We start from the raw sequence: 72,089 nt of genomic DNA, 5'->3' as shown, positions 1-72,089 counted from the left end.
TTCAGAAATGCTAAGTGTTAAAAGCTGTTCCATGGTGGGCTGTCATGGTGACCTGCGGGGTGGGAGTTGCACCACAGTTTGGGAAACAGGACTTGGAGGTTACACTAACATATGGACAGTGGCTCATCATTGAAACTTCTGGAGGGTTCCCTCCCTTCCTGAGGTGGGCCTATGAAGCCAGGGGGTTAAGGAGGGCACAAAACTTCCGAAATTGCCTAAGAATGAATTTGCCTTCGGCTCCTACCCTGGGCTCCTAGGATGCTTGACCCAGAGAAAAGTCCTGACACAGTGAGACCCTGGTGCCACATTTTCAGTCTGTCCAGTGGGTGGCTCTAGTGGAAGAACCGTCCACGCAACAGTCTGTGTTGATGCTGGGTTGGAACCCACATGGAAGAGAGTGGAGGGCCCCCAACCCAGGGAGGTTCCCACACATCCCTACCCTGAATACTTGCACCAGGTGCCTCACGAGCTGGCCTCAACCTTCTTGGATGCCATATGTGAGTTACACCCCAGGCACTACTGCCATCCCCACGGCTACTTTTAGAGTCCTGAGAAAATTAAGAAAATCCATCAAAATCTTTGTCAATACTCTTCCCCAGTCAGGCATGTGGACTGAGAGACACAATTGGCATGATTCATGGTCCAGATCAAACATGGACCTGAATGCTTTCTATGTAGAAAGGGCTTTTTTGATCAATTTCAATGCACCTGCAGCATCATAAAAATACTGTATCTCTCAGCCCGTGGGACGTTTCATCAAAATTCATGATTTATTTCATTTTCCTCACCTGTGGAAGCTATATCTCTGCCTTCCTGATTTTGTGCCACATTCGACATCATTTTTTCCCACTTCATTGTCGAGATGGCTGCTCCTTTGGCTCAGGCTCAGGCTCAGGGAGGTGCTTGCTAAATCAAACCTTTGTCTTTGATATCCCTGTGGAATTAACCCTCCCCAGACATTTTCCTTTTGTCAGGGCATCATACCTACTTCGCTCAAGCTAAAAGTATGAAGGGTGGTGTACACGTCTGTGTCCTTCACCTGCCCCTTGGCCCTGTCTGCTCACTCCAGCTCCCCCATTAGCCCAGGACCTGGCAGTCTCAAAGCTCTCAATAAATTACTCATGAATGGATGAAAAAGTAGAGATCCAATGTGTGAATAAATAATGTGTCCTTGACCAGACAGAGGAGTCCCCTACATAAGGATCACTTGAATAGAACCAAGAGTTTCCCGAAGGGTGAGAGAGAGAGAAGGTGGGTCCTTAGGGGTGCAGAGCAGAGCAAGGGACCTGGCAGGAAGCCCTTGCTGGGAGGGGGTTGCAAAACCATCATGAGGAACAAGAGAGACCCCTTCTCATGCTGCTGAATTGAGGGGAAGTTTCTGAACCCAGGTGATCATAATGGAAAGAAACTAAAAACAAAGTCACGTTCCAGCAGAAGAAAGAAAGTTTAAAACTTGGCACAAAATGGTACAGAACATTCTTCCACCTGCCTACTGTCCCCAAACGCACATACAAAAAGTCACCAGCATCCTTAAAGAGATCTTCAATCATCTCTCTGAACAGCATGAAGGAAACAGTGAGCCAACCTGGAGTTTTACCAGGTCCCTGCCTGTCCCTCAGACCAGCACACAGCTTGGGTACCGTAGGGACCAGGTGCTGGGACTGATGCATCTTTGTCCTCAAAAGTCATGCCAACAGTTGGCACATGGTAAATACTGAAGAAAATTCGTTGCTTACCCTGAATTTTCTCAGGGATAACTTCACATACCAAACTACATCCAAGCTTCGTGTTCTTTTTAAGGCAAAGAAAATAAAACTATTTAAGATGCAGAGAACATTTACTGTATGCCCACATCTGTGCTAAGTTCTTTACTTGTGTTAATTCTCGCCCCAATTCTGTGAGGTTGCCTTTTACAGAGAGGTAGCTGAGGCTTAAAGAAGCTCCATGTTTCACAGCTAACGTGAAGCTGAGCCCACGTGGAGTGTTTGGGGACCCACCGTTGAGGTCTGCACTGCACAGACAGACTCCCTCCCTCACTCTCAGCTCTGGGACTCTCTCGCCAGAGGGAGATGTCCTTGCACAGAGACGCTGCCGGAGTTCCGGGAGAAGGAAGGAGGGAGTCACAGAGTGGGTGTGGATTGAGAGCTCACCTAGCTGATTGGAGGTGTGCTTGGGAATGATCTCCGAAGGTGGACCCTGCCACGCGGGAGTGTGCTGCTCAGTTCTTGACATGCTCTCGGTTATCCAGGCTTGTGTACTGGGCATGGGGGATGGTTAACCCTGCCTCTGAATCTGCTGGGGAAAGAACAGCTTCACAGTGATAAACATCCCTGAACATTTCCCCCCACGCCAGGGGCGACCCTCAGATACGCTCAACACAAGGAATTCACCAATTTTCCAGTGGTTTAACAAAGGCTTCTCTTCTAGCAACATGAACTTCATGTACAATATGTATTTCAGAAAGCAATTCCAAAACTCACATCAAAATCTGGAGTTGAGCAGTTTCAGAACAAATTTAAGCGGAAGCAGAGTGGGAAGATTTGCTTCTAGAGAATGTCTGTGTCACAGCCGTCTACTCGTTTACTTTCCATCCTGAGATGAATAAGAACACAGACACGTGATCTCCTGGTGCAGGTGATAAATAACTGAAGCGGGCTCCCTCCTCATTTCTGGTTAACTTTTAAAACAAATGGATTTTATTTTATAAACAGTTTCGAATTTACAGAAAAATGAGAAGATATCCCATAGAGTCCCTCATACCACTTTCCCTTATTATTGATGTCTTGCATTAGTCTAATACATTTGTTACAATTAAGCGATGCCCAAAAGGGTTAATAGCTAAAATCCCGACTTTGCTCAGATTTCCTGAGCCTTTGCCTAATGTCTTTTATCTGTACCAGGATGCCATCCAGGATTCCTTATCCCATTTGGTTGTCAGTTATGAGCTTGACAATTTTGGAGCATACTGGTCTGGTCTTTTTAGATGCCCCTCTGTTAGAATTTGTCTGGTACTTTTTGCATGATTAGCCTGAGGTTACGAATTTGGGGGGAAGATCACAGAGATAAAGTGCCATTTTCATCACAACACATTAAGAGAACATACTATCCACGTGATTCATGACTGTCTACGTCAACCTTGTTCACGTGGCTGAGGTAGGGTTCGTCAGGTTTCTCCACTATAAATTCACCTTTCCTTCCTTTCCAGGCTGTTTTCTTTGGAAGGAAGTCGCAATGAGCAGCCCTCTCTTAAGGAATAGAGGGGTATACAGAGGAGAAAATGATATGATGACAGAGCAAAGAGAGATTTGCAGATGCTGGCCTCGAAGATTATAGAAAAGTGACCACAAGCCAAGGGTTACTGGCAGCCACCAAAAGCTGGATCAGGCTGTCTTCTAGAGACTCTGGACAGAGGGTGGCCCTACGACACCTTGATTCCAGCCCAGTGATATTGATTGCGGACTTCTGGCTTCCAGAACTGTAAGAGAACACATTTTTGTTTCTCCAAGCCACCCAGTTTGTATAATTTGTTGCAACAGCCACTGGAAACTATTAATCATTTATTTACATTGATATGAACACATGAATATTTTATTTGTATTATGGGTTATAATCCAATGTTACTTGTTTTATTGCTTAAATCATTCAAGTTTTGGATATTGGGATCTCTTCCATTTGGCTTCTGGGCCTCTTTGGCGTACCCCGTTGTCTTAGTCCATTCGAGACGCTATAACAAAACTACTGTGGACTGGGCGACTTACACAGCAAGCATTTCTTTCTGACAGTTCTGGAGGCTGGAAGTCCAAGACCAAGGTGTGGGCGGCTTTGGTGTCTGATGAGGGTCTGCTTCCAATGCATCGAAGGTCGTTGTCTCACTGTATCTTCACATGATGGAAAGAGCGTGAGACAACTCCCTGGGGTCTCTTTTATAGGGCACCGATCCCATTTGTGACAGCTCCATCCTTACGCCCTAATCACTTCCCAAAACCTCTACCTCCTAAGACCATCAAACTGAGGGTAGTATTTCAATATGTGAATTTTGGGGGGACACAAACATTCAGTGTATAACATCCATCAATGTGGATTTTGTTGAGCACTTCCTTCCTTTGGGGGACTGCAAGATGCTTCAGGTTGATCTCGTGCATATCCTCTTCCATAGAATCATCCATTTCTCCAAGGAGCCCTGGTTCCTTTTAATGGTTTATGATATTGGAAATAAAGACTCAGGGGCTAGGTGTCCTTATTGCTCCTAGAGTGTCATTTCTTTTAGCCCCTCCAGCTGACAGAGCAAGGAAAATATGTATGTGTAGTAACCTATGTGTATACACATTTCCACTAATACTTCTGTATGTAAACGTATGTATCTATATTAGACTAAACATGTGTTCTTACTGATGTGAAACGCTGATCCATTACTTCACAAATCATTCTCCCTCCTCCCCTTCTTACCTGAAAATTCCCTCTCTCACAGGGAGAAGCCAAGTTCCCACCTTTATCATTTGTTTGCTTAATCATTCAGTTCCGCTATACAGGTGTAGCATTATCTGAACTGTTCATGAGCATCCTTGTGGGACACAACTCTATCAAGTAGAGCACAGTGCTTATGTGCAAGGTCTTTGCCTACAGTCTTACAGAATCCATTCGTTCCCAAAGTTGCTTATGACAGCACATCCACACCCGCCTTCAGTGAGGTTGTTTCCTATATTTGTAATGCAAATAGATTCTCTTGTCACAGTCTGGATTCCTTCCTAGGCTCTCTAAGACTTGTTTTTAATTTGCACACATTAAGGACCACTCTTTGTGCTCTAAAATTCTATGCTGCAAATGCGTCTATTATAGTATCATGTGGAATACTTTGACACCCTAAAAACCCCCTGTGTTTCATTTATTCAATCTTCTCCCCTTCCCAATACCCTAGCAACCACTGACTTTTTTTCTATCTCTACAGTTTTGTCTTTTCCAGAACATCATATAATTGGGATCATACAGTATGGAGTCTTTTCTTACTGACTTCTTTCACTTCGCAATATGTGTTTAGTGTTTCTCTATGTCTTTCTGTAGCATGCTAGCTCATTTATTTATTTTGCAGGGAAAGATTCTCCCTGAGCTAATATTTGTAGCCAATCTTCTCTTTTTTTCCCCTCTCCAAAGCCCCAGTACATGGTTGTATATCCTGGTTTTAAGTCATTCTAGTTCTTCTATGTGAGCCACCACCACAGCACGGCAACCGACAGACGGGTGATGTGGTTCTGCAACTGGGAAGCGAACCCCAGCGACCAAAGCAGTGAGTGCTGAACTTTAACAACTAGGCCACCAGGGCTGGCTCTGATAGCTCATTTATTTTTATCTCTGAATAAAATTTCATTGTCTGGATGTACCACAATCTATTTATCCATTCACCTATAAAGACATCTTGATTGCTTCCAGTTTTTGACAATTATGAATTAAACTGTCATAAACATGCACTTTCAGGGTTTGTTAGTTTTTTAACAAATAAGCTTTCAAGTCAATTGGGTAAATACCTAGGAGGATGATTGCTGAATGTATAGTAAGCCTGTGTTTAGCATTGTAAGAAACTGCTAAACTGGCTCCCAAAGTGACTGCACCTCCTGCAGTCCCACCAGCAGTGAATGACTTCCTCTTGCTCTGTGTCCTTGTCAGCATTTGATGCTGTCAGTTTTGGATTTTAGTCATTCTAATGTGTTTGGTGGTACTTTATTTTTGTTTTAATTTGTAATTCACTGATTGCAAATGATGTTGAGCATCTTTTCATATGCTTATTTGCCATCTGTATATCTGCTGTGGTGAGGTGTCTGTTTAGATCTTTTGCCCATAATTGAGTTGTTTGTTTTCTTATTGCCAAGATTTTAGAAATCTTTGTATATTGTGGATACCAGTCCTTTGTCAGATATGTGTTGCAAACATTTTCTCCCAGTCTGTGGCTTGTCTCTTTGTTATCTTAACAGTGTCTTTCAAAGACCAGAATTTTTCAATTTTAATAAAGTCTAACATCAATCTTTTGCTTTCAAGGATCATGCTTTTCATGTTGTTTAAAAGCTAAACTCAAGGTCACATAGGTTTTCTTATGTTTTATTCTATATTTTATAGTATTTCCCTTTATGTTTAGGTCTATCATACATTTTGAGTTAGTTTTTGTGAAAATCAGAAGGCCTATGTTTAGATTTGTTTTTGATGTCCAGTTATTCCAGCACTATTTGTTGAAAAGCCTGTCCTCTCTCTATTGAATTGCCTCTGCTCCTTTGTCAAAGATTAGTTGAGTATATTTGTGTGGGTTTATTTCAGGGCTTCCTATTCTGTTTCGTTGATCTATGTCTCTATGCTTTCACCAATATCTTGCTGTCTTGATTACTCTCTTGTTGCATAGTGTCCAATTTTGTTCTTCTTCACTATTGTGTTGACTAGTCTTGTGTTTTACCTTATCATATAAACTTTAGAACAAGTTTGCCAATATCCACAAAATAACTGGCTGGTGTTTTGAATGAGATTGTGCTTTATCTATAGCTAAATTTGGGAAGAACTCACATCTTGACAATATTGAATTTTCTAGTCAAAAACAAGGAATAAATATCCATGTATTTAGACCTTTGATTTCATCAGAGTTCTGTAGTTGTCTGCATGTAGATCCTATATATATTTTGCTAGTCTGATTGATTTTAGTGGCAGATTTCCATCAGCATGCCTCTCTAAGAGTACTCTCACAGAGTGATAGCTCATTCTTCCCCCGACTCCGTCCTGGCTTAGACATCTCCACCCTTTAGAGGCCTGCCCTCACCTGTCGGGTGTTCCCTTGTTCCCTCAGCATCTGATACAAACCTCTTGTGTGTACACATCACATGACCATGCACTAACTTTTGTTACTTGTCCATCTAAATGATAGCCTTGAGCATTTTGGGAAGAGTGACTTTCTCAAGTTCATTTCCACATCCCCAGGGATACATAGGACCTAACACAGAGTTTGGATTCTTCCTGCCCTCAACAAGTCTCAAGAACCTCTAGAAACTCCTGCTCTCTGTCTTAGGCTTCAGGATCCACAGTGGGTATGCAAGAAACTCAACTCCTAGAGCTGCTAAAAGCCTCACATGGGCCCACATCTGCAACTGCCTTTGGAGAAAAACCCCTCTCCTTTTGTCCCATCTAGCAAATCTCTTTGCAAATGTTTCTCTTTGGATGATTCTACTCCAGGACCATGCCGAAAAGTGACTCTTGGAAAATTCATGTCGTTTTTGGCTTCCTTTTGCAAGGCAGTGGCAATCCTTTAGAATGGATGGCAGTGATGTCACATTGACAAGAGAATCCTGCACAACATTCCACATTAGTGCCATTCCTGTAAAGCTATGGCTTCGTCTCCAGATGGTCTCTGCTTAAATGCACATATATCACTTGCAAAGAGAGGCGCCAGAGAATGGAGGCTCTGCGAAAGCTGTGCAGGCCTAGAAAGTGAATTTTACGGGTGGAAACAAGCCCCTCTTCAGCTGCTTTCCTCTATGCATTCTCTTCCCACTACCTACCCCATGAAGGAAAATGCTGGATTTTGACATTTCACATTACATGATAAGTGCTGTATTTAATGGCAAGCTTTTCTCTCTGAGAATTATTACTAAAAGCTATGTATGTAACAGGCAGATTCCATGTAAAATTTTCTAAACTATTAGACCGTTGAATTTTCAGCAAAGCAATGACTTTTTTCCCCCTACTCCCTTCAGAGAGCATTATCATTGTCATAAAGAAGGCAAAAATGCTACTTTGCTTATGGATCTCTCCCCTTTTATTGCCTTTTGGTTTTAGACTGACATGTTTCTTACCCATGTATATGCTGCATACAAGAGACACACTTCAGACCTAAAGACGCTCACAAACTGAAAGTGAAAGGATGGAAAAAGATATTCCATGCAAATGGCAAAGAAAAGAAAGCAGGGGTAGCAATACTTATATCAGAAAAGATAGACTTTAAAACAAAAACTGTAACAAGAGACAAAGAAGGGCACCACATAATGATAAAGGGAACAATCCGACGAGAAAATATAACACTTGTAAATAGCTATGCACCCAATACAGGAGCACCTAAATATATAAATCAATTATTAACAGACATAAGAGGAGAAATAGACAGTAACACAATAATAGTAGGGGACTTTAACACTGCACTTACACCAATGGATATATCATCCAAACAGAAGATCAATAAGGAAACACTGGCCTTAAAGGACACATTAGACCAGATGGACTTAGCAGATATATACAGAACATTCCATCCAAAAACCACAGACTACACATTTTTTCAAATGCACATGGAACATTCTCCAGGATTGATCACATATCAGGCCACAAAACAAGTCTCAATAAATTTAAGAAGATCGAAATAATACCATCCATCTTTTCTGACCACAAAGGTATGAAACTAGAAACCAACTTCAGGAAGAAAATCAGAAAAGCCACAAAAATGTGGAGATTAAACAAAACTTGGGTGAATATTAGCAGCTTAATGCCTGAAATTCAGGACAAAGTTGACCAAGCTTTTGGAAAAAATTATTCCTCTGCAACACTGTTGTTATTAAGTGAACTCGGACTTCGGAGAAATTTAATCTTACAAAAACCTCTGTACTGCTTTCCAGGTAGATGCTCTCTGAGGAAGTCAACATTCAAGATGGAACATGGACTCTGGTGAAGCCCTGGAAAAAATCTGCCTATTTGACATAGTCCACATGTAGGGGACCATCAGGGGCACATCCCACTAGTCCCAATTCAGGTGCACATGGGGTAGAGGTTCAGGTCAGTGCAAACTTCCAGGGACAACTCTGCTTGGACAGAGTTTTTTTTTCCATTTAGAGTTAGGGAGGTTGATAGCATCATCTCATCTCAGTGGTAAAGGGAAGGTGTTTTTATCAATGGGTTTAGCAGCATACTTCCACTCAGGTGAGCCTCTGGCCTTCCCCCGCTGCACACATCTGTGAAATTACACCCGGGAGCCAAACAAATAGAACATCAGAAGCACAGAACAGTCGGTAAAGCCTAATTTTCTAAATGTTAGTTGAGGAGTTGGAAGGCTGAGATACTGTGAACTTCGTCCAATTGTGGTAAGAACTCTGAAACAAGAACAAGGTGAGCCTAATGTGGGTTGGCCTGAGGTCTGTGTGGGATGTGGACACACTGTGTATGCATGGTTCACAGAGAAACAGCAGGATGCTGTAGATATTGCACAGGGAACAGGAAAAGGTGCAAGCTAAGAACAGGGCAGACATTTCCCAGCATCTTCCCTCAACAGGCCCATTGGCAGAGGAGTTGCTTCTTAATTTCTCAACACTATGAAAAACCAAGCACTGTGATAACTGCTGTCATCTTGTAGGTGATGCTTGCTAAGACCACAGCATTGGCACAACCATCCAGGCGTAAAAGTCCAGGCTGTGAGGAGCCCAGGTACAAGCACCCCAAAACCTGATGATCTGATGAACCGGATATGTTCTCTTCAGGGTTTCTGGGTTCAGTATTGCTCTGAATTCCCCAGTGCAGACAAGATGCAACCATCTGTAGAACGTAAGTTGACAAGAAAATATTTTTGCATAAATCCTAGGATAAACTGAACTCGGTCCACTCATTGACACACACTCAGCCTCCCCTTGTATTGCTGTGTCATGTTCTACCTGGAATCTTCTCTCACCATCTGCCCTTACTGAGACAAACCTCCTCTCTCAGTCATCGCTGGAGGATGTCTTGGTTTGGTGTTTGCATCTCCAACAGCTCCCAGCTTGTTTACCGTGTGGTAGAGCCAGAAACTGGGTGAGTGGAGTTAGCCATTTGTGAAAGCAAATTGCTGCCCTGATTTTCCATAGACCTGTTACCTCTCCACATCCCACAAGTCCATTCTTAGGTAGGTGGCACCCGTGAGTGAGGGGCAGTTGCCAGAGTCTCTCTAGACTTGATGTAGCGATGGTGGGAGACTCCAGCACTGGAATCTACAAGAGCGAGTGTGCTTGTGAAACCCAGAGAGATGGCTGCACCAGGACTGGGTCAAACGCAATTTCTGCCTCTGGTGTGTGTTGGCAGACCCCACTGGGCTGTGAGAAGGCTGGTGGGCCCGTCCAGTTGCTGTCTTTCTGGGAAGATGTTGTGAAGTTTCAGCACGCTTCAAGTTTCTTCTCCTTGCCTCCTCTCCTTCCTTCAGACAGAAGCGACATTGGGATTTGTCTTCTGTGGTTTCCAGCCTCTCCCTCAGCTTTTTGCTCATCAGCCTGGGCACATAAATAAGTAACTCATCTGAGCCTCTTACTGAAATGAAGGGGAGATCAGCCACAGAGGCAGACGTGTGTTACTAGTTCTCTGAAGTGCAAGACAGGGGTGCGAGGGCAGCAGCGAGGTTCCTTTTGGCAGTGAGATCTGGGAAACCTTCTGGAGCAGGTGAGACTCGAGCTGGGCTTATTATAACAGGAGGAAAGCATGTCAGGTTCGTTCACAAATCTCTATTTGAAGACATAGCTTTTCAGAGGCATGTGAGGCCTTCCTCCCGCTCCCTGTCGTAAACGTGCAGTCCACACAGAACCCTGGAAAATTGGAGTCACGAGCTTAGCATAGAGCTCTGAATATTACTCCACAAAAAGGTTTCCCCATTTCAGGTATGTTTTGTGCTTTAGAGTGGATGCGTGGTTGATGATGCTCAGGATGTTTCTGGTACTTTTCTTTGGCCATTGTCCCTAAACCCCATTGGAATAACCAAAAACATTCAATGATATCTCAAGGTCCCATCCTGACCCACTCTTCCCCATTCCAACCAGTTCCGAATGTAGTATCCTTTTGTTTCATCATCCCCTTAGCCTATGATTTATTAGTCAGTTCAGGCTAGGTCTTGGTGCAATAATAAATTCCCCCCAGAATTTCAATGGCTTAACTCAACAAAGATGTATTTATTGCTCGTGCTTCAGGCCTCATATGTTAGAGGGAGGGTCTTTCTCATAATAGTCACTCAGAGACAGAGGCCCCATCATCTAAAAGGTGTTGGTCTCGCCAACAGCCCAAGAAGACCACGCAGGACACTCATCGCCTTTTCTAGCCTTCATTCTGGAAGTGATCATTGGCCAGAACACATCCTGTGCCGCGCATAGCCGCAGGGGGCTGGGAACTGCAGAGGCACCAAGGCATTCCGGGTGAATGAGAATGACTCTACTACGCATGGTTTGGGTGGTTCCTGCAAAGAAAGGTAGTTATTCACCTACTTTTGGTGACAAAAGTTCCTCTTTTATCTGAGAATGACTCTTTTTATCCAGTGCGCAGGTTTGGTGGGTGGTTCACGGAGAGGAGAGAGATGGTTGGGGTGCATTTCCAGTCACCTAGATTGGTTTATTTATCCCTTAAAATTCTTGGGATTTGTAGTCAGTGACGTGGCCAATTCTTCAAGTTTATCATAATGACATACAGTTGTTTCCAAAAATGGAACTCACCTTAAAAAGGCAGGGTCCCAAGGAAATACAAGACACACTGACCTGGAATTTTGAAGAGAATTTAATAAACTACTTGGAGAGGTGGGGACAGGGTTAAGAGAAGCAGTAAGAGATTTTGAGGCCCCCAAGGCCTGGAAATGTAGGACCTGTTACTCCTTCCAGACAGGAAGGGCAATGGAAGAGAATGTTGTTACTTACTAGAGACTTGTGACAATTGAAGCTATAGAAGAGAGAGCATGGTCATAGGAACACAAGCACAGTCATAACCATGGTGCTGAAGCAACAAAGTGGGGCAGGGGCAGGGGTTGTCCTCCTCCTGTCATCCTGTGTCAAGTTAGCGTTGGCAAAACCTCCTGATAACCAGAAAGAAAGGGGCCCCGGGATGCTGCCCAGGTGATGCTGTTCCCTGGCCTCCCCCAGAGCGCAGTGCAAAGCGAGAACCACAGGTGGATCGGGGTTGAGGCGGGGCACAAACAGAATGAACAGCAGCATTTTCCACCTGAAGACCTTCCAAAATGCATCAGGATTCTGAAGGCAACATCCACAGGAAAAGCTGATCCTAGACCGAGCAGCCATGTAGGGAGGTAATCAAGCTGTCCTATGAAATGCTTGTGCAGGCTTTGGAGCAGTGCTTTTTCAGTACCTGGATTTCTAGAAGCCTTTTTCCTTACAGGTTCACCACAGCACCCTTCATCTCCCCCTTAGGGACTGTTAAAAAAGACTAGAGCTGGTGGACTGCTCCTGGATGGCTCCAAGATGTATGAGGCTGCAGAGCCCAGGCTGGGAGCGCCAGGGAGGCTGCGGACAAGATGTGCCCACCAAGTTCAGAGAGGGCGCTGGGCATTCAGAGGGGCAGACAGGCAAATGCAAATGTGGGAAATGTCCCTCTGGTGAAGTGCCAGGGCCCTGAAGTGGAAATGCATGTGGGATGAGAGGGAGGGGAGGGGAGAGAGAGAGGGAGGGAGGAAGGGTTGAGCGAGATCCTCTGAATGGCTGCATGGGGAGCATCTGTAGATTTTGCTCCCCCGCAGCTCCATCAATTATGTGAGTGTTCTATTCTCTTTCATAAAAAGGACTTCAAATTATCACTTTTCTCATGAATCCCTGACCCAGGTGTGTTTTCTCTCACACTTCAGATCATCACCTCTGTTTCCTGCATTCTCACTGTAGCTGTGGGCTCTATGGACACTGCCTGGCAGGGCCTCCCAGGGCATCTGAGGCCGCCCTCCTTGCCATGCAAATCCGGTGCCTGGCAGCTCACCTGTCAGAGACACGACAGTCCTTCAAAGTATCCTCCTGCCTACCCAGGTGGACCACACACATCTGACCACACAGTTCACTATTGATTCAGAAATGAGGTCTGGGAACAGGGAAAACCTCTTAAATTATTCCTCAATGTTTATTATTTAGTAGAGAAACAGCCCTAAGCCATGGGACGCAGCTGTGGACTGGCAGACTTTGCAGCTTGCTCAGGCAGAGCTGTTTGCCTGGCACTTGTAGCAAAACAGCTCTGTTCCCCTCACCCAGTCCTGCCAAAGCCAATCTGGGTCTCCCTGGAGAATGTTCTAGAAAGCAGATCAAAGCCAGGAGGCTGAACCTTCCTATGAAACAAGCTGGGATGCTTGTGCATCTCACTCCTGCAGAGCATAACTCAGCCGTTTACCAGAAAGAATTACATGCCTCTTTAATAAAAACACTGATGTGCCTTGTGCTGCTTCTAGAATGAAAAGGGATATTTGTCATCAAGCATGCTAGATGTGGGAGCCTCGTCAAGGTGTGAGACTCGTCCCTCCCTGGATGTTGGTTTCCTCTGTAAAGGGACAGGCTGGACTTTTTGGCCCCCAGTGGTCTCTCCCAAGGCCATGGAGCCAGCAGCCTCTACAGCCACTCCCCAGTCCTGACAGGTCACTGCCCTGACCTCACACTAGGACCCTATGTGGCCATCACCTGAGATGGGCAGGCAGCTCGGTCCATTGCAGGAGAAACTGCCTGCATGCAGCCTTTGCCCTGGATTAAACCCCAGCCTGACTTCCCTTCCACAGATGGATAGATGTGCTGATAGAGCCAGGCTCACCTGGGGTGCTGGCGACATACTCTCCTGTCCTGGAAGCCGGACATCCACAGACTGATTCACCTGCTCATGCTGGCTGAGCAGCACGTGACACTCGGCGTCTCCTTCCCTTCATCAGGCCGTGGGAGGAGTCAGGGGTGATGCAGATGGTGGGGAGCCAGGTGCCCGCTCCTTGCGAGGGCTCGTGGGAGTAGCTGCTCCTCTCATGTCATCGTTACATTGTCAGGAGGAGCATGTTTCAGTCTCTAGGCATGTGCTGGGCGCTGTGCGTATTCAGGTGAGAAAGCTGTGCTCCTGCACATAATAAATACACAGTTGGTCTTTGTCTCCAGTTCCTGGCACACAATTCCTAAAACCCTTGGAGTCTCTGGAGTGTAAGCGTGTCTGTTGTGTGCCAGGGAGATGACTGATGTCTGAGGCCCCTAAACAGCTTCAGAGTCGGGGCTGGTGGCTACAAGAACCGACCATGTGATGAGAGAGTTGGAACTTCCAGCCGTGCCCCTAGACCTCCAGGGAGAGAGAGAGGCTGGAGATTTGGCCAAAGATTTCATCAATCATGACTGCGTGATGGAAGCTCCATAAAGACAGCAGGGCTCTGAGATCTTCCTGGCTGGCGAGCACGTTGAGATGCTGGGAGGGCGGCGCCCTGCGGAGGCCCACCCGGGCTTCATCCCTTGCCCTATGCGTCTCTTCCATTTGACTCTTCCTAAAGTGCATCCTTTCTAATAAACTGTAATAGTAAGTAAAGCGCTCTCCTGAGCTCTGTGAGCTGTTCTAGCAAACTATCAAGTGAGGAGGGGTGAGGGGAATCCTTGACTTGTAGCCCAGGTGCACGGAAGTGTGGCCACCCTGGGCGCCCAATACTTGCAACTGATGTCTACAGTTGGGGCAGTCTTGTGGGACTGAGCCCTTGAATCTGTGGGGTCTGACACTCATTTGGGGTACTTAGTGTCAGATCAGAATTGAATTGTAGGACAACCAGTTGGTGTCCAGAGAACAGGAGAAATAGTTGTTGGTGTGGGGAAAAACACACTCCACACATCTGGTGTCAGAAGTGCAAGTAAAAGGAGTTCTTAGCTCCCCACCTGTACATGCCTCCAGTACGGTGCTGGGAGGACGGAGACGGAGATACACAGGAAGGGGGGCCACGGGCTCTGCACTGGGCAGGCACCTTGCAGACTGCCAGAAACATGGCCTCAGCTCTGAAGGAAGGTCTGTGAGAGAAACACCAGGCGTCAGCTTAGAAACTGCAGGAAGACACATGATTCCGTACACAGAGGTAAGCCGGGCTCACAGCTATGCTAGGGTAGGAGTTACTCTAATTCAGTTATAACATTTTCCAAAGTATGAGGCACTGCAAATCTGAAATTTAATAAATGATGCAGGAGTTTTGAGTAACATTTTGGTAGCTCACGACAATAGCATTCACTGCTCTGGCACCCAGTGATGAATTGAATTTGGTGGCAATAAGTCCAAGGTGGCTCTGAGTGAATAGGATGGGTGATTCCTGCACAAAGGGGAGTCCTTGAGTGGGTTCCTGGACCTTGGGCTGGGTGCTAGTTGTGATCAACCCTAATGACTCATAGCTTTAAGAGCTGATGGCCACAGGGATGAGAGGTTGGAAGGTTAGAGAAGACGGGCGGTGCCACTACTGGGAGAATCGGAAAATCACTATGTATGAATCGCTCAGAGTCTGCAAATCATGTTCACAACTCGGATTTTCCTAACAGCCTATCAGAGAGGGAGAAAGGACTCTGGGACATATTGCACAAGTTCAATATAAACCCTGAGACTCTGAGAGGTCCCCTGACTTGTCTGTTGCCACATGTCTAGTAGATACTGGATCTCTCTCTTCCAAGCCCAGTGCATCTTCCACGGCTCTAAAGGGGAGAATATGGAAAAAAAAAGTCCCTGATCATCCCTTACATATGGAACAGAAAGGCCTGATCTCGCGTGGCTGTGGGCAATGGAAGGCAGGGTAGGAAGGCTGCCCGAGGGCCCTCAGCTCCCACCTGAAGCCGCAGGAATAGAATTGGTTAATTTCCTCCCAGAGGCATGACGAGGACACGTGCACAGCTGATGATTGTTTTAAAATACAGACTTTAAATATATAAGAATCATATTTTCTATAGTTAATCTGTAACTAAGGTTTTCTAGGCATAAAAATAATGCTTTTACTATCACTACAATTTAATTTTACTTATGGCACATTCATAATTCCCAGGCATCTTTATAGCGTTGCTTTTATAAGTTTGCATTCATTTTTACAGCTCCGTGTGTGAAACTGCTTTGAAGATGAAAAGCACTGTATAAGATCTACGTATCATTATTTTTTTCCTGAGAAAAGAAACATCTAAGATACTCACGATACTCGCTTGATGTCTGGAAGCCAGGAGAGTCCTGCAATGAGGGAGGGCTCTGCGCAGTGTCAGCCGCTCCATGTAACCTGAAAGAGGAGGAGGAGCAGGCAGTGTGTTAACTTGCTCAGATCTCTCTCCATCTGAGGTCTGGATGTCTGCCTGGGCCTCTGGGGGCTCCCCACCTTGTCCCTAGCCTTTCGGCTTCAAGAACCATAGACCATCAGCAGTCAATATTCTTGCTCTAAAATGCACAATTCTCTAAATATGAATGTATTGGCAAGGCGCTTCCACTGGGCTTGGAGATATAGTGAGGGAACACCTAGCCCTAACTCACATATGGAGTCATCTGGGATGAATTTCTGGGGAGAGTAGCTTGTTAACCAAAACCTTGACAATGTGCACACCTGACTAATTCTTTGCTTCTCGCTGAATTAACCCAGAGTAAATTAACAGAGGAGATAATGCAGCAGGCTCTCTGAGGTGTGCAGTCAGCTCTTATGTACACAGACGCTGCAATAGCTATTGTCTTGCTCCCTAAACACGGCCTTGCAATGTTGATTATTTAGAGTGATAGGTATATTCCCAGCACAAACACTGGCACATAGTAGGTCTGATAAAGCTCAGGATTTCCTGGGTGGGGATTATTCTAATTTAACCATAATATTTTCTAAAAGCAAAAGCACAGTGATTTGTGTCTGAAATGTAATGGAAGATATTGGGATTTTGAATAACTTTTTGGTCACTAATAAGAGTGTTGACTGTTTATAGGAACAGTGATGGGTTGGAGGAGGGGGCATTAGATGAGCCCAGGCAGTTCTGAGGTTAATAGGCTTGGAGCTGATGAGGCACACACAGGCAGGGCGAGGGGAGAAGAAACAGCTCAGGAGAAAGGTCATGAACCCAGTGTCCACCTCGTGTTGTTAGGATGCCGAGGGGAACATATTGGGGTTAAGGGGCTACAACTCCCACTGGGTCCAAGGGGTTTAAATGGGTTTTGGATGTCCTGAGGTGGGAAGCGAAGGATATTCCCAGCTGTCCTTGGGAATGTACGCAGGATGCCAGCGGGGAGGGAGAGGCCAGAGGATGGGCTGGTTGGAGAAGGCGTGGGTGCCACAGAGCCACTGGAGAGAGCATGGGATCTAGAAAGGTACCATATGAATCAAGGGACTTGTTGGGGGGGCTCCTTCAAACCATGGCATGCTCACCAGGGTGGGCCTGCATGACTCAGGATGGGAGGAGATGGTGTCACCAGGGACCAAGGGCCTCTCTGCACTGCCCTGGTGTGCCATCGAAGCAGTGATGGCCACACAAGCCCTTGCCCAGGGGGCAAGTCCCCTATCTCTCTATCTGAAGCACTTCCTGGGTACTATGGCTGCAAGGGCAGAGACTGCAGAGCTCTCACCAATGGTGCCTCCTTCTCTCTCCAAGAACAGAGCCGGGCCACCCCCAGCCCCCAGCCCCCAGCCCCCACATGACTGGTTCTCAACACTGGAGCATGAGTGGAAGGGCAGGTCAGCCCATCTGCACTGAGATGGTTCAGTGTACATACATACACCTTGTACACTCTTGCTCAATCCCCACCTGTGGCTGAGGCACAGAGTGGGCAGTGGAGGATGGAGGATCTAAGGGGTGGCAAGGCCACTGGAAGGCCCCTGAATGGTTACATGGCTCAGGGCCTTGCTGTCACACTTTCAACCATGATTTGAGCAGGAAATAAAGCCTTGTGGTATTAGGTCCCTAGGGCTGGAGATGCTTGTTACTGCACTCAGCCTAACTGACTAATGCGTGAATACGTGAATGCACACTGAATAGAGCTGCCAAATAAAACTGCAGTCCTGGAAGAAAAGTGCTCCCAACTTTGGGGAACCCTGCTCTTCTTCAGTTCTCCCAGAGTCTGGCATGCTGGGAGACAGATGCTGAGGTTCGCATCACGTGCAACATCCAGGGAGAGAGGCAGCGTCTTCGATGTGTCAGAGGAGGTAGGCACAGGCAGAGATGGATGTTGGAGAGAATAGAGCCAGACACTAGTTAAAGGCAGTCAAGACAGATTTTCTTCAGTCCTGTGGGGAGGGGAGAGAGCCTTCCTTAAAGCTGAGCTCCACTCTGAATACTGCGGACAGCTGGGGACCCACAGTCCAGGACCAGAGTGGGGTCTGCAGATGGAAAATTACCAAGAGGGGCCATCAAGGGTCGGGGGTTCTTGTCAAGCCAACTGAATAGGATCCTTGCTCAAAGTGGGCTGACGGCTTTGACAAGGATGGGGATGAGGAACCTGATCAGACGTCAAAGGTGGGGGTTCTGGCTCAACTGACTAGAGGAGTTCTTGCTAAGACGGGGCCCTGTGGGTAGAGAACAGGGTCCAAGGGTGAGGCCTAGTTGAACAGAGGACTTAGAGAAGCCTGTCTAAGGAGTGGGCAAGGAGAGAGTGTTTGTCATGACAAAGCCCAAATGGAGGCACCCTCCATGGCACAGAGTTCTCTCCGCCAGGGAACTGCTGCCGAGGGTTTGCCATCAATGACGACCGAAACTTCTAACAGGGAGATCTTCCAACATGCTGACAAATGCTTACAAGCAAAATGGATTATTGTTTGCTCTGCAGAGCACATTGCCTCCAGGGAACACAGCTTCTCCATGCAGTACCTCATTTGTGATGTGATTGAAATATGAAAATAATTTTCTCTGCCCACATAGCTTCAACATACTGATATTAACTATAAAAACAAATTGCTCCATAGGCCAAACAAGCAGATGGGTCATGAGCATTTAGGAATACAAAGAGGTCACTTAGCCTATGACAACTCAGAGAAGCACTGAGTCCAGTCAGGCTGTGGGAGGTGCCCTCGTGTGCTCGTCTACCTCCTCCTCTGTCTCCCGAGCCGCAGGACCTGGCACCCTGCTCTCCCTTCCCTCTGTCTTTCCCGGGGCCAAAGGCTCTCAGATGTGAGTGTGCAGCAGCATTAGTGGAGGGCTTGTGAGCCCGTACCACCCGCCTCCCCACGCCCTCACCCTCCCACCCCCAACCCCCTCCACCCCAGCCCCAAGTCTCTGATTCAGTTGGTCTGGGGTGGAGGCCCAGAATCATTCCTGGTGATGCTGCTGAGTGGGGGCTACACTTTGAGGACTGCCAACAGAGCATCTAGCTCCGGTGGCCTAACTCGGCCGAAGGATGCAGAACAAACTGAATAGCATGGGGCTATCTGGCCTGCGGTGGAGTGGTAAGACCAACACACGGGATCCCTTTGTGGTTATCGATCCATTTAAGCTTTCTTCTCTGCTCACACCCAAGGGAACTGGAAGCGGTTAAGACCAATAGTGCAAAATAATACGATTAGGACATTTTAATAGAATAGACCATCTAAAGCAGTGTTGCTTTCTTCCTGAAAACCTGGCGAAAGCTATGAAGCTCCCCCACCCAGAAATACTACACACACACACACACACACACCCCACACACAGACTAAACTTTACATTTACTTTCAAGAGTTCGTGAATTTCCTAAATCCCGGGGTAAGAACCCTTAATATTCCAAGAATAAGCAGAAAGGGGAGATGCAAACAGGTTTCTGAGATAAGAATGCAATAATAACCTGGAAAGGAATTTATCTTGAAGCTTTTTGGTGTGTAAGATAAATAAAAAGCTACAAGCCTCGGGTCAGACAAAGAGGAGAAGCGGTTTGCTGTGGACGACGTCTCCCTGGGGCATGGATTATGAGGGCTTTGGCTCGGGGCCCGAGGATGGAGCAGAGCAGGGCGTCAGTGCAGCTGGATGGGCCCAAGGTGGGTCTGAGCTGTTAGTCCACAGACAGGGTCCAACCGTGACCCCAAGACAAGACAGCTTTCTGCAGAGGCTGCAGCTTCCTTCCCACCAGCATCTGCTGATGTTGTGCGGGCTCCTTGCTGCCATCTCCTGCTCTGGGACCCCCTTGGGGTTGAAAGCAGAGGCAGTTAATGCTCATTCAGTGCTGTCCATGTGCACAGTGTACATCCAGTGACCTCCGTGCTCCTCAGAGAAACCCAGTGGGGAGGGTTCCACTTTGCAGGTGAAGAGGCTGGAGCCCTGGCGGCCACATGGCTGGTCTAAGGTCTGCAGTGAGGGGTAGAGCCAGCACTCAAATGTGGTGAGGCCCGTCCAAAGCCCCCGCCGTCCACCTGCCTAAGCTGGCCTGGGCTGTCCCATCCTTGTGAGTCTCGTCTTTCCCAAGCCCCTGCCTTGGACAAGACACGCCTTCTCTCTGGAGAAGAGAGCGAGGAGATGTCCTTCTCTTTTCCCTGCCTGGAGTCCTAGGGAGACGTGCTGGAGACCCCTTCTCAGTCGTCTCCTCCTCTAGCCGCTGTAACAGGCTGCCCTGGAGGAACAGAAACACAGTGATGCCATCACTGAATGTGCTGTAACTTTCTTTATCTCATCTGCCTGCCAAGAGCAGCCTATTTATTTCTGTGCAAAAGTGAAATAGATAATGGCTTTATCACTCAATACATCTGAGATAAAATTCCACTGCCGCAAATCATGAGCTGTGTGGATTTGGACGAGTTGTTCATCCTGTCTGAGCCTGTTTTCCCAAATGTAAATGGTGACAATGTCCTCTCTTAGAGCCCTTGTGAATGTTTACTAAAATGAAAATCAAATCACTCAACTCAGTAACTGGCATACAGTAGGTGCTTAATGCATGCTCTCTTCCTTCCCCCACTGCTTTGCTTTCCCTGGTTGGAGTGAAGGTAGACAGCTTCGTCATCACCCACAGCATATGGAAGCCATGCAACCCATCATAAAGCTGTCAGATGGGGTGCGTACTGTAGCTCAAATTAAAATATTTCTGTTTACTTGTGTTCTTTGTGCCAGAGGCACACTCAGCTGACATATGTCTGCGGTACAACATTTGCAAGTAGAATGACGCTTTAAAAAACTTTGCAATAAATATTTTGTTTTTCAGTTACTGCACAGAATATATTATCCCCGCTCTCCGGTGTCTGTGCTGCATCCGTTACCGTTAGGACAGGACACACTAAGTGTTTCGTTAGGATCCAAAAGCCCTCCAGGTCTGATGGACGGTTCTCCTTTCCTTTCAAAGCAGGTGAAGAAGATCTCATGGGCCTCAGTAGCTTTGGGGCAAGGAGGGGGAAGTTGAGGAAGAGAGGCTAATAGCCAACAGTGTTAATCTGGCAGCTGCTATATGTTAGGCACTGTGTGGAAACTGGGGATGGATGGAGACTAAGGAGACCCAGGACCTGCCTTCAAGATGCTGGCAGTGATATGGAACAGAAACATGCAAGGTCAGGAGTGAAGAGCAGTGAGAGTGCGATCATTCAACTGGAGCCCTGCACATCTTTGTTTCCCAGGGCCACAATTATCTGCTGACTCCTGCAGCTGCAGGATCGAGCTTCATGTGGATGGTTGACATTTGAGCCCCTTCTGAGACCTGCCTTTGATACGTGCAGGTGGGAAGTCAGGGTGTGATCACAGAAGCAGAAAGACTAGGAGCACTACAGAACAGATTCCTTATCAGGATTGGACCTTTCACACTTGTGGCTGCAGGTGGAGGAAGCTGTGCAAGGCTGTTGCTCGTGCATCTGGTTTGGACCTTAAGCCTCTTTAGATCCTTCAGGCCAGCAGATTGGAAGGAAAGCTGGACTGAAATGAGAGGAAACAAGGATGAACTAGAACCCATTAGGACAACTGGAACCTGCATTTTTTTCACACCACCTCCACCCTTCACGACGCAATGACCTGTGGGAGAAGCGTGGGCCCTGTGTCATGGAGCTGCAGGAGAAGGTCCGTTGGGACCTAAATGATGCTTCCTATACTGGAGTGGCTGTCGTGCCCAGCACCCCACATCAGCCTTCAGAGCATTGGATCAGCTGCTGCTTCACTTGCCGTCCAAACTCTCATGCAGATTTCTCGCGTGACCAACCTAACCCTCACCGGCAAAGGACATCCTGGAACGCAGTTCACAAAGCTGACACGGTGCAGGGCCGGCACAGGAGACGAGTCCTGGGCTGGACCATACAGGTTTTCGACATAGATGGTGAGAATTTAAATTGACATGAGAGTTTAAAAAATGATTTGAAAACTATGCAAAGAAACTTAAAACATTTTATACTGCTTTCCCAATTAAATGAACTATTAGAAATCTAAATTAAGGAAATCAGTCTAAATAAAGAAAAACACAGCAGTTTTATCAGTGTCTAGTAACAGAGGAACAGTTACACAAATAAATAATTCAATCCACTGAATAAAATAATGTCAATTCATTGAAAACATTTTACAGAGTACAGTGATATGAAAAAAAGGCCTGGCACAGTGTAAAGTCACACAGACAATTTCATATGCAGTATGAACACAGCTGTATAGAAAAGAAACTTTACATAAAAAGAGAAAGGGATGGCTGGTTCCAAAACAATAGTAGCAGATGCTTAAACCTGTTTCTCTATGAACACACTCCAAAATCCTCCGGAGCTCAGCCCATCCAGCCAAGGGGCTCCCCAGCCTCATGCCTGCAGCAGGACAGGGCAGAACACGAGGGACCCCACAAAATAGTGAGGATGGGAACAGACGCTCATGTCCTGGAGCCACCCCAGAGCCCGCTCGGAGCACGGCAGACTGTGCCCCGGAAAGAGGAGTGGGGAGCATGTGCCTGTGGTCATGGACCCCAGAAAGAGAAGCCCCACCCGAGTGGGAAGATTCTCAGGACGGGGTGAGGAATGGAGGACAGAGTACCAGCCACTGGAGAAGCCAAAGGAAGCAGCTTAGGAACGTGTGGGAGAAAAGTGCCAGAGAGAGGGCTGGCTCAGGAGGAGGCATGTAGGCAGGGAGAAATGAGGGGATGGGGTTTGTTGTGGAAGGAAAACAAACAAATGATAGAAATTTGTTAAAAACCAGGAGCTACAGCAAACCCTGCACCTGCACTCCCCCCAAAAATATCATGGAGTAAAGGGAATGTACCTCATTACACATTGAGAAGCAGGTGCTCTTGAACTAAGAACCCGAAGAGGCCCCAATCCCTTCATCCCTGCCTCGTGCAATCCCCACGCGTGCCAAATCAGTAAAGTAAGACACGGAGAGTTGAATAGAAAAGAGTGGACAACAGCCATGAAAGTGCGTTCTCTCCAGATCAAAACACACATGGCAGAATAAAACCATGATACAAGAGTCCTGCTGAGTGAATTATTCTTAAACAAGTATTTGATGAGGCAAGAAAACACACTGAGTCAGAATTTCCAAAACTCAGAACAGAAATGGATAAAAACCTGGAAGTATGTGAAATGAGAATGGACTTACCACAGGAATAAAATTGAAGCAAAGACAAACTCCTAAAGATAGAGACAAAAATCACAAAGTGCCCAAGAGAGAGAACACATTTGGTTGAAAATATAGTAAGGGGTAATGAGCAAAGTCTTGAAAACTGACAAGAAAATGAATGAAAATAAAGAGATAAAAAGGATCAGAGAAAATGTGATAGACATAAAAGATGAGCAAAAGAAATGCAAAAAATGTCTAATTGGAGTTCTGGAAGATGATCAATGAAACAAAGGCAACAGAATTAGCATTTAAGCTCTGTTCCAAAGAAAGCTTCCCGAAATACAAGGCCCAGGGAGAGGACCACTGTGCCCCCAGAAAACTGACCTGCACAGCTGACTCCAAGGTATGTCTTTGTCCATCTCTTAGACATTGAGGATGAAACAAACCAAAACAGAAAACGTCTCAGAACCTCCAGGCAAGAGGACCAAGGATCTTAAAAGTAAAAATAATTCAGGCGGCATCGGAGGCCTTGACAGCAAGGCAAGAGCAGATGCTCATCTTTGAGACACACCATGAGGGCCGTGTGAGCTGAGGGTGTTACATCCAGTCAGGTCCACAGGATCATAGTTATGATGAACAAGAACTTAGGAAAAGCAGTGCTCACCCGTCCTTCGGAGGAATCTGTCAACTGAGAAATAACCGGGGACGTCAGCCAGGGCACCGGTGGAGAGCATTGACCACATGCGACTGTAGACCTAAAACTAGAGGAAAAACGAGACGAGCGTAAAACGGTAGTACGTGAGTGTTATACGTTCTGAAAAGAAAGAGAAGTGTTACAAATGAAAGGAGACGAGAGACAGAAAACGCGACAGCGAGACAGACTCGTGGACTGTTATCTCAGTGGGAAGTGGGAGCCAAAGGACGTCACTTTTGACCAACCCACCAGAGAGTGGAGACCTGTGTGAGGCAAAGGGGACTGTGGGCATTAAAGAGGATATTGGCACAAATGAAAACACAGACTGTTCTAAATACTCAAATAAGCATATTTTAAATGAAAAAGAAAACTCACCATATACAGAAAGAAACCAGTAAAGACATCATCAAATACCCTTCGTATTTCAAAGATACCGTCAGGCATGTCAGTCATTCCAACAAATGGAACTGGGATTATGTCACCTCCTCAAAGAAGATTGTCCAATTGGCCACAAGAAAAAATCCAGCTCCGTGCAATGCACAAATGATGCACTTAAAGTGATTCGGAAAGGATAAAGTAATAATAGTAATAATAATTAATAATCAAATACCAACAATAGTGTAGCAGGCAAATGGAAATAAACAGGGAAGCAGGACTCGGGATCCTGATCTTTCACAAGGTAGAATTCAGGCCCCCAAATCAGACAACACAAAGGAGAACATTCTGGAATATGAAGGCCACGACTCAAAATGGAGAGGCAACACTTAAGAATACGTATACCAAATATATATACCAAAGAGCATAGCGACCATCTTCATAAAGAAAAGTCTATAGGAGATGTAAAGACAGATAGAAACAATTCACAGAGGAGGATTTGATATATTATTCTTAGTCTAAGACTGGTCAAGTGGATAAACAGCAAGTAAAAATGAACACCGATGTGATCCGTAAGGCAGAGTTCATGAAGATACATCAAAATTTACAATGTAATAATAGAGAACACATCACCTTCTTAGTCACATATGGAACATTCATAAAAATTCACCACGTTAGGTCACAAAGGAAGTGCCAAGCAGTTCCTTAAAGTGAAAGTAATGTACATTACAGTCACTGATCACAGCGCAATAAAACTAGCGACGACTGATGCACTTGTTAAACAGATGCTTCTTTCTGGATATTTTTAAGTTCTCTATGAAACAGTACTTTGGGGAAAGGAAATGCAATCCAAACTTGAGGAACTTCTGAGAACTAAAGATAATGAAACCACAACATATCAGAACCCGTAGAATACAATGAAAACAGTGATCAGAAGAACATTCATAGTCTCAGATGTGAATAAAAAGAAAAGAACAAAAATAAAAGAAATCCCCAGCTTAAAATGCTGGAAATAGAATAATGAAGTTCACCAAAAGAAGAAAATGATAAAGATCAAAGCGCAAATCAATGAAGTGGAAAAACAAAATTTTAGAATTTATAAATAAAATGCTAGTTCTTTGAAAAAAAGTAATAGGTAAACCAAACAGATAATCTAATCTTAAAAAGTGAGAAAGTAAAAATGTGCAAAGGCAGAGAGAGAGGCTGGCGTAGCTGCCACAGCAGATTGTGCTCAAAGAGCTTGACGCAGGCGCAGAGGTGCGGACTCCTGGTCCTTCTCCATTTCCGCAAAGCTACGGAGCCTGGTCCTCCCCATCCTGTTTTGTAGGCCCTTTAGCAGAAACAGAATGAGATGCTCTGGTCACTTGAGTTAAGCTGCTGTTTTGCTCTTCTGGTGCCAGACTGTTGAGACTAAACCGGCCGGAAGTGGAGCTACCGACAGCCTCGCATCCACCCTTCCTCTCCCTCAGCCCCGGGCGGTGGACACAGGTGCATGGCTCCCCGTTGTCAGCATTGCCGGGCTCTTGCCTCAGATGCAGCATGTGCTTGGCATCCTGCACAGCCTTCCAGACTGATTTACACACTTACACGAGCCTCATGGCGCACAGAAGATAATGCATCTCAGCAAGCGCATGTAGCCTCGTCTTCCTGCACTCCAGAATAGACAAGAAAATATAATTTCTAGACTTTGATGAGAGGCTGGATGAGGATGCTCATGGCACATTTTGCTTTTCACGACTCCTTTTTTAAAGCTTACAATATTTTTGAGGCTTTGACCTCCATCGAATATATGGAAATAACATATGCACCAAGTGTGGTCACATATGTTGCAAGATTGCTTGGTGAAGTCCCTTTAACGTTTCACTGAATTTTGTGGAATCATAGAAACAGGCACTGCAATTATAACTAGTTGCTTGGTAACTCATTGAAATCATGTTCCTACGAGAAAGCAATTAACCCGCTTCGATAAAAACACCATCCACACAGTTTGAGGTGTGCTGTGTTCTGTCTGTACTTCTGGTCACAAGAGTGCATGGAGCACCCAGAGGGAAGTGAGGGGGTATGTGGAGGAGCAACAGACCAGAAGACCAGAAATCAGGGGCGAGCGTCTGACCCCGGATCCACCTGTGCTTGGCCAGGGGATTCTAGTAACTCGCCTCAGCTCTCTGGACCTCAATTCTCCAGTTACGAAGAAGGGGTGTCTAACCAGATTTTCTCTGTGAATGTTTCCAGTGCTAATAGTCTATGTGGCTTCAAATCTCACAGCCAGGAAGGATCAGAGTAAAAGCTGTTCATTGACTTGAATAAAATGTCCTGTTTTGTGGTGCCAAGCCCTGAGCAGACAGGCTGGTCTAGAGCCAAGCTTCGGGCTGGGTGGCTGGTCACATGCAGAGTGTGCCCGAGGACTTCAGATCTTTCTGAACTTTCAGAGACTCAGCGCTCACCGGGGTGACAATTCATCACTGTTTGCCCAGGACCCACCTGGTTTCAGCACTGATGGCCCTGTGTCTCAGCAAACCCCATAGTCCCAGGCAAACCAGGACCTTGGTGACCGAGAGCTGCCCTAGGGCAGACGTGGGTGCCCAGAGTGAGTTCCAAGCTCTGTGGACATCAGTGAGCCCTATTGTGCACCGAGCCCCTGGAGGTGGAAATGTGCATGGTCACAGCCCTGGGGGCTCGTAGTCTGGGGCCATCCTTACACTCCTGGACCCCTTCAGAAGCTCCTCTGGTGAAGGGAGGGACAGGCCAAGTGGGGCCATGGACTGTCACCGTGATTGCGATTGGGATTGCATTGTCATTTAATTCAAAACAGCTAGAAAACCATGAGAATGGGTAATCCCTGCTTGTTCTGCCTTTCACATATATCCCGACATTGTATTTTCACTGCAATCACTCAGGTACAAGCCAGCTTCCTCCCTCCTGGACTGTCCCACACAACCTTCTACTGCTAAGCCCCCCACTGCTTTCTGTCCTCACTACAATGCATTCTCACAGGCAGGTGGAGTCGCTGTCACAGGTGGTAGTCCCTGAGCCGCTTGCGCAGGAGTGCTTGTGGGATGACCTCTGCGGAGGGGACACAGAAAGGAGCAGGCCTGAACAGAAGGACAAGATGGGCTGCAAGGAAGCCCAACAGAAGCTCCCGCCCACCCTTTGGGAGCTCTTCAGGGATGCTGGACCCTCAGAGGCGGCCTGACGGGGTAGGCTGGGCCTGTGCGCCTCCAGTGGTCAGTCACTGGATGGGTCTGTCCTGGAAGGAGATGTGACCTTGGGCAAGGCAGCTTTCTTCAGCCCAGGCCATCCCTAAGTAGGGCTGACAGCTGAGAGGCATCTTTGGAAGGACTTCCAGCAGCTAGGGGACTTAGTCCTTGATTCCTGAAGGGGGACCTGAGAGGCGCACCACAGCATCCCCTACAGTAATCTCCTCAAAGCCTGAATCAGATCCTCCAACTTCATACCACAGCCCACAACGCCCCAAATGCCCAATGCCCGCCCGACACTGTGCCTGCATCACATTCACCTCAGCCCTTTATTCTCTAGGCTGTGGCCACATTGTTCCCATCTGGGAAAATGCTGAACCCATTGCTGCAGTAGGGTGCTTGCTGTTCCTGTGCCAGAAACACTGTCCCCCATATGTGTGCACGATTGGCCCCTTCTGCTCAACTCAGACGACTCCCCAGAGAGCTCCCCAAGCACCCCGCCTGGAGTGGTCTCCCCACACCCACCCCACGCCTGCCCCTGCACCACCATGCTCGGCACGCTCAGCCGTAGCGGAAGTTACTTTGAGTTTATCACAAATATAGCGGGGTTCTGTTTGGGGTTTGCTCTCCTCACGCTGGCAGGGGGCGTTTCTGTCTGTTTCAGCGTGGCGTCCGCAGCAGCTCCCTCCGGGCCGGGCTCTCTATCAATACCAGTGGAATGAATAAGTTTGCTTAGTCACTTCTCCAATTGGAAAGTTTCTTTGCAAAGACTGTTAAATCGATCACAATTCCTCCGCCAGGAGCACCTGCTGCGAGGGCTGGACTAGTGGGAATCCCCCGGTGAAGTTGTCTGGACCCTATTCCAGGGCACCCTGTTTGTCACCAAGGCCTGGACCCGTTCAGTCTACACTAGTTCCTGCAGGAATAAGAATTGGAAATAACGTTTTAATTGAGAAGAGCCTAAACACCACCAGGATAATCAAAGCACCACGAATCACATGATGCCTTCATCGTTTACAAGCTCTTTTAGGAACGTTGTCCCACAGAGCTCAGAACAAAGCTCTCAGGCGGGGGTTATTCAGTCATTTGCAAGTGCAGGGACGGGAGGTCACATAGCTGGAACCTGGTCTACAGGAGCTCAGAGCCGAGGGTCCACCTTCAGGTTCACGGTGCTGTGACCTACACTTGGTGGGAATTATACTCAGGTTTATTAATGGTTAAAGTAACTTTATACACCTAATAATGGGATCTTCTTAGTGAGCAAGCCCTCCTTATGAGGAGGGAACGGTTTCAAACACTCCAACCCTGCTGCGTGGCTCGGGCCAGGTCTCCCTCTTGGGTCTGATTCCCTCCTCGGGCTTCAGGCTTGTCTTTGCCAGGCAGTCTGCTCTCCCTGTAGGCGTGCGTCTGAGGCCACCCACCAGCTGCAGGGCCTGGGACACCTCTGCACTCCAGACGAGCCACGCCGCCAATGCTCAACTCTTCTCTTGAAATCACTCTTCTTCCCACGGTGGCCCGTGGTATCCTCTTGCCTTGCCTGCCAGCTCTTCCAAATTTGCCCGCAGCCACTTTCTGCCATTTCTTTCATATTTTCATTTCTTCATCTTTCTTCTTTGAGTTGTGGCTGAATATCTCAAGACTGTCTTCTACAGTTTTACCCACATCTAGTTTGCCATTCGTTGCTTTGGTTTTGGTTTTCAGTGGCACATTGTGAATTTTAACCTTTTTTCTTAGACAGTTTCCTCTTCATGATTGCTCACTCTGTTTCTACAGATTCACTGACCTCTAAGTTTGTATTAAGAGATACTTCACAAATATTCCTATGTACTTTGTTTCTTGCAGTAAATACATTTCAGAGAAAGGAGTTTCATGAATTTTCACAGTGCCGCCATCCTTGTGAATTGCAGTGTCATTAGCGGGTTCTGGTGATTTTCAAAAATTTTCTACATTGTGAATGCACACATGCAATGAATTGAGCCACATGCGTAGGTCTGCATGGCTGCCCTTCCCGTGGCTTGCCTGGAACCCCCCAGACTCTATGAGTATTGCTGAGCTTGGATAAAGGTCTTTGTGGTTGGCATCATAGGCATTCACATTCCATCTGGCTCCTCTACCTCCAGCTGAAATCCCTGGGATTCGCTACGGAAGGAAGGTGCTCTTTGACACTGCAGCTTTCATACAAGACTGCCCCAGACATGTTCATGCAACTGGTGATTTACATGAGAACTGGCATCAGGGGAGGGGGGTCCTTCAAAGACCATCCTTGGGCCACTGTCTTGCCCAGGAGTTAACACTCTTTTTCCAATCATTGAATCCACTTCCAAGGTGACTCTTACCCATTGGCTGACTATACTTAAGGACTTCATTTGGCAGCCATTGTGTCCACAAGCACCTACTATGTGCTACCTATTGTGCTCAGGGCTGAAGACCCAAAGCTGAATCAGATACAATCCCCTGGCCTTACAAGAAAGAGACATCTCTTCTAGCCTGCTCTCTCCACCAATGTTCAAAAATCCCCTTTGCTCAAGGTGACGGGTAAGGAACAAAATAGCCGCCCAAGGTGTAAGCGCTCCATCATGCTTTTTCATCTTCTGACTTGCCCCTGTGCCTGGTCACACTGTACAGTAGTTACTTGACTGCCCGGCTGCATGTTTCTGTCACTGCAAATCGCAGCCACATCCCCAGCCTGCCCCGACACCCCTCCATCAGCTGATGGCCCTACTTATGGATGCTCACTAATGACATTCTCTCACAATGGAAATCAGATTAACAGACTGTGGGAAATGACTTGTCATCACATTTCCTCTTTGTTTTAACAGTGAAAATCAAATACTCTTCTCAACAGAGTAAAATCTGGAAAGTGAGACTATCGGAGTTTGTGTAAATTCAAGGAAGGTGAGGGTTCCTTTGGTCTCCTCTCCTTTGCCTATATTGCCCATGGATAGGAGATGTTGCATCAGGATTTTGAGGCATTAAAAACTCTGACTCAACTCCTTTCACATGGAGAGGCCATGAATTTTGACTGCATGGGATTCTACTGAGACTTTTTTTAATGTGAGAATATTCTTGGCAGTAACTTGTTTCATCCAGATATTTGGAGAATAGAAGCCTACATCAGAGACACATTGGTAAGATATTATGCTTTGAGAAGTTATCCAATAAATAGTAGGCATTATCAACCCAATACTTCCTTTCAACAATGCAGATAGTGAGTGAGGATTGCACAAAGGGGTCCCTGCCAAGAGGGAGGAATTGTAAGCCTAGGTCCCAGGAGGGAATGGTCCACATTTCTCATCCATTCCTGGGTCATGTGTGGGAGATGTGGCAGTTTGGGAGGGCAGTTGATAAGTATGCATGTCATGGAAGATCAACTCTCTGTCTCAGAGGAACTAGGTCCCTCCAGGTCCAAAGGTTGGTGAAGCAGGAGAAGAACACAGCAGGATCTGGGCAAGGAATCTGGCACAGGTAACATTCTTTGTGTTATTGGAGTGGGTCCCACACAGCATGGATCTAGGTGGTGAACATGGCATAGTAGCATCCATTGTGTTACTGGAGCTGGTCCCACACAGCACAGATCTGGGTGGGGAACACGGCAGAGTAGCATTCACTGTGTTATTGGAGCTGGTCCCACACAGCATGGATCTGGGTGGGGAGCACGGCACAGTATCATCCACTGTGTTATTGGAGGTGGTCCCACACAGCATGGATCTAGGTGGGGAACATGGCACAGTAGCATCTATTGTGTTACTGGAGCTGGTCCTTGAGTTTCCTCCCCCGAGTCCTCCATGCTTGTATCCTGGCTTTGTCAGGATATTTGAACAAAAACATTTTCCTGCTGCTGATTCTTTTCAATCAAAAGCACTTTAAGAAACTTCGTCAAATACCAAGTGAATTTCTGAGGAATGCCAGAAGTGATATATTCGACCAGGTACACACCAGTGACTTTATTCATGGGAAATTACAAGAGAGAGAAGAGGAGGCCCTCTCCCAGCCCCACCCCTACCTCGAAGATGAGTGAAGATGCGGTTAGTTCATGCCTCCAACCTTGCATGGCTTTTGTTTCTACACTGTGGTTTGTTTTTAATAACTTTATTTTACTTTATCTTATGGGGAAGGAGTTGCTATAAACTATTGCCACAATTTCTCCTTAATAAAAGCAAATAAGTGATAGTTATTAACACCCATGCCATGTGGAACCGTGGGACAGGAGGAGCCACACAGTCTATGACCTCGTCCTCACTGAGCTTCTAACACTGCAGCGGTGAAACTAGACCCTCATATTTTGCTTCTCTCTCTCATTCCTCAGCTTACGTATTCTACGCTCCAGTCACTGTGATAGGTGTTGGGTGGAGTTAGGGAGCAAAAGTTGGCCCTTGCTCTTCATCCTAGTGTGGGAAATAACAAACAAAACAAAACAAAAGCTGAAAAGCTGAGCTGTGTTGAGTGTCTACTCAATGTTCTGAGGCGCCTAAAGGGCAGTCCTCTTCTGAAAGAAGGGGAGACACTGTCTGAAAGTGACTTTGTGCTGATGCCAAAACACCTTACAGAGCTGCCCCCATGAGGGCCCCCAAGCCCTGAGAACCAACCTCACTGTGACCATTTTACAAAGGGAGAGATGGAGGCTCAGAGAGGTGCAGAGAAGTCATTGGACTCATAGGTGTGAGAGCTGAGATTTAAAACTTAGTCTCCCTGACGTGAAAATCTACACCCTTCTCCCCTACCCACTGCAGGAATGAGGAGGTGGAAAACAACATGGTAAAGAAGAAACAGGAGCCAAAGATGAGCAACCGAGGTAACTGGGGAACACCCAAACTTGGTGTGTGGGACCAGTTCCAGTAACACAATAAATGTTACCTGTGCCAGATTCCTTGCCCCTCCAAATGAGCTTTGTCCTGCTGACCTGGCAGAATTACATGTGCAGAGATTCGCAAAATTTGAAGAGGTGCCTAGCAGAAGATGCAAGAACACTCAAAATGGCAAGAGCTGATACACTGAAAAAGGGAAGATGAGCCCTGCCAAACGCAGTCAGCTGTGTGAGGCTGGTGTCCACTCTGGGTACCACTCGATGACGAATTTTTAGAATGTATGAATTGTAATGCCTTATAAAAAGGGATAAAATGAGTTCACTAAATACAAGTCAAACCAGAAGTAGCTTTTATCTTTGAGGAAACAGTCACCAAAACCCTGGATCCCCAACTGGGACATGGGACTCCATGCATACTGATAGGCATGAATCCTCTGGAATGACCAGAATTTTTCCCTCTGAAGAACAAATCAAGGGACCAAGGATGTAGAGTTAGGAAAGAGACAATGAGGAAGCTTGAGGATCTAATTTCAAATACCTAAACAGCTGCCATCTGGAAAAGACATCAATGTATTTTTCAGAGCCCATTGACCAATCAGTGGAAATCACAGGAAAAAAATATCCACCTAATTCAGGAACTAGTTTTCTAGCAAACAGCAGTTGTTTCTTGCTAAGAAGAAGATTTCTGATATCATACAAGATCAAGGGAAGGATTAAAGATCGTTGCTTGTCAAGGATGCTTTCAAGAGAACCAAATATTTGATGGGATGTTGGCGTAAATAATCTTGAAAAGTCCTTCCAAAATGAGATCTCAGATAAAGAGAAATTAATTTTTTAAAAGTGCAGAATTTCACAAGCCAGCATCCAAAGAGTTACCCAATGTGAGGGGACCATGAGAATAATCCTGGGCTTTGAGGCGGAAGAGGTCCAAGACCCTTCCCTTCAGAGAGGGAGCATCAGAGGGACTTTACGGGTGAGAACTCACTTGAGCGAATGGCCCGGGGGCCCAGCAAACACACACTGGACCCCAACTGCTGCCCTCGCATCTGCTGGGTAGCTGCCAGCAGACTTCCTCCTAATCCAGGTCTGCTTTTGTCTCTGTGTGATGGAGATGCTGACAGTGAAAGAATCTGTCTCGTGGATGTAAAGAGCAGCAGAGCATCTGGTGATTAGTAAGCTCTTAAATCTTATGTTTCTCTGGCACAGACATGAAGAGCACTGAGGGTTCAGATGAGATGGGCTGAAAAAGAATGCAAGGAGTAGAGGTGACTGGAGCCGTCAGGATTGCAGGGAACGCAGAGGAAAGGCAATGGGCATGGGAGGGGAGCGGGGTACCTGCTGCTGCTCACGGAAGCACATGGCTCATGGCCTGAGGCCAGGGGCCTGTGTTTGAATCCATTCAACTTCTTCTAGCAACTCCTGGCACTCACAGACCTGAGCCTGCCCAGTGAGAAGTGCAAGACCGAGCCCAGAACAGTTGTCCAGAAAGAGCAGCACCCCTGGGACAGTCACGATGGTGGCTTCTTGTTGTCCCCAGATCTGCTGGTGTTTGGACCCACTTTCATTCAGATAGACGGTGAAAGCTCCTCCCTGGACTTGCTCCCCCCACCCAGGCCATGCTGTCAGATCTGAGCATCTACTTATCTCTGCCCAGCTGCTCCCAGAACCTTCGAGACACACCATGCCACCTTCACCCCTGCCTCACGCTGGAGAACTTTCCCCACTACACTGCTCCCTGGGCTGCACAGGCATGGCTGATGGTAGCTGAAGGTGACCTTGGACATTGCTGGGAAAGGCAAGGCCCTGTCATTGCACATCTACAGGGTGAGACTAGATTCCTACAAAAGTGACAGTTGAGTTAGGTCAGCATGTTGTTGACGTGAAAAGCTCTCCCCTCACCTCCCCCAGTTAGTCTTCTTTGGACCTTAGGAATGTGGCAATCCCTCCGTTCTTGACTCTCTAGGCCCTTCTGGATTTTGGATGTTTGCAGAAATGCTAAATCTTATGATGTCTTGAATCTTGGTCCTTACTTTTTTTACGTTGAGAAACCACATTTATTCATCTATTCATTCATCCACTTATCTCTCTCCCTTACTGTTTTTCAAAGGCATTTTACACCTGCCGTACTCAATATTTCATTTACTTGTCCTTTCAGCTGTGCGTAAGCCTCCCACAGGCAGGGTCTCTGTTGCTTTGTCAATTGTGGTCTCCCTAGTGCCAAGAACAGGGACTTGGCACACGGTGCATACTCAATGAACAGGTGAATAATGGATAAATTCAAAAGCAAAGTGCATAGAAGCATGTATCATATACTACCAGCTGCATAAATAGAGGGTGATATTTTAGTATTTTCGTACATATGCAGATACCTCTGGAAGCATCCTGGGGAAGCAACAGCAGGGGGTGTTTGGGGTGGGGATGCTGAGCGGGAGACCTGGTCATCAGACAAGGGGTGGCAAGGAAATTCTCACTGTGTGCCCTTCTGAGCTTTGATTTTTGGACCATACGAGTCTATTTCCTAATCATAAAATTAAATATATTTTTAAAGGAAAAAACAAAGCTTGTTTGGGGGAAAATAAGTGGTTACTGATTAATGAACTCTCAGTTGCTTGACTCTAGAACATTCTGCAATGATAGTGCCACTGGCTGTTATCCTTAATGGCCCTGCTTCTATCAACAAATAGCCTATTAACTTTTTGAGGACACAGAGCAGGCCCAGAATCTATTTCCCACAGGGCTTAGCATCAAGCCCAGGCTTCTGAAGCATTTGTGCTGGTAGTCATTATGAGGGCACAAAACCAATTTGTGAGAAACAGTTGATGGCATCTTACCAGAAAGTCCCTCTCGGGTTCCGAGCCACAGAATAGCACTTTGGGCAGCAGGGCAGCTGCTCCAGGACAAGCCCACACATAGGGAGCCGGTGGTGCTCTGGCTCGCCACCCAGGGGCATCACATTGCCTTCTTGGGCAGTGACGCAGCTAGCTATAACCCGAGGAATCCACAGAATCTACTGTAACATAATTCCAGGGACTTTAAGGGGCTATCCGTCATAACCTCCAAATAAAACCAAACCTGGATCAAAATTTATTTCATGTCAAAATTTTATCATAGTTATAAACTCTATCAAGGCTTGAAAGTGCTGTGACATTCAATTTATCCACACTGCAAGATGGAACGCCCAGGAGGGAATGAGTTACATTGGTTGGTTTTATTTTATCACCAGTATACTGAGAAATTAAATAGCCCTGTTTCCTAAATATGCCAGAATACACATTTAATTTTGTCCTCCCGCTTGAGCCCACCAATGCAGTGAACTTAAATATTTTTTCCAGAGCATTTTGAGTCATTATTCAATGGCCTGAACTTTTCTTCATTTGAATGTTATTTTTGACCTGAATCAAAATTAAGGGGGTCCTGATAAGCTGTCTAGCCTTAGGGTTCTCACCCACGGCTGCATATGGGAACTTTAAAACCCTGATGGCTGGCTCCTTACTCCTGAGCAACAGGAAACAAACCTTTGTGATGGGCACCAAGCATGGGGATTTTAAAACAACTTCCTAAGTGATTCTGTTGCACAGAGAGTTTACCACAACCATGGACCTAAACCAGTACTTCTTGCAAAGAAAATGGGCATACCAGTTACCTGGGGATCCAGTTAAAGTGCACATTCCGGTCAGTAAGTCCAGGTGGGCCTGAGAGTCTGCATTTCTCAGAAGCCCCAGGTGAGGCCAATGGTGCCAGTCCAGCAAGACCCGCCGAGTAGCAAGAGAGTCTCTCCTCACCATTAGGGTCTTGTCGCGTGGAGGCCCTGCAGCCACACAGGACCTGCCCTGGGCTACAGCAAGTTCTGGTTGAAGTCCTCTTCTCTCCCCACAGCTATGATGTCCCTGTAGAGACTCTGAGGTTGAGATGGTGACTCTGCCATGCCGTCAGGTCCCTACATGAGCATGTGTATTTCAGCGACTTTGGGATCTTGTATATAAGCCAATACACACCAGCTGGGAAATCTCAGAGGAAGAGGTTGGAAAAAATACGTAATGATGGATACGTTCCTGAATCGTGCTGGACAAATGAACACCCCCACCCTCAGCTTCCCGGCCAGCACCAGGTTTTTTACTAGGCCTGTCACACCCTCAGAGAGTACTCACTCTGGGGTAATGAGTAGCTGGGTGGTCAGCCTGATTACTTGATATGAAAATCACGTCTTAGAAGGCTTCGGCCGACACATACTTACAGTCTACTCAACAGCTCAGTGGTCCTGACACAAGCAGTAGCTGTGAAGCCAGCTAAACTGTTTATGCAAAGACAAGATCCGTTGGATACTGTCATACGAGGGAAGACAGCATGATTTCCAGTCTTGTCATAGCTTGCAATCTTGGCAGCTTGCAATCTTGGCCATCTTCACCAAGTATTTGAGAAACCAGAGAGCACTTAATTAAATAATCTCGAGAACTTATCAGCAAAATGGAGGGAGAATCAGGTCAGAACCGAAAGTGTACTAGCCACCTTCTCTATGGCAGCATGAGTGAGACAGCTGTGGATGGTGGTGTTGGAGCGGAGGGGAGGGAGCCCAGCACATAAGCCACAAGCCACAGCTCCCACCTGGTCCTCCCCTGCTGGTGATCAGCTGCCAGCCATAGCTCAGGGTGGCCCTCCCCCCAGCTTGAACCTCCAGGGGCTTCGTGAGACATGCAGCCTTTCAGTATAATATAAAAGTCACAAAACAGGCTCCCTCCTACAAGAACCCTTGTCTGGCTAGCACATATCCTCAGCGTAAGTTGCCAGGGCAGATGTATAGATGTCGAAGATGAGATCTTCAAAGGAGTGCCAAACATTAGAAGAGCTCATTATTTTTTCATAGAAAATGTTCATCTCTTATTTCAGTTGTCAAGTGATTAAAGCAATAAAAATAAAATTAATAATGATATTAAAACAAAACTCTTACCTACATTCCCGACACGACCATCTGAAAAGGGTATAATTTCAGCTCTCTGTCTTCTTGAGCAGTGACCTGGAGGGCAGTGGCCTGTTATCCTCTCTGTTTCTACAAGCCTGGGGCTCGCATATGGTCTGGAATCAGAGCTGAAATGGACGGAGAGGCTTCCACCTTCTTCTGGAGAAAAGGGGGGCATTTCACAAGGGCAGTGGCAGAAAAGGGTCACGGGAGATGATGAGCTTTATCTAGGCGTAGAAAGGGTAAACTCATTCCTAATAGGAGCTTCCACCAACTGGGGGCTCTCATCATGAGGAAGAATCTAAGACTGTTGACACATGGTAGGTCTTCAGTTAATGTTTGGGGCAAAATAAAGGGGTAATTATCATCTTCTGGAAAATAATTTCAAATGTGAACCATGAGCTTTTGATCAAAGAAGTCTATCCAAAGGGAAGAGAAATTCCCAAAAGAGAATGCATTTGATTCATCAAGATGTTGACTAGAGTCTTATGAAGCTAAGAATTGAAAATAAATATCTGACAACATATCATGGAAAACACATTCAGTGAAAAATGTGTGGTCTTTAATAATGTTGTTTATTCGATGTTTTTATCTTCTGTTGATGGGACTGTAAACTGTGAAAAAATATTCAGGAATATAATTTGGCAACTAGCATCAAAGAGCTTAAAATATGTTCAAAATAATTTCACTCAGGAATTGATCCTAAACATATAATCAGACAAGGACTTAAGACAATATGTGAAAGTATGCTGATGGAAGAATCACTTACAATTGTCATTTTTGGTAGAAATTGACATGTGGGATGGATGAGAGGAGCGGTAAGTGTGATGGTGAAATTAGGGGCTCTGGAGGCAGACAGTACACTGACTAGTTGCGTGACCTGGTCAGGCAATGTAATGGCTCTGTGCTTCCTTTTCTTCATCCATACTGTGGGGTTAATAACAGTACCTACTTTGCAGTACTGTTAGTAGATTTAACGAAGTCACGAATAGAAAGTGATTAGCACATACTTGCCTTAGGGGAGACGTATGACAGGTTTCTCCTCACCCATACAAGACGGGCAGGTGGTGAGCTCACTGCTTATTCGGAAGGAGAATGCACCTTGCTCAGGGAATCCAGCAGGATACAGGACAGGTGAACCAGCTTCTCAGCTTATTCCAAGGCAGACACCAGCCTTATGCTTTGCAACCAGTACCTCAGTTAATCTTCGTGACTATTCCTTTCTTTGACTCCATTTCCAGATGAAGACTCTGAGACCAACAGAGGTTAAATAACTGCCCAAGTTTACATAGACGATGATTAGAGCTGGGATTTGAATCCAGTTCAGGTTGCATTCATTCAATAAGTATTTATTGAAAAACTACTTTGCACTAAAGAATGTTATAAGCACTTAAGAAGCATCGTGCTAGAATGCTTATCCCTATCAGGATAAGAAAATCAACAACAAATATATTAAATATGCAAATTATAAAGCATGTTAGAAGGTGATAAATCCTGTGGAGGAAAAATATCAAAACAGAACAGGAGAGAGGTTAAGTTAAGGGCATGAGGGTAGACTTCAATGAGAAGTTGACATTTGAAAAAAATGTGAGTGTGATAATGAAGTTAGCCAAGCAAATCCAAAGGGGAAGGTCATCCAGGCAGAGTGGATGCCCAGAGCACAGGCCAAAGCAGGAGGGAGGCTGGTGCATCTGAAAAGGCAGGAGGTCAGCGGGGCTGGAGCTGCATGAGAAGTGAGGACAGCAGTGCAGGTGACAGCGGAGAAGTAACAGATGGCTAGTTCGTGGAGGACCTTGTAGGTATTTGGGGCTTGACTTTCACTCTGAGTGAAGTGAGGAGCTATTACAGGGCTTTGAACATCTTAGTGGCATGATTTGACTTTTGTCAAAAATCATTCTGGCTCTTGTGCAGAGAATATATTATGGATTGGCAAGGGGTAGCAATAGATGTAGTAAGAAATGACAGCTTTTTCACATATCTTGAAGGTAGAGCAAGTATAATTTGCTGATGGATTAGATATGGTGTGGGAGAAAGCAAAGAATTGAAAACTGTTGCCAGGGTTTTGCCAAAGCAAGTGGAGGGATGAGATGAGAAGACCATCTGGACCACTGCGGAGCAGATGGGAGCTTGTCTGGCTGCGTTGAGTTTGTAATGTCTATGAGACACCCAAGTGGAAATGTCAAGCAGGACTGTGCCCATATGCACTCTGACCTCATGAGGTCAGGGAGAAGAGGAGAAACCAGCAAAGGATACTGGGAGTAAGGAGCCCTGAGGCAGAGGGAAAATCCAAGCTGAAAGAAAAGGCAGAATTAGATATGATGCAAAGCCAGGAGTCTTCTCTGTGCTATGGCATTATCTGCCCAGCTCTACTCAACCCGAACCATGGTTCTCTGTCAGACTGGACAATTTGCTCACCCAGACGCCACAGGGACAACACAAAGTGGGGCAACAAGCAGTGAGGCACTATGTCTACTGGAGTAATGCAACATTAAGGTTTCTTGAGTAATTGTAAAATCAAACATCTCAGTTGAGGGTAATTTGAGATGTATTATGATTTCCTCCTTTACAGGGAGAAAAAAGGAATCTTCAAATTCTTTAGAAAAAAGTCTTGCCTGTGGCAAAGAGCATTATGTAAATGTTCACTCTGCCAGAAATTTAGATTGTTTTAGATGTGAAATGTAATTTATCAGCTTCAGTGTTTCCCATGTCCAAGACAGCAGCTTCCAACACAGTAGAGGGAAACATAGAGACAGCATTATCAAGAAAACGTGCTCATTAAGAAAACTATAAAAATGAATAAGTAAATAGCTGTCATTAGCTACAAATCTCTCTACCCTGTTCCCCAGCACAGGAGATGCATTTAGGTGTTGTAAGTAGGTTGAGCCAAAATAAAATTAGTTTGTCAATGTCCATGAAATAACTTACTGGGATTTGGATTGGGATTACATTAAATCTATATCTGAAGTTGGAAGAACTGACATCTTGACAATATTGTCTTCCTATCCATGAACATGGACTATATCTTCATTTATTTAGTTCTTTGATTTTGTTCATCAGTTTTATAGTTTTCCTCATATAAATCTTGTACATATTTTCTTAGATTTACACCTAGATATTTCATTCTTCTGAGTGCTAATGTAAATGTTGTGGTTTTAATTTCAAATTTTACTTGTTCATTGTTGGTATATAGGAAAACAATTGACTCTTGTATATTAACCTTGCATCCTAAAACCTTACTATAATCACTTACTAGTTCCAGGAGCTTTTATGTCAATTCTCCCAGATTTTCTATATAGACAATCATGTCATCTGCTAATAAAGACAATTTTATGTCTAAATTCTCAGTTGTATACTTTCTAGTTCCTTTTCTTGCCTTATTGCATTATCAAAGACTTCCAGTATGATATTGAAAAGGAGTAGTGAGGAGAGAGGATATTCTTGCCTTGTACCTGATCTTAGTGGGAAAACTTCGAGATCCTCATCATTAAGTATGGTGTTAACTATAGGGTTTTTTAAAGTTATTCTTTGTAAAGCTGAGAAAATTCCCCTCTATTCCTAGTTTACTGAGAATTTTTATCATGAACGGGTTTTGGATTTTGTCAAATGCTTCTCCTGCATCTATTATCATGATCATGAGCTTTTTAATTTTTTATCTGTTGATGTGATGGATTACATTGAGTTTTGAATGTTGACCCAGCCTCTCACACCCGTAATAAATCACACTTGATCACGATGTATAATTCTTTTTATACATTGTTAGATTTGATTTGCTAATATTCGTTGAGGATTTTTGCATCTATGTTTATGAGGAATATTGGTCTGTAGTTTCCTTATAATGTCTTTGTCTGGTTGTGGTATTAGGCTAATGCTATGAGGCCAGAACAGGAAGTATTCCCTCTGCTTCTAGACTCTGAAAGATATTGTAGTGAATTGGTACAATTTCTTCCTTAAAAGTTGGTAGAATGCACCAGTGAACCCATCTGAGCCTGACGCTTTCTGTTTTGGAAGGTAATTAATTATTGATTCAATTTCTTTGCTAGATACAGGCCTATTCAGATCATGTATTTCTTCTTGTGTGAGTTTTTGGCAGATTGTGTCTTTCAAGGAATTGTTACATTTTAACTAGGTTATCAAATTTGTGGGAATAGAGTTTTTCATATTATTCCTGTATTATCCTTTACTGTCCCGGGGCTCTATAGCATTTGCCCTCTTTCATTTCTGATATTAGTAATTTGTGACCTTTGTGTCTTTTTTCCCTAGTTAGTCTGGCTAGAGGCTTATTGATTTTATTGATCTCTTCCAAGAACCAGCTTTTGGTTTTGTTGATTTTCTCTACTGATTTCCTATTTTCATTTTCATTGATTTCTGCTGTAATTCTTATTTATTTTATTCTGCTTACTTTGGATTTAATTTGCTCTTCTTTTTCTAGTTTCCAAGGGGAAAAACTTAGATTATTGATTTTAGATCTCTCTTCTTTTCTGATATGTACATCCAATGCGATAAATTTCCCTCTGAGCACTGCTTTCACTGTATCCCACACATTTTGATAAATTGTTTTTGTATTTTCATTTGTCAAAAGATTTTTAAAGTTTCTTTTGAGATTTTTTTATTTGACCTATGTGTTATTTAGAAGTATGCTGTTTAATCTTCACGTATTTGGGGATTTTCCAGCTGTCTTTCCATTATAGATTTCTAGTTTAATTCTATTGTAATCTAAGGGCAGACTTTGTATGACTTCTTTCAAATTTGTTAAGATGTGTCTTCTGGTCTAGAATATGGTCTATCTTGGTAAATGTTCCATGTGATCTTAAGAAAAATGTTAAGTTCTGCTGTTATTGGATGAAGTAGTCTAAAGATGTCAATTATAACCATTGATTGTTGGTGCTGTTGAGCCCACATATGTGCTTTCTGGTTTTCTGCATGCTGGATCTCTCCATTTCTGAGAGAGGGGTATTGAAGTCTTCAACTGTAGTGGTGGGTTACCTATTATAACAGTGGATATTATCCAACCACAATAGTGGATCTATTTCCACTTCTCTTTGCAATTCTTTCAGTTTTTGCCTCACATAGTTTGATGCTCTGCTTTTAGGCACATGTGTATTAAGAATTCTTATGTCTTCTTGGAGAATTGACTCTTTTATCATTATGTAATGTCCTTCTTTATCCCTGATAACTTTCCTTACTTTGAAGTCTGCTCTATCTGAAATTAATATAGTTACTTCAGCTTTCTTTTGGTTAGTGTTAGCATGGGGTATTTTTCTTCATCCATTTACTTTTAATCTATATGTGTCTTTATATTTAAAATGCATTTTTTTGTACATCGCATATAGTTCAGTTGTGTTTTTTGATTTGCTCTGACACTCTTTGGACCCAATCTCTGTCTTTCAATTGGAGCATTTAGATATTGACATTCAAAGTGATTACTGACATAGTTGGATTAATATCTATCATATCCTTAACTGTTTTCTTTGTTGCCCTTGTTCTTTGTTTCTACTTTTCTCTTCCACTGTTTTTCTGTCTTTTATGATTTTAATTGGGCATTTTATTTGATCCTATTTTCTCTCTTTATCAGCATATCGGTTATACTTCTTTGTTTACTTTTTTTATTGGTTGCCCTAGACTTTGCAATATATATTTACAACTAACACAAGTCTACTTTCAAATAACATTATACCACTTCACAGAGTGTGTGAGTACCTTATAATAACAAAATAATCCTCATTCCCTCTTCCTGTCCCTTGTATCATTGCCGTTACTCATTTTACTCATATATAAGCACACACATATATATATGCTTATATACATTTAATGCATAAGCATATATAATCAAATACATTGTTGCTATTGTTATTTTGATAGCCTTCTTATCTGTTAGACCAATTAAGAATAAGAAAAATTAAAGTTTGATTTTACCTTCACTTATTCCTTCTTTGATGCTCTTCCTTTCTTTATGTAGATCTGGGTTTCTGAACTATATTATTTTTCTTTTCTCTAAAGAACATCTTTTGGGGGGCTGGTCCCCATGACTGAGCAGTTAAGTTTTCACGCTCAGCTTTGGCCCAGGGTTTCACCGGTTCAGATCCTGGACACAGACCTAGCACCACTCATCAAGCCATGCTGAGGTGGCATCCCACATAGCACAGCCAGAAGGACCTACAACTATGTACTGGGGTGCTTTGGGGAGAAGAAGAAAAAAATAAAATAAAATAAAAGATTGGCAGCAGATGTTCTCTCAGGTACGGATCTCTAAAAAGAAGAAAAAGAACATCTTTTAACATTTCGTGCAAGGCAGTTCTACTGGCAACAAGTCTCTCCATCTTTGTCTTAGAAAGTATTTCTCCTTCACTTTTGAAGTATAATTTCACAGGGTATAGAAGTCCAGGTTTGAGGTTTTCTCTCAATGGTTTAAATATTTCATTCCACTCTCTTCTTGCTTGTGTGATTTCAGAAGAGAAATTGGATATGATTCTTATCTTTGTTCTTCTATAGGTAAAATGATTTTATCTTCTGGTTTCCTTCATAAATTTTTTCTTTGATTTTCTGTAGTTTGAAGATGACATGCCTAGGGGTAGTTTTTTTGACATTTACCCTTCTTGGTGTTGTCTGAGCTTCTTGGATCTGTGGTTTGGTGTCTGACATTAATTTGGGGAAATTCTCAGTTATTATTGCTTCAGATACTTCTTCTGTTAATTTCTTTCTTTCTCCCCCTTTTGATATTTCCATCATGCACTTGTTAAACATTTTTAGTTATTCTACAGTCTTTGGATATTCTGTTCTGGTTTTTTGTTTTCAATCTTTGGTCTCTTTGCTATTTGTTTTTTGAGGATTCCATTGACATATGCTCTAGCTCAGAGATTCTTTCCTTAGCGGTGTTCAGTCTGCTAATACGCCCATCAAAGGCATTCTTCAATTTTGTTACAGTGTTTTTGATCTCTTTGCATTTCTCTTTGTTTTTTTTCTTAGAATTTTCATATTTCTGCTCACTTTGCCTATCAGTGACATGTTACATGCTGTTTACTTTATTCATTACAGCCCTTAGGATATTAATCTTAGTTGTTTTAAATTCCCCATCTGATAATTCCAACATCCGTGCCATGTCTGGTTCTGATGCTTGCTCTGTCTCTTTAAATTGTGTTTGTTGCCCTTTGGTATGCCTTGTAACTTTTCTCAATAGCTGGACATGATGTACTTGGTAAAAGAAACAGCTATAAACAGGCCTTTAGTGAGGTGGTGGTGATGTGTGGGAGGAGGGAAGCACTTCATGGTGCTATGGTCAGCTCTCAGTCTTTTAGTGAGCCTGTGCCCCTGGACCATGAACTTCACAAGTGTTTCTAATCCCCCCTCATTAGGTGGGACAGGTTGGCTACAGTATTCTGGGGTTGGTGATCTCCCTTCCCCGGGTCAGTTTGTCTCTTGTTAACTAGTTTCGTCTGAGAGCAGACCTTGTTAAGGAGAATAGAGTGCTCTGTCACATTTCAAAAGTGTTCACTTTCCCCCTCCCCCTGCTGGCAGCCTGAGGGGATGTTCTTCAGTATGGATCATGGGGATCCAGTGGAGCTCCTGGAGGCAAATCTCACAATATTGTGGGGGTCTGTCTATGACTGTGTCCCCACGTTTTAACTCTCAGAGTTGTCTGCATTTTGCCTCCAGCAACTCATCTATTACAGTTCAGATATGTTCACATACTTTTAAATTGTTTTTCTACTATCACTGCAAATTTCTTGTCTAATAAAATTAGAAAATGCTACATATACAACTAAAATAAAGCAGAAAACATCTCTGACATGTGATCAGCTTATCTTCAAAAGGCATAGCAACATGTAGTTGCTCTTTCCAGGGAACAGAGTCCTTTGTCCAACATTAAAAGCCAGTTGGTACAGGACCAGCATCGTAACCCAGGCCTCAAGATGAGCAGATAATGAACTTCAGGCAGCATGCATTCTCCTGGGTGCAATACAGCGTGGCCAGCAAGAGGTGGAGAAGCAGCAGCTCCTCCCAGCTACTTTCAGCACTGAGGGGAGGACAGCTCCAGGGACTTTCAGATGCAGTAAACATGGAAAGGAGTGAGGCTCCCAGGAGGACTCCAGAGCATCGCTCACTCCCTCCTCCACTGTAGTGATCCTGGGTTTTGGGATTTTGAGGTACAATTCAGCTAAAGAGAAACAATGAGGACCCACAGATTTCTAATGTTTGTGTTAAGTCTCACTAAGTAATGACATTTAAAAATGACATGCCATTATAGAAAAACATAAATGCATTATAGGTGCACCATAAGACATGTCATCACACAACACAATTTTGTATATTGTTTTCTTGAAATAACTTTGTCAGTTTGGGGATCTATTTTGGATAGCGCAGCCAGAAGTGGATCTCAAATAGCTAATTTATCTGGTGTGTCTGGTAATTAATGTCAAAAATGCAGCATCAAGTAGGTTTGTGTACATAAATGGAACAACCTTAACCTCATAAAAGCTTTTTCACTCCCTTCAGAACGTATTGATGATCAGAGATGCTCAGGAATCATAGCACCCAGATCTCGGGTACAAAGTATAAAAAAGGGCTCTCTGCCTTCCCGCTCCCCTATCCCTTATAGGGATGAAGACAAGGCAGGATCAGCATGTTGCAAATCCAGCTGGCGAGCGTTCTAGAAAGGAGACAGCAGGATACACATTGCTTAGATTTTCCCTCTCACTGAGGGCTGCTCAACCCTGGCCCCTGGTTATGTTAGACAAAGCAGTCAGGACTTATTTGACAGGCAGAACCTAGACCAGAGAATCTATAAGACCACCTTTGCCTCTCCACTATCTGAGCCCCCTATTCCATGTGGATTTCTTTTATAGTTTTAAATATACTGAGCTTGAGGCAACCAACCCTTCTTCCCTTACTAGACTTGAACTCCCATTACCTGTGTGTGCCTAGAACTGTCACAGCACATGGAACAGGTGTCCTGGACATAGATGTTGTTCAGATGATATTTGTAGAGTGAATCAAGCAGGTGATGATGCAGTTGGCGGCATCAGCCAGGGACCAGACAACTGGGAGGGACATGAACACAGGGGCTTGGCATCAGCACCCACACTCAGTGTCAGAACATAAAGAAACAAAAGGCAGGTGATAAGAAATGATCTCTAGACCCACGCCAGATCTGTGGAAGTGGTGATGGAGAAACTTCAGCACACCTGCCCAGGTGGTGGGGTGGCTGTAAGCCTCATCACCCCATGTAATTTTCAAGGCAGCTCCTCTCGCCAGACGTCACCTATTAGCAATTCACTAGCCTCACTTAATACAAGCTGAGGCTGCAAGGATCAGAGGTTCAATTTCACGGAGCTATACTGATGCTCGGTAAACTTTCCCCCCTAATTTTTGCAGCTCCCATCAAAAACAACTAAAGAAAAAAAAAAGCACTCCCTTACAAATAAATCAGTCAAAAGAATTGCAAAAGCTGTTTTGTATTCAGAGCCTTCTGCAGATTTTAGAAATAGACTGTTTTCTGTAATAAGAGCAATGACTACTTTACAGAAGGTTATCAACTCCAGACACATAAATACAGGGACAGCTCCATGTACCACGGCAAGGCTCCTCTCTCATTCAAGCCCCCATTTCTCCATTAAGCTGCTAACTAGGTCATTAACAAGAGACCCATAGCCGCCCCGCAGCCCCCGCGTCTGCTTGCTCACCAGCTGGGTCGAGAAGCGAGAGCCTGGAATGATCGATTGCAGCCCTGCCAAGGGGCTAATCTTCTTTCCTGCGGCACATTCTGGGGATGATATCTTGTGGGCCTGTCTAGGCTCACAATAAATAAGCACTTAGCAATTTTCTTTGGAAAGATGGATGTAGTAGATGCCCTTACAGTTATTGGGAGGTTTACAGTGAATGGTGCTACATGACTCAGTCATGTTGGGAGACGAGAACAAAGGACAGTGATTGTAGCTAATGCCTAATTAAATTAGGCAAGGAGAACTGCAGTTATCCTAATAGTTATTGAACACTATTGGATCTGTAATATATATATATATATATATATATATATATATATATACTAGACACACACACACACACATACACATATACCTCATGCTTCTCAGGCAGTCAAAAGACCCACGGAACCTGGGGTCCCAGCCTTCCTGAGGTTTGGTGCTGGATGTGAGGTAGGGTGCTAACAGTGGCAGGAAGAGCTGCACATGGAAGTTACCTTCGCTGTCAGCAGGAAGTCTTGCAGCGAGACCTGGCTGCATCTGAATCCCATTAGTGGGAGCCAATGTGCAGGCAGACGCGCTCAGCTGAAGTTACTCCTTCTAGAGCAGAGCGTTGGCTGCTTGGAATGCTGACGACCCGAAGTGTCCAGGTCAGACCTCGCTCGGTGGAGCCGTGATCCTCATCCACAGTCTGGCAAGCGCCTAAAACCAACACGACTAACGCTGAAGGCATCCAGCAGCGTGCACCTTCCCTCCCTTTGCCTGCCTGCCCCATGGCTGCCCTGCCCCGACTCCCACTTGGTGCTGCCCACCCACATATCCCCACTTTTCCTAATCGCGGTGCTCTCACCACCACCCATCAGGTTACTCAGGACCCAAACTTTGATGTGACCTGTGCTTCCTCCCTCTCCCTCATTCCTCCAGATTTAATCAGTTGGAAAGTTCTGACAATTCTAAATTCTAAACATCTCTTTGTTCCAGTCACTTCCCCAATCCAGGACATGGTCCTGTTTCTGGGTCACTGCAACTGCCTCTCTACTGGGTTTGCCTCAGTCTCTGCCCCACTGTGGCCAGCATGACCACGCTAACATATAAATCTGGTCATGCAGCCCCTTCTAATGGATTCTGTTCACACAGTGTAAGACAAATCATAGTCCCCACATGGCCTGCAGGGCTATGGTCACCACAGCAGTTGACATCTCTGTGATCAAGCATCCTGGGTGTCCATGTATTAATAATATTGAGATGCATCATTTTGTTTAATCTGCATAACCCTCTTAGGGGATGGGTGTTGATGATGTCACCGTCTGCAGATCAGGAGCCTAAGAATTGAGAAAAGTCAGTACGATACCTGCTCTGTCTGACTCTACGGCAGGTTTACACACCACTGAGCCCCCTTGACCTGCTTACCTGTTCCAGCCTCATCCCATGCCATGACGTACCCATGCCAGCGTCAGAGCTAGTCCTCACAGCTGCCTCTGGAGCTTTGGTCTTGGACTCTCTGCCATGACGCTCCCTTCATTTGCTTGGAGAACTTGTGTCTATCCATTAGCTCTCAGCTTGGCCATCACTTCCTCCAGGAAGCCCTCCTCAATCCCCCTGCATGCTTCTATAGCACTACCTGGCATTTGCTATGAAAGAAAGGGTCACCTCACAGCAGGATTCTTGACTGTCTCCTATAAATCCACTGAAGTCACCAGTGGGCAAAGAAGGTCTCGTTCAAACATTGCTATTTTGGCATAACTCGACTCACAATGGATGCTTTAATGAGATGGAGGACGATGACAAGAATTTGGGGCCCCATTAAGCTTGTTGTGAAAAATCAGATGCGTATCAGATCAGGTTTGTCAGAGGAGGGGCTGCTACTAGGGAGAGGTGTAAATCCAGACATGGACTCACATTCCGGATGCCTTTTATTTGCTTAAAGTGTGGAGTTGCACCAAGCCTTTGAGGGTCTCGGATAAGTCCCCTCTGTGACAGGATTGGGTGAGCCTGGGTCATTGGCACCTTGTGCATGTGTGCGCCACGACCCTGAGGGCGATCCTCCGGAGGAGGGAGGGGCAGACGGGTGTCATTTGCACACGGGACGTTCGAGTGGGAATGAGACTTGAACTGGTGGCCTGTCGACCATGAGCACTCTGCCTGTGACTGGGGTTCTCAAAGGCCTGTTCTTGCAGCTCTCCCCTCAGGTTCTGTCCCAAGATCTAAGGACTTGTGTGTGGGTACAGGATGGGGTGGGGGCAGGCGGAGTTCACCATCTTCTGGGACGCGTGTGGAGGAGCTCGCTTATCTTAACTCACTTGGTGATGCTCACATTTGACTTTGAGGGAAGTTCAGTCTGATCCTAAGCTTCTGCCAAGGTGTAACCTTCACCCGTAGCCGCCTCCTCTTCTCCAGAACAAGGTCCTACCTGGCCCTTGTTTCTCTGAGGGAGTTTACACAGCACACAGCCTGGTCCCCAAAACCTATCAAAGAAAGGGACCTGCTGCATCTCTGCAGCCTGCCATCAGTAGGGAAACGCATGATGAATTAAATGATCAGCTTTTCAACATGTATAAAGTTGGGATGCATTTCAAACTTTCCAATAGACATGGACAGCTGCTGGTGGGGGCACCTGGTTTTATCACAGGCCCTATCACTCTTCTGCACATTACTCAGCAGATGGGCTGTCAGCTCAGTGTTGATCTGTCCTCTGCACAGAAGGGGTTAATGTTAGGTAACCAGGGCCAGTCCCCGAGTCCACCCCCTTTATGCCCTGAAATCACTTGGTTCTATGCGAACAAACAGGAGCAGAGATCTGGGAGTGTTTCTGCCCTGGTGACCTCAGCCCATGTATCCATTTTGCCCTTTCCTCACACTGTGTCAATTATAAAAATCCAGATGGGAATTCAGAACAACCACCGGGTTTTACTGTTAAGCAATGTCAGAAATTTTGGAAAATATCTGTAAGACTAATTCACTTTCTACCCATATTTCTTATTTCAGGTAGAAAGAGTTATGATTTGTCCATCATGTAATGGTGAAAATTAACTAAATAAGCATGTCTTGAGGTATATTGGGTGAGGGATGACTCACAAGAAAATGCTGAGGGGATACATAACACCATAGTTGACAGACTCGGGACACGAGGGACGTGACTAATGTGACTAAAACAGCTCAACATCTGGGTGTGGTATGAAAAATAGATGCCACGTAAGGAAGAGGTCAATGCAGGTGCACATAACTGGGGGAGGGGAAGCCTGAGGGCTGAGGACGTTTGGCTGAGCTGAGGGGAGAGGTGGGGGCATCGTCCAGCTGCAGGGACCTCCAGCAGCGGGGCTGGAGCATGAGAAGACTTCCCACAGAGCTCAGTTCTGCTCTGCTATGATCTTGGGGATTTGGTGATGTGAGCAAAACCACCTTCCTGGAAAGGGAGACCCCGATTCTGAAGGAGAAAGCCAATTGCTTCTTCTCTTCTGCCTCTTCCTTCTGACTCTCCAGCATACTTTTCTCCACCTCTGCCCATCTCTGAGGTGAACAGCTTCCCGGGCTCCCACCTCTCAACTCAGAGACCGCCTCTTCTGTGCTCACTTATCTTGATTCACCTTGTGCTGCTCGTGGTTCCTGTATGGCATCTGTTCTGTTCCCTCCACATGCTTCCCATGACCCCAGCTCTACCCTCTTCTCCCTGAGACGAGAGCCCTCCATGGACTCAAGCGTATGATCCCCTATCAGTGCCGCTGGGAAGAACGAAAATCTCATAATTCTGAGCAGTCTTGAAGGATGTCTTACACGGATGGATCTGGGCCTCCCTGGAGAGTTGGGAAATTGAGCAGAGGTGACACTGCTGGGGACAAAGGGAAGCAGACCTCGCACAGCCCCCAAGGCTGTGGTGGTGGCCACAGGGAGCCTACACTTGTTTTGCAGAAGGAGCAGCCTGGTGATGAAAACCCCTCTTGAGTGAGTACACGCTTCTTTGCGATGCTTGAGGCATTTTCACTTCCTCACATCCACTATCTTGCCAGGTCGTGTCTTCACAGTCACCCTGGGAAGGCGAGTGTTTGTATCTTCATTCTGCAAGAATAACTGGGCTTGAGGCACTAACTACCTGCAAAGTCACACAGAGTTGAAATCTGAACCTGACTCTGATTACAGATCCAATGAGCTGCCTCCCCACCAGTGGGTGGAAGAATCATTTGGCAGAAGCAGGAGCCTGAAGTGGCGGGGAGAGAAATGTGGATGGAAGAGCAGCAAAACTAAGGGGTGGTGGTGGGGACAGAGAGAGGGGAACCCCCAGAGGGACCCAGATGAAATAATCCCACAACTTGGTCATTTCACATGCAGGGACTGTCTTAGCTGGTTTCCTAGAAGCAGAGCCGGAAACAAGGGTTCTCGCGCAGATGCTAAGCAGTGTCTCCAGAGACCTTTGAGGCAGTGAGAGAAGAGCAGACCAGGGAGAAAGCTGAGCAAGAACATGGCTTCAGGCCATGTCTAGCCTCAGCTTGATCCCATGGGGAGCTCTGGAGCATTAATGTCACCACAGGGTCTGTTCCACTTAGAGGCTCTGGGCCACCCTGGTCCGGCTGGGGGTGCACAGCTCAGGGACATTTGGGCAAGGCAGTTCCAGGCTCCCTGGGCAGTTGTCAGAGGACATAGCAGGTGTGGGGGTTAGCAGCAGCCCCAGTAGTAGCTGATGAAAGGGACCCCTGGGGACCTGCGTAGGGCACCAGCAGTGTCTTTTAAAGAGTGAAGACAGGAACCGAGTGACCCATGTCCCCAATCTCCAGATCTGGCAGACTGGGCAGCCACGGTCAGGCTGACGAGGAAGCTCTGAAGGATACGACACATTTCAAGTTTGGACAGACTGAGGTTAGAAGAGGCAATGTTCCCTAGTCTACAAGAAATGCAGGCTAATAGACAAAGGCCACAAATCGGACAAGAAGAAGGTTTGGAGCGGGGGGAGGGGACATCCAGACCACGGTGAGAGGCGAGACCCAGGGCACAGAGGGGTGAACGAGGAGAAGAGGGCAGGGGGACATCACAGGGCTGAGCCAACAAAGGAAAGAGAGCAGCAAGTGCCTGGGGAGCCAGGAAGGGCAGCACCGTGCCACATCAAGGGGGAGTGGCTCCCCCATACCTGCTCAGCGCCTGGAGAAGTCAGGGAGGAGGGCTGGCAAGGAGACGGCCTTCTGTCACCAAGAGAGGAACGCCTTTGGGTGGAGGGTTGGCGCCGGCTACCTTTCTAATACTGTGAAACAGTGAGCTTCTCCAGTTCATAGGTCACACAGATTTGTAGCAAAAAAGTGAGTTTGGATGTTGCTGATTGGCAGTGGGGGAAGGACCAGAACAGGGTGGGTGGTCTGCCCTAAGTGGTGACTATGTTTGACACATGCAGGAGGCTACCCTGAATGATGCTCAAAATCTCTTCCTTGCAGAGGTCGGAGGCCTGCAGATCAAGGCGGGGCAGTGGGGGCAGAGTCGGAGGCTGCAGGAGAAAGACAGTGAGAGGACACGCTGGCAGGGAGGATGAAAGCCTTCCCAGAAAACAACAGCAAAGTCTAACTCACGAGGACTGATCTTCCTGAGTTTCCTCCTGCTGATTCATGGGCAGGAGCAGGGAAGTTCGGGGCGGGAGGGAAAGAAGGATGGAAGGGTAGAGGGCCACACATCAGCTTGATCACCATCCATCTGTCCTTCTCCGGCTGGTGCATGCTCCAGGGAAACCTCGGGAAGCATTAGCCTGCGAGGATGAAAGGAGACGCTATATTCACACGCACTTTGGGAGTAAAATTGCTACATCAATACGAGAGTTAGCATGATCTCCAGGCAGAATTTATTTCAGAAATGCAGCCTGTTGCTCTGGGATGCTGGAAATGCCAACTCGTAGCATCATCTTTGTGATATGTTGGTCATTTGAATAGTACATTTCTGCTTTCCCCACACTGGCCAGGCGCAGAAGGAGACAAAAGTAAATCAGCAGGAGATGATGTGTTTTCTATAAAGCGAAACAATGTTTCACGTGTTGGAGTTGGGAGAAAACTAATTCACCTTGTTTTCCAACCAGGAGCAGCACATGTCCATCTCTCAGGGTGTCCAGAGGGTGGGGTAGGGGGTGCCTGCGAAGCCACAGTGGAGAAGGGATGCAGACGTATCTAGCTTCATTGCCCACTGACGTTCCCACCTTTGGACATCTGGTTGCATGCAGCTACTGGTCGCATCTCAGAGAGCCCAGCAGACTGGCCTCCATATTCCCCCCCAGAAACCAAGCTTCTGGGGCCCTGCTCTTTTCTTCATCTGCCCCCCATCATTTCCTTGATCCAATTCCTCCTTTGCGAGTTTTAATACAAAAGAGCTGAGATGTGTCACCTTGGAAAGGGACCCAGCATCCTTGGGGGAGGCAGCTGACGCCCTGGAGGAAAGGCACTGACCCACGAAATTGAGATCTGTTTGCCTTGTCAAGTCCCAGCTTGGCGACTTCACCGGCAAAGGTTAGTTAGAAATATTTTCCCTGTTTGCCTTTCAGATTTGGAGTTACTGATGGAATCAGGTGGTAGACTTTAATTAAATCCTCTCAAACCGTGAGTGCGGTATCTATTTTTATTGTGTTGAAACGTCTTCTATAGAATATTATGTTTCTCAACCAATATCTTATCCTCATCCCCAGGGTTGAAACCAATTGATACCTGAAAAAGCGACACAAATTGTCTGTGTCAGCGTGCCCTGTCCCTCATCTGCCTTCAAACCAAGGTAGCTGGGCTGCTCAAATATTTGTGGGTTTTGTTGTCATTGTTTGGACTATCAAAGGGCTCCGAGGCCCAGCTGTGTCTGTCACAGAAGCATCCTTCCACATCGTCAAAGTCAAGCCATTTACCCTTCTCTCGAGTGTGTCCTTTGTACAGCACTAAATGACTTCATTTCCAACTTGATGTCCATGATAATCAAATGAAAGTCATTAAATGACCAACCAGAATCATGATAGTACCAAATGGAGTTTATGTCCCCGCGCAGCCCCATCTCCAGCTTTGTTCATCAATGAAACTTGGACAAGCCGCCTGCAGCGGGCTTCGCCTGCCTGCATTCTCCAAGACGGAAAAGTTCAAATTACAGAAAAAGAGAGCTGACAGAAGCCCATGGCTGCAGAGCTCCAGCCTGGCATGTTGCTAGTGATGGGAGACTGGCTTAGTTTTATTTAAATCATATTCAAAAACAATTTTTGAATTAGCTAAATTCAAAAATAAGACTATGGCTATAAAGATGATAATTCTAAATACTTCAGTTCTTCAGCATTTATGCAAAAAGTTCTCTGAAGAATCAGAAGGTACAGAAACCTGCAAACCACCAAACGTTTCCTCCAAGCTTTGCTTTCTTAATCTCGCTTTTTCTACCAGAAGGAAATGGCACTGGACCAAAGGACTTCTTAAAGTAAGGACAGCGGGCTTGTAATTGTCCTTTAAAAATTCTCTTTTGAATTATTTTATACATTCAAGATAATATATGTAAGATAACTAAAGTATAAAGAACAATATAATTAACATCAATGTGCCCACCACCTTGCTTATAAAATAGAAATTCAGGTACAGCCCCTGAGTATCCATCCTTGCTTGCATCTTCCCTGCCCTCCTGCCTCCCTGGAGTTTGTGTTTATCATTCTGCCTGTGGCTTTACTCTAGGCATTTCCATGAATAAAATATTACTGATAATTTTGTGGTTTTAAATTATAACATTGAATTAAAAAAAAGCTAGTCTCAAATACATAAATTTTTTACAATGGCTAAGAGTCAATTTCAATTGTGTCCTAATGTGTGGGATGAGGTGCCCGGGGACCATTGAATGAACATGTCCCTCTTCTCTCCTCCCACTGCAGGGCCACCTGTCTGCTACAGGAGTCTCTGTGATGTGTGGGTCTGCTTCTGGGCCATTTCCTCCTTTTGTTCTGTTGTCTTTCTTTACACCAACTCCTCATCATCAGTGATTATAACTTAATAATATACAATTCCTGGGCCGGCCCAATGGCGCAGCCATTAAGTGCACACATTCTGCTTTCGCGGCCTGGGGTTCACCCAATCGGATGCCAGGTGCGGACATGGCACCGCTTGGCACGCCATGCTGTGGTATGCGTCCCACATATAAAGTAGAGGAAGATGGGCATGGATGTTAGCTCAAGGCCAGTCTTCCTCAGAAAAAAGAGGAGGATTGGCAGATGTTAGCTCAGGGCTAATCTTCCTTGAAAAAAAGTTTTTTAAAAAATAATATATAGAATTCCTGCTACCTGTCTGCACACATTTCTGTGCTAGGTTCTTCTTCAAGAGTGTCTTTCTCAGCTATTTGTACTGCTTTGCTTTCCATACAAATTTTAGTTCTAGTTTATGAAGTTCCATGAAAAACCCTGTTGAGATGTTGATTAGAATTATATCAAAAGAATAGACCAATCAGTGATTTCTCAGATTTTGCAACGTTGAGTTTCATTATCTGTGAACTTGGAATCTGTCACCACTCATTTATGTCTCCTTGAATGTCTTTCAGTAAAATATAGCAGTTTTTCTCTTAAAAGATGATTTACTTCTTTAGTTGACATAATTCTAGGCATTTTAGATTTTTAGAGCTATCATAAACAGAATTGGCATTAGTCAGGGCAGGGTATGTAATACTGTAGTAACAAACAAGCCCCAAATCTCTTGGTGGCTGAAAAAAACCTTTAACTCTCATTCCCGTAACTTGTGCCCAGAGGATTGCCTGGGGGCCTTTTCTTCAGACTCAAACACCACCCTGCCGTTCGTTCTTCCAAGAGCTCACACCAGTCCTAACTCTGAGCCTTCCATTGAAGGATGTCCCCTTGCTCGTTCTGAATCAAGGGATCAGAGACTCCAGTGCCACTAGGTCAGAGATGCATGTGTTTGTTGAAGTCGTTACCCTGAGTCACTAGGAACCCCCCATTTCAGTGGACACTGTCTTTTTCTAAAGGAGCTTTATTTGCTGAAACTGGCCTTCCCTGGTGGTATGGAAATGTGTTTGAGCAGGAGTCCCTCTCACATGTTTTGCTTCTCTGTAGCCCGTGTGGACATAGTGTCCAGATGTGCAAAGGGAAACCGAGGCAGAGGGTAGAGGGGGTTGGCCTGAACTCCTTGCCAGCACCCCTGCTGACGAGCCTGCTGAAGCCAGCATCCGGGGTGGGCTTGCCCAGAAACGCCTGTAAACATGCTCTGAGAGGCGTCAGCTCCTCTCAGCCTCCTTTCACTGAGCCTCCGGGGCCCAGCGAGTCTCTTCTAGAAAGCCTGTAACGACTCTGGTCTCAGTGGGCAGGGCCAGGACTGGTCTCCTGAGACATAAATGCACTTTTCCCAAGGACCAATCATCAGAGATTCAGGACGCTTCCTTCTGCCACCTAACCCAGGAGGTAATGGCTGCACCAAAAGGAGCTCTTAAATAAAGAAATTGTACAAGCCAAACAACCCAGCTATTCCACTTATTGAATCCACCCAAGAAAAGTGAAAACATGTTCATGTACAGACATGCATATGAACCTTGATAGCAGCAGTGTTCATCAGAGCCGAGAACTGGAAATAATCCGAATGCCTGTGAACTGGGTGATGGACGATCAAATGTGCTACATTGATATCATGGAACCCCACTCAGCAATAAAAAGGAAGAAAGTTCTGGAACATGCCACAATACGGATGAGGCTCAAAACATGTTAAGTGCAAGGAGCTGGACACAAAGAACATACACTGTATGATTCTACTGATAAGAAATATCCAGAAAAGTCAAATTTACAGACCCGGAGAGCAGAGCAGTGTTTGCTCAGGGCTGGAGTGGGAGCAGAGATTAAACTGCAAATGGGCACGAGGACGCTTCCTGGGACAGAAATCTTCTAAATCTGGATTGTGGGATGGCTGCACGACTCCAAACATTAACAGAAAATGTAGGTGGCTTGTACTCCTACTCTAGGTGAATTTTATTGTAGGTAAAATATACCTAATAAAGCTGTTAAGCATACACACACACACATACATACATATACATACGTACATACACATATAGGCATATATACATATATGTACATATACACACATATACATATATATGCATATGCCATCAATCCCACTCCTACGTATTTATCCAGGAGAAATAAAAAGATAAAAAGAAATGTTTACTCTAAGACCTGTTTGTAAATGCTTACAGCAGCTTTATTCACGAGAGCTCAAAGTGGGAAACAACTCAGATTTGCCAAATGGTAAATGGATGAACAAAGTGCAGTGCAGCCACACAATGGACTATCGCTCTGCAACGAAAAGGAACAAGTGAGTGACACATGCCGCAATTTGATGAAATCTCAGTAACGTGCTGAGGGAAAGGCTGAGGGCCCAGAGGCTGCCTGGTGCGTGACGCCATCCGTGAGACATCCTGGACCAGGCACAGCCACAGGGAGAGATTCAGAGCGGTGGGGGGCTGGGCTGGGTGTGGACTGTGAGGGGGTGCAGGGGGGCTTTGGGGACAATAGGAGTGTTCTACACCTGGTTTGTGGTTGTGGCAGCTACACAGCTGTATACACTTGTCCAAACTCATCATACTGTGCATTTCAAAAGGGTGAATTTTACTGTACGTGAACTAGCCCTCAATAAACCTGGCTTTAACAGCAGAATATCCGCAGTCGTGTTTGAGTGCATAGCAGTCCTTCTCGGCCTGATGACTGTGTGCCCGAGAGGCAGAGCCAGCATCACCACTGGAACACACCCAGAGAGCCCCACAGAGACAGGGACACAGCAGGATGCCGTGGGGAAAGCCTCCTGGGTCCCCAGCCTACTCTGCATGCTGGCCCCCTCATCGTGCGTTTGTGGCCCCAGGAAGTTATCTATTCTCATGGAGCCTCAGTTCTGTCCCCATAAAATGGAGCCACTGATAGAACCCATTCATTGGGACACCGTCAGAGTCACAGTTACAGGAGAACATGGAAAGTACCTTCAACAGAGCGGCTTCTTCACAAGGCCCAGCTTCTAGGAATATTACGAACTCCCTGCAGCAGTGAAATCTGACGAGGCACAGAGAGGAGCGCCCCGCGGCACAGCCCTGCCTGCTTAGCGAGGCGGACACGGCAAACCAGGCAGGACGGGGCTGTCCAGAGCCTGCTCCTCCAGCAGCCAGGCTGCGGTGCCCTGGAATCTAGGCATGTGCTGCTGCTGCTGCCTCAACCAACAGAAGATGGAGGAAGTGATGCTGTGCTCGTTTCTGGACCAGATCTCAAGAGACCCACAGCTTCTGCCTTCTCTCTCTTGGAAATTTTTTTCTGGGAGACCGAGTGCCCACAAAAGAAGTCCTTGTGCCCTGAGACACCAAGCCCTCAGCACTCAGGCCAGAGCAACCATCCTGTTAAGGCACCCTTCACCTTAGTGAGTGAGTGCCACTGAGACCCTCCACTGTCACAACAACAAAGAGCCCTGTCCAAAGCTGGGACCTGCCTGATTCCTGACCTCATGAGCTACAATAAAATGCTTGGTGCTGTCTGCCACTGCGTCTTAAAGGTGGCTTGTGACACAGCGATGATCAATCAGAAGAGGTGAGCATCACATGTCCCCTCCCCCTGCGCTTCCTCCTTCTGCACACTTGCTTGGTCAAAGCTGATGCCTCTGGAGACATGGGGTCCAGGCCAGGCCCCTTCTGGGTAGGAGGAGGCATCAGCAGGGAGGCCCAGGACAGTCCCAGTTTACCCTTGTTTCCCCAGCATCATTTTTTTAACTCCCTCTTTCACTCTCAAGAGCAGTCACCCTCCTTGCGGGTCTTTCTGAGGAGGTGTGGGAGATAAGCTTCTACGGACCTGCCAAATAGTCGTTCTGGCCAGCTGGACCACCCAGGGCCGCTGTAGGAGAACAGCCTGGCCCCTCTTTGCTACATGTGGAGGGCTGGGACTGTGGCAAACTGAGCAAGTGGCCTGTGGCCCGTGACCATGCCCCTGGGCAGAGATAGCATCTCACCCACTCCCCATAGCAGACTCAGGCTGGGCCCGGGCAGCCCTGCCCTGGGGTGCCTGCAGCAGCCAGGCCGCCCGCCCCTCCGTACCAGTGCAAGTCTGCAGCATGCCTCCCCAGGACCAGAGCTGGCGAGGACCCAACTTTGGGAGTGTCCAGGCCGCCCTCCTAAACTGCCCTGTGCAGTTTTGGATTGCTGCTAAGGAAGCTCAGACCCCGTCTTGACGGTGACCGTTTACAGAGAAGGCATATCAAATCACGGTTAAGTCAAGTTCCGTAAACCAATGCAGGGTGCAGAGTGAGGGAGGCAGTCACCTGGAGGCAGAGGGGCGGATTTTATGGATCCTCCGTCTGCAGCTGGGACATGTGCAAATGACAAAAAGGGGCGGAATAAAAAAGTCACCCTATAAAAATAATTTACTGAGCCATATGTATACAGCTGCTCAGAAAGAGACATTAAGCCATGATCTCCACTTGTGTACTTTCCTCCCAAATGCTGTTGGACACAAAACTGGTGAAATATAGATACAATTTACCCATAAAATGAGTTCTTTATGTGACAGAGTATCCATCCTACAGCCACCTCGCCCCCCGGCGTGTGTTTTTGGAAGACATGGGTCCTGTGCTTTATCTTCCTCTAAAATGAGAAGTGAGGCACACTGCTGGTTTGTGTTTGGGAGAGAGGCGCTCCCCATATTGGATGCACAGGAACAGATGGACCCAATTCTGATGCACATAATGTAACAAGTTCACTTCCAGTTTGAGGAGAAGGGGTTCCGCCTTATGGACTGTGTGTCACGCACTAAACAGACAAAGGTGGTGACACACGTCCACCCATATTTGTCAACGCTTCTGGGACTCAAACATCTGTGCAAACAGAATCTCGATCAAATGTTTATCCAAAGATAAAGCTGTAATATTACATTTAAATATTTATTTCTAGATAAACTACAATTGGTCAAATAAAGTCAATGTTTTAACCACACGGCATCAGTCTTCATCGGGGAAGTAAGCCGTGTATGATGTGCTCTTGGAAACTGCATGCTAAGCTGTCCCGAAAAGAAGCCAAAAGAATAATTAGTTTTCATCCTTAACAAAATACGTATCTTACCCTTAATGGTTCCAGTGCTGTTTAACAAACATTTATTTCACAATTCCTCACTCAGTTCAAAGTATTCAAAGTAATAATGAAGAATGATATCACCTTAAGTTCTTAACACAGGCATTCTCACTGGTGAATTCTGCCCAATGTGCCAGGAATCAGAATCAGTAACTTCAATGCTGCCTAAAGCCATCCAGCGCGGGAACAGTATAGAATATTCACTTTCCTTTCACGTTTTCAAGTTTCATTGATTATTCTACGCATATTTATTGGGTACCTACCACGTGCCAGATATTCTTCTAGACACTAGGGATGAGGCAGAGAACAAAAGAGATGCAAATCACTGTGGGCGTGGAGACTGGCTTCCAATGGGCTGTGTGCTGCAAAGGCGTATGTCAAATTATAAGAACTGGGGAGACAAATCTGGGGCAGTGGGTGTGACCAGGAATGCTGTGGAGTGGGAAATCTCTAAACAGGAAGACGAAACACAAATAAAAGTTCATAAGATTCACAGCCGTGCATGACTGTCCAGGTTAACAAATGTCACTGTTTAAACTTTTTAAGAAAGAAACAGATACAGCTAATGCCCATCATCCTCCTGACCCCGGGCCATGTCCCTCATCTGAAACTTATGTGATTCCTTCCCACTTGTGTTTTTATAGTCTTACAGTGGAGGCAGGCAGCCACAAAATATGTATTTTGCTGAGCATTTAAAATTTTAGATGTGTTATTCTACCAATGGTTCAATCATCACTGTGTTTTCTAACATATTTACTGCAATATAATTCACACACCATATAGTTCATCTGCTTAAAGTGTGTGATTCCGTGTTTTTTCAGTATATTCACAGAGTTGTGAAGCCATCAACGCGATCAAATTTCACATTCTCATCACCCCAATAAAAAACCCAGTGCCTATTAGCAATCCCCCTCATTCTTCTCAACTCCCCCAGACCCAGACAACAATTAAACTACTTTTCGTCTCAACTTTGAAAATGTTATATAAATGGAGTCATGCAGTCGCTGGTCTCCCGTGACTGCGTTCTTTCACTTAGCATATTTTTCCAGGTTCACCCTTGTTGTAGTGTCTATCAGACTTGATTCCTTTTTACAGGTGAAAAATATTCCATCACATGGATGTGCTGTGTTTGTTTACCCGTTCATCTCTGTGTGAATATTTGAGTTGTCTCAAATATTTTTGGGCTTTCGTAAATAGTGTTGCAACAGAAACATTTATGTACACGTCTGTGTTGTCACTTCTCTTGGAGTGGAGTTGCGGGGTCATGTGGTAACTCTCTGTTTAACATTTTTGGGAAATGCCAGACCATTTTCCAAAGCAGCAGCAACATTTTACATTTCCACCAGCAATGGACGAGGGTTCTAATGTTTCCACGTCCTCAGCCGCACTTGTTATTGTCTGTGTTTTGTCATCTATTATCTATTATCATCATAATATAGGACAATTATAGCCATCCTAGCTGGTATGAAGCGGTATCTCATTGTGGTTTTGATTTGCATTTTCATAATGATTAATGATGTTGAGCTATTTTTATGTGCTTATTGGCCATTTGCATATCTTGTTTGGAGAACTTTTATTCAGATTCTGTGAGGTTTTTTTTTTTTTTGGTCAGGAAGATTGGCCCTGAGCTAACATCTGTGCCCATCTTCCTCTATATTTTGAATGTGGGATGCTGCCACAGCATGGCTTGGTGAGTGGTGTGTAGACATGCACCCAGGATCCAAACCTGAGAACCCGGAGTCACCAAGGCAGAGCACACAAACTTAATCACTATGCCGCAGGGCCAGCCCCTCTGTGACCATTTCTAATTTGCATTTTTTATCTTTTTATTATTGAGTTGTAAGAGTTCTTTATGTATTGTGGATACAAATCCTTATGAGAGAGATGATTTCCAGATTTTCTCCCATTCCATGAGTTCTCTTTTCACTTTCTTTTTGGTATCATTTCAGCACAGAAACGTTTAACTTTAAGGTCTACTTTATCTGGTTTTCCTTTTGTTGCTTATGGTTTGGTGGCATATTTAAGAAGACTTTCCTTTGTCCTTTGTATTTTCATGGACATACGTTTTTCAGTTGCTGCATAAAAAAGAAGGTCATCTGGTAGTTTGATAGAGATGTTGTTTAATCTATATATTAACAGGAAAGTATTACCACTTAACAATGCTAACTCTTCTGATCCATGTACACAGGATGTCTCTCCATTTATTTAGATTTTCTTTATTTTGACAACATTTTATAGTTTTCAGAGTATGTCTTGCACTTATTTTATTAAATTTATTTCTATTAGTATTTTATCATTTTTACACTATTGTAAAGGAAATTCTTTGATTAAATTCGTTTTTAATCTCTTGTTGCTAGTGACTAGAAATAGTAATGAATTTGTATTCTGCTCTTGTATCCTGCAATGTTGCTAACCTCGTTTGGTAGTGCTAATAGGTTTTCTTCATGGGTTTGGTGGGATTTTTACCCTGCATCATCCTATCTGCAAGCAGAGTTAGTTTTGTTTCTTCATTTCTGATATGGGTGGCTGTTATTTCTTTTTCTTGCATGACTGCCCTGGAGAGACCCTCTCGCAGAGTAGAATAGAATAGGCAAAGGCAGACCTCCTTGTTTTGTTCCTGAGCTTAGGAAAACAGCATTCGGTCTTTTACCATGAAATATGATGTTATGCGTGGATTTTTCATAGATGTTCTTTATCAATTTGAGGAAATTTCTTTTTATTCCTATTTTATTGATTTTTTTAAATCACAAAAAGATATTGGATTTTATCAAATGCCTTCTGTGCAATATTGAGGCAATCATGTGAATTTTGTCCTTTATTCTTTTGATATGGGCTGTTACAGTGATTGATCTTCAGATGTTAAACCAACCTTGAATTCCAAGAATACATCCCACTCAGCCATACTGTATAGTCCTTTTATGTGCTGCTAAATTTGGCTTGCTATTATTTTATTGAGGATTTTTGCATCATTATTCATAAGGTGTGCTCATTATTTTTCATTTCTTGTCAAATGCTTGTCTGTTTTTGGTATAGGATAATGCTGGCCATATAGAATGACTTGGGAAGGGGTTCCTTCTTTCCTGTTTTTTGGGGGAGTTTGTGAAGGATCTGTAGCAACTCCTTTTTTTTAAAAGATTGGCACCTGAGCTAACAACTGTTGCCAATCTCCTTTTTTATTTTTATTTTTGGCTTTTCTCCCCAAATCCCCCTAGTACATAGTTGTATATATATATATATATTTTAGTTGTGGGTCCTTCTAGTTGTGGCATGTGGGACATCACCTCAGCATGGCTCGATGGGCATGGGCATGCCATGTTCACACCCAGGATTCGAACTGGTGAAATCCTGGGCTACTGAAGCAGAGTGTATGAACTTAACCAGAGGGCCACAGGGCTAGCTGCCATAGTAACTCTTTAACTCTTTAATTGCCTGACAAAACTCATCTGTGAGGTCACGTAACATGGGCTTTTCTTTGTGGAAAGATTTCAGTTGCTAATTCAATCACTTTACTGCTGTAGATCTGTTCAGATTTTTCCTTTCTTCTTCAGTCTCTCTCAGTAGTTTGTATCTTTCTGAGAATGTTTCATCCAATTTATTGGCATGTAATTTTTCATAGTCCTTCCTTGTCATCTTTTTTAGTGCTGTTCCATCAGTGGTAATGTTCTTTCCTTCATTCCTCTCCTCTTGGCTGCACACTCTCAGAGTAGAGCTCAGTCACACTGAACTCAGGTGGGTAGGGGAGGGAAGAGCTGGAGGTCAGCATGGCTCAGATGCCACAAGCTCTCACCGTTCCTTATTGAGACTTAGTGGATTTTCTTAAAGAGATGTTTCTCCAGTTGCTGTATTAGTTGTCTCTTAGGACAATTCTGAGAGACGTTAAATGTTTGTTGTTGTTGTTTTCTTTTAATAATTTTCGGTAGTCACATGGTTGTTTCACCGGGGAGAAGAAACACCGCATGCCTTGGCCTGCCATTCTGAAACCCAAACTCCACTCACGAGTATATTTTGAATTTATCCATTTTGACACTTGCAGCTCATTCATTTAAATACTAAGGTATTTAAGTATTCCAATATATGAAAACATACTTTTCCCTTGCAGAAAAACACTGAACTTGTGCCCCTTTTTATCTATACAACAGTACTGTAAGTATTCTGATGTATGAGTGTCTGGTAAATGTCTGAATATCTCCTGAATGTAGACCTAAGAATGAAATTACAGAGTGTAGAGGATTTGCATCTTTAACTTTATTATATATTGCCCAGTTAGCTACATCAATTTAAGCTACAACCTCCATTACTGCTTTACAGTTTTGTCAATACTTGTTATAGTCAGACCTTAGAGTTGGTCAATCTGAGGCCAGCCTGCTTCTTTTTAGTTTTCGTTCTATTATTCTAATTGCTAGTAAGATCATGAATCATTTTATTTTTCTGGGTCAGTTTCCTATCATATTAATTGTCCATATATATTATTGGCCCATTTATCTGTTGAGTTCATTTCCTTTTTAAAAAAATTATTAGTTTGTAGAAATTACCTATCATGTATTCATATGTTACCCTATGTTTATTAATATCTTTTCTCAGTTTGTGACATGCCTCTTTCCTTCATATATCATTTCTTCCAATGCCAGGTTTTTAAAGATTTTAAAGGAATTAAATTAATCGTTTTCAAAGCTTTTTGCTCTTTGTGCCTTATTTAAAAGAAAATTCTCTCCTATCCCCAAATCATAATGGAATTCTACATTTCTAGCAAAAGCTTTAAAATTTTGTTTTTTGTTTTGTTTGTTTGTTTGTTTGTTTGTTTGTTTGAGGAAGATTAGCCCTGAGCTAACTCCTGCCAAGCCTCCTCTTTTTGCTGAAGAAGACTGGCCCTGAGCTAACATCCATGCCCATCTTTCTCTACTTTTTATATGTGGGACACCTACCACAGCATGGCTTTTGTCAAGTGGTGTCATGTCTGTACCCGGGATCCAAACCGGTGAACCCCAGGCCGCCCAGAAGCAGAACGTGTGAACTTAACTGCTGCACAACCAGGCTGGCCCCTAAAGTTTTGCTTTATACGTGTAGTTTTTAATATACCTGAAATTAACTTTACCAATTTTCTCTGCATCATTAAGTGAACAGTGCCTTCTTTTCCCACTAATTTCAGAGGCTTCTTGGCCAGACATGAATAAGTTTGTATTTTGACCTTGAGATGCCCTATGGTCTATTTGTATATTGCCTGTACCAATATCATGTGATTGTAATTACTATAACTTTATAATAAGTCTCAATATCTGCTAGAGTGTTGTTCTAACTCTTCCACCATTAAGTTACTTTGACAATTTTTGCCCCTTTGTACTTGCACGTGACTTTTTAGCATTAATTTGTCTAGACGTGTATTTCTGCTTTTTTAAGCTGGCTTCTATGTTACATAAAAAAAGCTTTAATGTTTTCCCCATGTAGAGTTCTGTTTTGTTAGGTTTATTATTCGCTGTCCTTACTTCCCATGTTGTTGTGTGACAGGATGCTCTCTGAAGCCACGCTTTCTCATTGACGTTCTGTGTTTGAGAGGACTTTTGATCTTCACGTTTTATCCTGTATCTAGCAACCTTGGTGAACTCTCCTACTCATTTGAAAACTTCCTTTACAGAATCTTTTAAACCTGCTATGCTGACAAATGTATCTCATCCTTTTATGCCTTACAATCTATTTTTCTTATTTCACTGTTCTCTCTAGAAACTCTAATATAATGTCGACTAGCATTGAGTGATGACAACTACTCTTATCTTATTCCCAACTAAAAAAAAAGAATTTCTTTAATCTTTAAATATGATATTTTAGTATTTCAGTTTAATTTTTGGTAAATGCTACCTATCATGCCTAGTATCACGGGTTGGGTTTTCTGGAAGTAAATGCTAAGAGGCAGTTTGAAGGGAAGGATGTTTACAAGGGATTAGAATCTATAAGGGGAGAGGAAGATGACTGAGCAGACGGAGAAGCTGAACTGTGATCAGGCCCAACAAAGCTTCGCCAGCCTGCTTGGGAAACTCCAGGGTGAGAATTACTCATCAGAGTTGTTCCATGTTGAGCCAAAATGGCCAAGACTTTAACTTCCCTCCCAGCTCAGTCACCAGGTGAGATTTGCCCAGAATGGCATAACCTCAAGGAGATGCGCCTCTGCCATTGAGGCTAAACCTGTGGGCAGATGGTGGGAGGCCCGCAGCTGACTACTCCACGTAGCTGGGCAGGAACTCGTCCCTGGACGGAGAGGGACTCGGACACCTCTTACGGAGGACCCCTCTCCATCCACCATATTTAGGATGTTTCCTCTTCTAATTTCCTGCATTATTAGTGAATATAAAATTTCATTAAATGCATTTGCCGGCAACTTTTGAAAAATGTCTGCCTTATTTAGTCTGTCATTATAATGAATTACATTTTAATAATTCAGTGGTACCTCATCTTTGGATATCTTGGATAAATGCTACTTGGACAGGATATGCTTTTTTTGCCATGTACATCTATGTGTTACCGAGACCTAAGTGGGTTCCCTCCTGGTGAGTTAAATCAGACTCTCCACCAGAAGTCGTTGTCTCACAAAGTAAAGTATATTTGCAGCAAATAGAAGACCATGAGGAATCATTTCCAGAGTCACGGCGTGCCAAACAAAGGGAAGCAGGGACATTTATTCTGGATGGGGAATGAATATTCAAAAGGGAGAGGTGGGTATTTTCTTGCACAGGTTCAGATGGAAAACATGCTTCCACACACACTGCAGGTGATGGCAATACGGCCTAAGCTCCTCCTGGAGAGATCTTAGCATTAAAAACAAGGCAAAGGTCATAGGCCTGGCTCTTGTGGTGAGGCTTGGTCTGGTTCAGAGTGGATGGTGATGGCATCTCCTTAATGTAACAAAAAGAAAAACAGCTATTTGGAAAAACAGTTAAAATATCCAAATTCACCCTTGAGTTCCTTGGGGTAACTAGTGAGTGACAGATGGGTTGGTTTTGTAATATAATTTATAGAAATTTTGGCTCTATTCTCATAAGCAAGGCTGTACTGAATGTACTCTTTCTTGTTTTATCTTTCTCAAATGTAATATCTTGGCTTTACCAGCCTAAAAAAAAATGGGCAGGTATGTTCCCCTGTTTTATTTTCTTATTTTTTAGACTATGAGACTATTTATATAAGATAAGAATCATTTGGTTCCTGAAGGTTGGACAGGACTTTTTTGTGACACCACAGGGACCTGGCAAAGTTTTCTCTGGTGGTATAATACTGGAGAGCAGGAGAGACCTTTGCTGGGTTTTTGACCTAAGATTTCATTTCTTTAATGTCCTCAGGTCTAACTAATGAAGCCACCAACCTCACTCCTCCTCCACCTCCTTACCTACTATGTTTGTTTTATATAAATTATCACTATTCTAAAATTTTATTTCTTTGTTTGCCTGTTTATTAATTGTCTTCCCCGACGAGAATGTAAGTTAATTAGTGGCTTTGCCCATTTCCTACTCTATTTCTAGATAATGGAATAGTCCTGCCACGTCATAGGCACTTAATGAAAATTGGAATGATTGCATGACATTAGATATTTACAATACTGAGCTTCTCCTAAGAACACTGGAATTAGTCAATACTCTCCTTTATTGCATCACATTGTCATATCAATAGGAAACATAAGGTCATCTCAATAGCGAACGAAATGTATTCACTTAATAAGTAGTCTCTGTGGGGAACATTGAGAATTTGGCTCCTGTCGAATTGTGGAGTGCCCCAACATGGAGGAGGAGACAGAGCGCAGCCTCCTTGGAGTGACCTTGAGAAGAAAATGCTCCCCACTTGCCCTCCCCTCCTGGCCCTCCCACCAGCCACAGTGCCTTTGCTCACCTTCTGGTCCACTCCCCTCTCCTGCTCACCCCAGAGCTCTCAGGGCTGCCCCTCTCCATTGATGAGGTTTCCACAGGGACACCTTTCCTGGCTCTTGCCAGCCCTGCTCCCTCCCTCCTCTAGACTCCGCCTCTGCCTCTAGGTAACTTCATCATGCTGCCACGCCTCCTTGACAGGCTTCCTACAGGACCACAATACCAGGAAGGCAGAGACTTCTGGTTTTATTAGCTGTGGGATCCCTGCTTCTAGATCCCTTGGCAAATAGTAGGAGCTCAGAACATCTGCCTGCAGGGCTTGCTTGCATTATTTGGAAGCTGAAGCCAGCTCATACTGCCTTCTTGGGGTCCAGTGCCAAATTATGGGGGCTGTGGAGTGAAGGAGAGTGATTGGGTGCTCAGCCTGTGCCCAGGGAGACAGGCCAGTGGGCCTGAACAGAAGCTGAGCTCCCGACAGTGCAATGTGATACTGCCCTGGGACCCACGGGCACTGTCTCCCTTCTCCTCCTTGGAAGCCCCTTCTTCCCTGCCCTGGGGACAATTAGAGGCTGACAATTTACAGAGGGGGACGCCACCCATCCCATTTAGGAAGTCCATTCCAAGGCCTCATTACAGGAAGGCGAGTCCTCTGGCCCAACTCCCGGACAGGAATTCAATAGTCATCTCATTCCATACCCATTACTTCTGAAGCTTTTAATCGTACATCAAGTGGCTTGGTCTGGTGCTTGACAAATACGTCCTGAAGAATCTTAGAGAAGCCAGAGTGAACAAAACTGATGGAGCATGTAGGGCATTGAGGTATTTCTCCAGAAAAGCGTTTATCCCAAGCAGATTGGAGTTCCTTCCCGCCTCTGGACCTGACACATTTAGGGAGCACCGTGTGGCATCCTCCCATTAGCTTCCCACTGAGACGCCCACCGTCTGGACGCTTTGCTATCACTCTGAGCCCGGGATCCAGCCCAACTTCTGTTTGCCTTTAAGGTTCCTAGAAATCTGGATGTGCTTTTTCACCCACCTGTCCACCACACCAAGGCGTCCAGATTAAAGTGAAGAGAGCAATCACCTGGCTCATTTTCCCTCTCCCTCATGAAATGGTGGATTGGCTGCTAGGATTTTTAGCTTAATTATCTCACTTTGGAGAGGGTCTTCCCCGCGGTCTGGGCACTGCGGGCCAGCAGAGTGGGCAGGAGGAGCAGGAGATGGGTTTATAATGCTGCTCCAGGCTTCATCCCAGTGACGGATGGGCTGCGTGAACAGTCCACTGGGGGAAAAGGGAGATCATATTTCGTCATTTACAGGATACCTGGAGAAAATATGATTCACAGTGATATGGAATCAAGCAGGTTAAAAAAATCCATTTATTATTTCCGGCATTCCTGAACATTACTTTTTAGCTGTCTTCAAGCCTGTGATATTCTGAGAAGCAGAAGATCGCTCAATAAAACATCTACTGTGAGATTTTTGCAAAGCGAGGTCTCTCCCTCCCTCCCCATCCCCTGGCAAATGGTTAGGCAGAACAGCATGGGTGAGATGGGGGATGCTGGTGTACGAAGAGCACCTGTCAATCAGGTTGGTCTCCTGAGCACATGTGTTTCTGTTTATAACAATGTATATAACAAAGGGTTTATAACATGCATCCCACCCTTCCTGGCTGGCCCTCCTGGGGGCGGGGATGTCTGATCCATCAGGACACTTCAGGCGTTGGGATGCCCTTGCCTGGTTCTGTGCCGCCCTGAGGACACGGTGAACCAGATCCTTCACCTCGGGGGCCAGGGTGTCAGGCTTTGGGTGGTTCCTACATGGACCATGAGAGCTGAGACCAGCACACTCCTCACTAGCGAGGATGGGTCAATCGGTTCCCCGAACTGGTAGGGTTCTCTAGAGCCTCATGAAGGTAAAACAACACCCCTCCCCCGAGGACAGGGTGACCAACCTCTTAGTCCAAGATGAGAAGACCACCTGCACCTTCCCGCAGTCGCGGCCACCCCAAGACGTAGGGTAAGTAAGGATCCCAGGAGTGCTCCCCCAATCCTGAAAAGCACCTTTCTCACTGCTAATCGACGCCCGTCTTCTTCCCCCGGGGGATCTGCTCTGTAGCAGAGACTTGATAGCTTCCTTTGTGCCCTTTCCAAGTCAAGAACGCACTTTGTGACTTCTTTGCTATTTTCATCTTCATGCAAATGAATCATAGCTCCAAGCCCAGAGCAGCTGAGGGGGACAGGCGACTGGAACCAGGTCTGAGAACCTCGCAAAGGACGTTATGAGACAGGGTTGAGGGTCCTGCACACAAGAGCCTTTCGTGGGGTCAGTGCCAAGTCCAAGGTGTCCCTCTGCTGTGCTGCTCTCTGGTCCTCCCTGCCCACGCCTAACTCCATTTTACTTGGCAACGTGCTCCACCCCAGCTCCCTCCTTACTCCTCCTTGGCTTCTCCCGCTCTCCGGACTAATTTTCAACTTGAAAGCCTTGATCAGTGTTCCTAGTAGAATGACTTGGACAATCGAGCAGTTCTTCGTGCTGCACCCTGGGCTCTTCGGAACCAGCACTTAGGTCATCAGATGAGGGCTCAGGAGCAGGGTCCCGGGTGCTGGGTTTGCTTCCCGGGGCTGGAGCTAGAGCCGGCTGTGAGATATAGATGCCCAATAATGGGCGGTGGGGGCACATTTCCACCATGCGGGAGCAGCTGCAGCTTTGCTGTGTCTCTTGTTCATCTTCCCAGCCTTTCTCGTTTCTGCTCTGCAACTCCAGTTGCTATGGAAACAATGAGATCCTATGGGCTCGCTTAAGGTTACTCACAAAGGGGATCAATCTCCATCATGGGCTGAAGGCACAGCCCAGCATGCGCCATGCAACATAGGACTGAGGCCGCCTCCACTCTTTTGCTCTGCTCTGTGTGGCAGAGAAACTGATGGCCGTGTGGCCATTAGATCAGACTTGGGCATCCTGCTTCCCCCTAACTCATCGGTAAGCTTAAAATTGAGAATTAGAGAAACTTCCACTTCCATCTGCTTCCTCTTGTGTCTCTTGGCCTTCTTGGCACCAGGTGTGACGTGGCTGCTGTGGTTTGCCAGGTGATTGCAGACTCATGTCTGATCTCAGTCACCCTTTCTTCCCTGGACCTGTGGGTGCCTTCGATCCCCTGGCCTGGGAGGCCCCATCAGACCCACTTCCATGGCCTCAAACTCTCTCCTTCTGTGGCCCGGCCCTCCAGGGACACCCCTCTGCTCCCCCACCCTCAGCTCTCTTGGGTAGCCCAGCCCCATGGACCTTCACATCCCTGTTCTGAGGCCCCAGGGCTGGCTGAGCAACTCTAGGATGAGGTGTTTTTCAAGGAAGTTCCAAGGGCTGGTCTAGGGCAGACTCATCTTCCAAGACACCATGGGGTACAGAGCCCAGCACACTTGCCACTTCTCTGGGCATTTGACAAGTTGGTGTTTTGTTTCCAAAACAGGCACCTGGGGGGCAGGCACCTACCTGCCTCCCTGAACGTCCCTCCCACAGATACTTGAGCATCCCTGCTTCCCAGGGCCTCGGTCTCCTTTCTGAACCCAGCATCTGAGTTCTTCTGAGGCCCTTCCTGCAGCAACACTGCCCATTATGGGGTAGAGGACTCTCGGGGCTCCTGAGCCAGTGGCCAGTGGTCAAACACCAACAGGGGCTTCTCATCTGCCCAGGCACAGAGAGTGTGTGTGCCTCCTCCCTGACCCCTCCATTTCCACACCAGTGGGGACCTGCCACCCTCACAGCCCAGGCAGAACCTGCACCATATTTACTCTTCCGCCGCAGAAAGGGCCACTCTTTCATACTTCTAGGGGATCGCCTTTCCTGAACTTTTACAGAGACATTGAATAACAGCGCACAGCCGACTCCTGTGGCCCCCAGGTGAGGAGAGGCCACTTCCCTCTCAGAGCAGAGTGCGCTCAGCACACAGTCCAGCCTCTTGGAATCCCACAGCCTGCCTTAAGCACTTGGATGGGAGGGGCCTGAGCTCAGCGGGCAGGGCCTCCACACCTCCCAAGGTAGCTGGAAACTCTTTCCAGAAAGATGTAGACCCATTACATACAGTCATTTATGACAAAGTGCAAAGTGAGCTGCAGAATACTAGACAGAGATGAAAAGTGCGTGCGTGTGTGTGTGCACGTGCATGGATCTGCATATGTGGGTGCATGCATGTGTGTGTGCATACATATGTGTGTGCACATGCGTGTGTATATGCATGTGTACGTGTGGAGAAGGAGAACATGCATCAAAATACTGACAATTTGGGCTCGGGCTTTTCATACTCTATAGTCTTTTTTTATATATTTCTCTAATGCCTGAAGTTTATTATAAGATGCA

At 45.4% G+C, this 72,089-nt stretch overlaps 1 long non-coding RNA gene across 7 annotated transcripts; it reads right to left on the bottom strand.

Moving 5' to 3' along the window:
• Positions 1–19,452: 19,452 nt before the first annotated feature.
• LOC111772702 (uncharacterized) lies at positions 19,453–47,779 on the bottom strand. 7 transcript variants are annotated; one of them, XR_011431785.1, is made up of 12 exons: positions 47,684–47,779; positions 47,331–47,535; positions 46,816–46,921; positions 46,044–46,173; positions 38,153–38,388; positions 37,130–37,297; positions 35,828–36,121; positions 33,170–33,424; positions 23,779–23,875; positions 21,603–21,871; positions 21,299–21,506; positions 19,453–20,223 (listed from the first exon to the last, which is right to left on the bottom strand). It is a non-coding gene; the product is annotated as an uncharacterized lncRNA (long non-coding RNA). The 7 variants fall into 7 exon arrangements; XR_011431762.1 differs by having other exon boundaries at positions 37,130–37,294; XR_011431787.1 differs by having other exon boundaries at positions 37,130–37,266.
• Between the last annotated feature and the right edge of the window lie 24,310 nt (positions 47,780–72,089).

The sequence above is a fragment of the Equus caballus genome, chromosome 1, assembly GCF_041296265.1.
Source record: "Equus caballus isolate H_3958 breed thoroughbred chromosome 1, TB-T2T, whole genome shotgun sequence".
Lineage (NCBI taxonomy): Eukaryota > Metazoa > Chordata > Mammalia > Perissodactyla > Equidae > Equus > Equus caballus.
This window is presented reverse-complemented; position numbering and strand designations above follow the sequence as displayed.